The following is a 72,089-nucleotide window of genomic DNA, read 5'->3' as shown; positions in this document are numbered from 1 at the left end:
ACCCAAATTTCCGGAAAACTCAGAACACAAATACTGGTAGGTCTAGCCCAGACCATGATGTAAGGCCTCCTTTTCATGAAAATTATGCTGAAGCATCTACATCTAGTGAGGCCACAGAGGACACTCACATGAAATTAGTGGATTTGAAGGCTGAGCAACAAATTTTCCTAACCCAACAAGACCAAGATGAGCATGACTTTAATCCATTTCAAACTAAGTCTGGTGAGTCTTTTGACTTTAAACAGGGTTATGACTCAGCTGTTTATGAGGTCCACAAATAGTATAAGCTGAGGACAAGAACCATAGATGTGCCTGAAAAGGTTAAACCAAAGGAGGGAAAACATCCCAACAAGATTAAAGGCAAGGCTGTTATAACAGAACCAACTGATATAACTATCCCAAACCCACATGAAGTGACTGTAGAGGACATAACAGACGTGCAACCTTCTATTGATCAGCCTCTGCCACCTTCTTCCTCAAAAGAAGATTGGAACAACTCTTCTAAAAACCTTTCCAAATCAGAAATAGTTCAAGAAATCAATGAAGAACAAGAGAAAATCGCTGAAAGTGCACTTGAAAAGGGGAAATCTGCTACTGCCAACACAAAGACTCCATTGGAGAAACCATTTAACTTAGAAGCAGAGATTGGTAAACTGAAGATATCCATCCCTTTATCTGAACTTGCCAAACATGACATCTATAGACAGCAGATCAAAAGATCGCTGCAAATCCCAGAGAACAAGGATGATGTGAATGTTCTTGATGATCAGCCTGAACTGCTGTTTGGTCCAGAAGTTAATGGAAAATCAACATATGGATCTGTTCTACCCTTTTATGTCAGTTTGCACATACATGACAAAGTCTTGCACAATGCTATGTTTGACTCAGGTGCCTCACACAATCTTATGCCCAAAGCTGTAATGGAGATGCTAAACCTTGATGTCACTAGGCCATACAAAGATCTATTCTCCTTTGACTCAAGTCAAGTCAAGTGTTTAGGCCTCATCAAAGACCTATGTGTCTCCTTAGTCCAATATCCCAACAAGACAATCCTCATGGATGTTGTGGTTGCTGACATTCCACCAAAGTATGGCATGCTATTGTCAAAATCTTGGGTAGCAAAACTCCAAGGATCTCTCCAACTAGACCTCTCTTATGCCACTATATCTGTCTTTGGGCAACCAAAGAGACTGTATAGAGAAACAATGATGAAATATGTGGTAACTAGTGAGGACAAGCCCCAAAATTTTCCTATTTATTCAATCCATTCTGATATGGATTCTTTTATTTTATTTAATGATGAAACATGTCCTCCCATTGATGATAAGCCGTTGGCTTTAGAACTGGACACACACATCAATGAAGAATCGATTGCCCATACTGATGAAACTGTCAAAACAATCAAGGCAACCAGCATACAAGAAGAACCTCCCCAAATAGAAAATTCAAATCTGCCCACTGCAAGAATGACTGAAACTCTTGATACTAACCACAAGCAAGAAATCACATGGTATTTAGAGTTTGATGGCTTCGTTAACAAGTTAGGAGCAGGGGCAGGTGTATGGATTCACAATACTCATAACAATCATGCAGAAGGCCATGCCTACAGACTAAATTTAAAATGCACCAATAACATGGCAGAGTATGAGGCTCTCCTTTTAGGCCTTAAACTGCTCAAAGCTCTAGGAGCTGCAAAAGTGTCCATTCTAGGTGACTCTGATTTAATCATACAACAAATAAAAGGCAACTTTGTTACCAATGACAATAGAATGAGGGCCTATAGGACTGCTGCCACTAATATACTCAATGCATTCACTGAATCCAAGCTTGCCAAGATTTCAAGAAATCATAACATTCATGCACATAGTCTAGCCACTTTTGCTAGTACATGCAAGCTTCCCTTTGAGCCAAATCACCATTTCACGGCTGAGATAAAACATAGGCCTGCTGTCCCAAATAATGTTAAATATTGGCAAGTGTTCGAAAATGATGCCCAAATTAACAACTTCCTCACTCTTGAGCATGAATTTTCAAATATAAACATTGACATGGATGCCATGAATGATTCCCAACATCAAACAAATGAAAATCAGTAGGCTGTAACAGTCAAACAAATGCTAAACCCAACTGTTTTTGACAATGCAAACATAGAAGAGCTCAAAAAGATGCATCTGGAGGAAATAGCCAAAACAGAGGCCGAGATCATTGATCTAAAGGATAACTTTTTTCTTGCTGGCCTCACTCCATTAGAAGATATGTTTGATGCAAATGATGTTCCCAAAAAGCCAAAAATGCAGCCCTTAAATGCTGCTATAGAAGAACACAACATTGGGACAGTAGAGAAGCCCAAAATGATCAAACTATCTCAATCTTTGCCACCCGATCAAAAGCCCAAATATGTTGATTTGTTCAAAGAATTCCAAGATGTATTTTCTTGGAGTTATGAGGACTTGAAGTCCTATGACACCTCAGTGATCCAACACACCATTCCCTTAAAACCAAACCAAAAGCCCTTCAAATAGAAACTGAGGAGAATCAATCCTGTGCTTCTCCCTTTGATTGAAAAGGAAGTGAAAAGAATGTTTGAAGTAGGTATCATAGCACCCATCAGATTCTCTGAATGGGTATCCAATCTTGTTCCCACAAGTGTTAGGATATTCCGACACATAGGAAATAGTTGAGTTCAACTTGGTCTAGTATAGAGTTAGGTAAAGTGTGTTTCTTTACCGTTGTACATTTTGTAACTTACAATCTGACGGTCACGATATGTAGTGATCCGACGGTTCACTCTCTCCTCGGTATTACCGACACTTGATCCGTGGCTTGACACCCGATTGGTCCATGAGTTCTATTTAAAGCGCATGGAGGGTCATTGTTCGGGTAATCCGTGCATGAGAGAAGCTTATGTAAATTTTCATTCTTTGATTAATAAATTGCCTGTAGTAGCCACGTTGGCGCAGGCCGTGGACTGTTTCCCTCTTTGAGGGTTTTAACCACGTCAAAAATACTGGTGTATTGATATGTGATCTGGTTGTGAGCGGTGTCCTTTTGGTGTTCTTTTTGAGGAACTTACCCTGTAAATTCCTACATGGTATCAGAGCTATTTGAGGGCCGCGTCCGTTGGTGATCCAAATCTGAAGCCGGTAGAACTGCATCTGACTGTCGTTTCCTAGATCTGCTGTTTCTGACTGCTTTCGGGCCAAGAGGACTGCTCTGTTGTGTTCGGAGCATCTGTTCCAGTGAGAAACCCCTTTCGTTTCACGCGAAAAGGTTTCCGGTAGCCCTAGCTGCGTCATTTTTCAAATCGGGAGGTATACAGTGTTTATTTGCAGTTTACTGTTATTTTCTCTCTGCTTATTTCGGTTTCGGTTTATTTAGTTTTTTTTTAACCGGATCTATACCTTTCATTTCTGCGTATGCTCTTTGCCCTGCGACTCTGTGCGATCTGGGCAAATCAGAAACAGAAAGGAAGGATTTTTCTCATGCGTATGCTCTTTTCCCTGCACCTTAGTGTGATCTCGGAAAATCAGAAACATTGAGAAAAATATTTAGTTTTTCGGCTAAAGCTAACTTTGAGCCGCAAGGTTCATTTTTGAAAATATTTAGTTTTTTGGGTAAAGCTAACTTCGAGCCGTAAGGTTCGTTTTTCTTTGCATATTCGTGTTGGGTTTTGTGTTTTGTGTTTTGTAGGGAAAAAGAGCTTTCTCAAGGCAAGCACGCAAACCAAGGCCCCCACCCCTCTCTCTCTCTCTCTCTCAAATTTTTTGTATAGATCAATTGGTTCAAAGCTATTTTAAGAGAGTAGAGGTCTTGGGTTCAAGTCTCCATTTTGTGGGGGCAGATTTTTTCATTCCCGCACATTCGCGCACTTTCCCGGCAACTTCAACAAATTTTTTTCAAAAAGCCATAATTTCTTCATCTGGAAGCCTTTTTCAGAGCCGTTTTTTTTAAAACAGCCTAATTTTTCGAGATCTATCCATTGGAACACTTACTTTCAGCATCTTCAGCTTCAGTTTTTTTTTTAAATGGAAAGTCCATGCCAAGTCATTCTTGACAGCACTAACTACTTCCAATGGATATCCTACATGGAAGATTTACTTAGAAGTAAAGGTCTCTACAGAATAGCCACAGGCCAAGAGAAGAAACAAAAAGATGAAGACAGGGCTGCAAAATGGGAAAATAGACAAGATCAAGCACGTGGTTTGATAGGGATGTCTATTTCTCCAGATCTTAGATTCCATATTGCAGAACTTGAAACTCCTCATGAAGCATTGGAACAAATCACTAAAATTTTTGGGATTAAAAATGAAATTAGAGCCCATCAACTTGAAAATGAGTTGCTTACATTGGATCCTAATAATTTTTCTTGCATTGAATATTTCTTGTCCAAATTCAAGACCCTTAAATATCTCTTCGAAGGTGTTAAGGTTAAGAAAGAAGATAGTAACCTTATTTATTCCATCCTTACTAAGTTGGGACCAGCCTACTCTGTATTTGTTTCCACCTTCCATTCTACAAGGGAAGCTTTCATTTGTCAAGGAAAAGACTACAAGGCCCCTTCCTTTGACTCTTTTTGTGATTCTTTAATAAGAGAACAAGAAAAACTCTTACACCTTGGTCTTCTCAATCTTGGAAACTCTTCCAAGAAAGCGTTAGCCGCCCAGCAGCAACAAAATTCAAAGAATCCTAAGAAGTCATATCCTAAAAAGAATGGTCCTAAACCAAACAAGGGTCCTAAGCAAACTCAACCTCAAAATGAAAGATCATTTCAGCAAAATGATAAGACCAATAAAAACAAATGGAAGAAGACTGATAGACATTGTAACTTTCGTAATCGAGATGGCCACTTAGAATCTAAATGCTTTAAGAAGATGGAAGCCTTGGAAGCCGCAATGAAGAAGCATAACATCCATGTGGAGCATTCTTCAACTTCAACTTCAACTTCATCTTCAGGAATGGCACTTTCTGCATGTCGTTGTCAATCATCTCAGTCTGGTTATGCATTAAATGTATCTTCTTCTTCTCATTCTCATGAGTGGCTCATTGATTCCGGAGCCTCTTATCACATGGCCAAAAACCAAGCCATGTTTTCTTCTTTAAATGATTGTAACACCAAAAATATATATGTTGGTGATGATAGATCTCTTAATGTTGTAGGGACTGGAACTGTTCATCTAGACAATGGTCAGTTTAATGATGTATTATGTGTTCCAACCTTATCCTGCAACCTTCTATCTGTATATCAGATAACTCATTCAGGTGAAGGTAAAATTGTTGAATTTTCACCTGATGATGTTGTAATCAAGGATCTAAGAGATCCTAAACAGATTCTAGCTACTGGTATTGCTGATGATTCCACAAGGTTGTATAAGTTTCACAACTTTGGGTCATCAAATCTTCCCTCAGTATTTGTTGCTCATAATGATGAAGTGAGCAAACTTTGGCATGAGCGATTTGGTCACTTAAACTATTTCTCCCTTCAGCATCTATGTAAAGAAAATATGGTGACAGGTCTTCCTATGGTATGCAGAGATGGTGTTTGTTCCGGATGTGTACTCGGAAAACATCATCGGGACAGTTTTGAAAAACGTGCCTCTTGGCACGCCTCAGCCCCTTTACAGTGATTTATGTGGTCCACTTCCTGTTGCTTCATTCTATGGCTGCAAGTATTTCTTAACTTTCATTGATGATTTCTCCAGACGCACTTGGGTATACTTCTTAAAACTCAAGAGCGAAGTATTTAACACCTTTTTGGCCTTCAAAGCCTTTGTTGAAAAACAATCTGGACATCAAATTCTTAAGCTAAGAACTGATAATGGTGGAGAATATGTTAAAAACACATTCATCAACTTTTGCACCGAAAATGGAATTCAAATGCAACATACTGTTCCATACACTCCACAACAAAATGGTGTAGCTGAAAGGAAAAATCGCACCTTCAAGGAAATGGCTAATTGTATGCTGCAATCTAAAGGACTCAGTCTTAGTTTTTGGGCCGAAGCAATTAATTGTGCAAATTATATAATCAATCGCACTCCTACTAAGGTTCTAAAGAATATCACTGCAGAAGAAGCTTGGAGTTCCATTAAACCAGATGTAAGTCACTTTCGTGTTTTTGGAAGTGAAGCATGGGCCCATATTCCAGATGAAAAACATAAAGCTTTATAACCTAAGAGTGAGAAATGTACTTTTGTTGGATATTCTGAAGATGTAAAAGGTTATAGACTTATTCCATTTAAGTCCAAAAATGTTATCATTAGAAGAGATGTAAAATTTGATGAAAATAAATCGGCCTGCGAGCCTAGTCCGGCGGATGTGCCACCTCTTCCTATCTCTTCTACTTTTGAAAACATTTCTTCTTCAGATGATGAAAGTGAGGATGACAATCCTCCCCCACCTTCTCAGGATCCTCAACTTCCAAGATGGGTCTGTGCTACTCGGGATGCAGCAGGTGATCTTGCCGGTGATCCTACAGATCAGCGACGTACACGTTCTCAGTTTGAAAGAGCCTCTTCTTTACTGGCTCAAGCTCCAGTAAATCATGATCCTGACACTTTTGCAGAAGCTTCAGGCCATCCACATTGGGAAGCAGCTATGAATGAAGAATATCATTCATTGTTGGCAAATGATACATGGGATCTTGTTCCTCTGCCAAAGGGACGCAAACTTGTTAGATGTAAATGGGTTTACAGAACCAAGTATGGACCAGATGTGAAAGTTGATAAACATAAAGCTCGTCTTGTTGCTAAGGGCTTTTCACAGGTTGAAGGCATTGACTACACTGAAACCTTCTCCCCTGTTGCCAAAATGAACTCTATCCGCCTTGTTCTTTCCCTTGCTGCCTCTTTAAAATGGGAAGTCCCTCAGATGGATGTTAAATCTGCCTTCTTGCATGGGGACTTGCATGAAGAAATCTATATGGAACAACCCATTGGCTTCATCCAAACAGACTCCAGCCTTGTATGTCGACTTAAGAAATCTCTCTATGGTCTCAAGCAAGCTCCTCGGGCTTGGTATGCCAAAATGGATAGCTTTCTTTTAGAATCTGGCTTTTCTAGGTGTTATTCTGACAATACTGTCTACACCAAGAAAGTGGGCAACTCTCTTATCATCCTTGTTCTTTATGTTGATGATCTTATTCTTACTGGTAGTGATCCCAACCTTATCAACCATGTGAAGTCCAGCCTTAAAAAGAAATTTGAAATGACAGACTTAGGACACTTACACTATTTTCTCGGTCTTCAAGTCTTGCAATCCAAGGAGGGTATTTCCCTTTCCCAATCCAAGTATGCTTGTGATATTCTTCGTCATTTTCACATGGAAGACTGTAAGCCAACCCCTTCTCCCTTTCAGTCTGGAGTCAAACTTTCAGTCTCTTGTATTTCTCCTGAAGTTGATGCTACCTTATACCGTCAACTTGTAGGAAAACTCTTGTATTTAACCCATACTCGTCTTGATCTTTCCTTTGCTGTTGCCCTTGTTGCTCGTTTTATGCAAAACCCCCGTGAAAGTCATTGGAAAGCAGCCAAAAGAATACTTCATTATGTTCGAGGTACAGTACAGTTTGGGATTCATTACAGTGCCAAAGCAGCTCCTCTATTAGTTGGTTTCACTGATTCTGATTGGGCTGGTGACCCTGATGATCGGAAGTCTACTGCCGGTTATGTCTTCACTCTTGGTTCAGGACCTATTACATGGGCTTGTAAGAAACAGGCTGCCATTTCTCTTTCGTCAGTAGAAGCAGAGTATCGTGGTGCCGTGGAAGCTAGTAAGGAAGCCTTGTGGCTTCGTCAGATCCTATCAGAGTTTGGCTTTGAGCAGCAGCATCCAACCACACTTTGGTGTGATAATCAAAGTGCCATTCAGCTATGCAAAGATCCAGTCCAGCATCAGCGCAGCAAACACATTGAACTACACATGCACTTCATCAAAAAGCTCATTCATGACCATGTTCTTGAAGTGCAATATTGTTCAACAGATGATCAGGTTGCAGACATCTTCACAAAGGCTCTCACAAAGGCGAAGTTCACTAAACTTCGATATATGCTTGGAGTTCAGGAAGTTGTCACTAAGGGGGGATAGGCTCTAGTGCCTCCTTCCTTCTCCTACTGTGTCATATTTGTAAATCCTTCAATCCTATCCCAAGTGTTTCTTAAGGGGGGATGTTAGGATATTCCGACACATAGGAAATAGTTAAGTTCAACTTGGTCTAGTATAGAGTTAGGTAAAGTGTGTTTCTTTACCGTTGTACATTTTGTAACTTACAATCCGACGGTCACGATATGTAGTGATCCGACGGTTCACTCTCTCCTCGGTATTACCGACACTTGATCCGTGGCTTGACACCCGATTGGTACATGAGTTCTATTTAAAGCGCATGGAGGGTCATTGTTCGGGTAATCCGTGCATGAGAGAAGCTTATGTAAATTTTAATTCTTTGATTAATAAATTGCCTGTAGTAGCCACGTTGGCGCAGGCCGTGGACTGTTTCCCTATTTGAGGGTTTTAACCACGTCAAAAATACTGGTGTATTGATCTGTGATCTGGTTGTGAGCGGTGTCCTTTTGGTGTTCTTTCTAAAGAACTTACCCTGTAAATTCCTACAACAAGAAAGAAGACAGGAGAGATTAGGCTATGTGTAGACCTAAGAAATTTAAACCAAGTCTCCCTAAAAGACCACTACCCATTGCCCAAAATGGATCACATTCTACAAAGAGTAGTGGGGTCATCTAGAATCTCTTTGCTAGATGGCTTTTCAGGTTTCAATCAAATACTGGTTCACCCGGATGACCAAGACAAGACAGCCTTTACCACACCGTGGGGAACATTTAAGTATGTGAAGATGCCTTTCGAACTTAAAAACGCTGGTGCTACCTTTCAAAGGGCAATGGATATTGCATTTTCCAAGGAAATACATGATTTCCTAGTTGTCTACCTCGATGACTTAACCCCTTTCTCCAAATCTGATCAAGAGCACCTAAAACATTTGAGGCAAATATTCATGACATGCAGGAAATATGGCATTTCCTTGAATCCCAAGAAGTCTCTCTTTGGACTTGAAGAAGGCAAACTACTTGGCCATATCATATCAAAGGACGGGATTAGAATAGATCCGGAAAGGATCCAAGCCATTTTGCAAATCCCATATCCAAGACACATAAAAGAATTGCAAGCATTCCTTGGGAAGATCAATTTCCTAAGGAGATTTATCCCAAATCTAGCCGAACTGATAAGACTGTTAAGCAACATGTTAAAAAAGGATGCCAAGGTAAAATGGTGTCTTGAAACCAAACAAGCCTTTGAGAGTATCAAATCTGCCTTAACCCAAGCTCCATTCCTCACAAGTCCTCAATTTGATAGGGACTTCATCATATTCTCATTTGCACCTGATCACACCATAGTTGCTGTCCTTACTCAGGTTGTCCCTAAAGCTCCTTAAAGGGATATGGCCGAGGTAACCACAAACCAATCTTTGGACCGCAGGTTCTAGCCCACCTGCAATCAGAGAGGGCTCTCTCTTAATGATTTAGCTTTGTTGATGATGATTTTAGGCTAGTTATTGAGTTCAAGGGGTTTTCTTTAAATTTTGGTGGGAAGGATGATGTTTCCAAGTAGAGAGTTAGGTATAGTATGAGAGTTCCAAACCATTGGGCATGGAGTCAAGGAGTAGGATTGCTGGTGTGTTTTCTTGGTCACAAGAGAGAAATATGGAGCAAGCTAGCTGCACATGAAACAATGATTCAAGCTAAAAGGATGGAATGAGGGCTAAGGAATGAGAGGCAATTAAGAATTTCTCATTCAGCTTAACAGAGGGAAGGTGAATGAGCTCTATCTAGGAGCAGTAAAGAATCCCTAGATAACTGTCAAACATGGGTGAATTAGAGGAAATATGAGCCAAAGGGAATTCATATTCATTACCAATTCAGATGAAAACATAAAGAAACAACAGAAATTGAGCATAGAGTGCAGCCAAGCAAGTTCTAAGCTAATCTTTCTTTCTGCTATTTAGATGGTGATACATGTATAATATGAGCATATATCAATGAAAACAGAGGTAAGAGGCACTTATTGAGTCATGTTGCAGCACAAGAATTCCATAATTCACTCTTCAAACATTAATACACAGCACACAGTCCATTCTCCAAGCTTTCAGCAGTCTTTGATTAAGGAAAACATATCAGATATATAGAGCGAGTCTCTCTTGGAGTGCATTAACCAACCAACCCTCTAAACAGTGAATTAGGGTGGTTTATATAGAGAAAAATATCCAAAAATATCTATTACAGCCGACCTTAAACATGTCTGAGGGAAACGAGTTTTTTAACCTAATCTTATCCTGAAATTAATGCAAGAAGATATGTTTGATCTGCATTAGAGGCAGCTGTATCAAAATGAGTTAATATGGTGTCCTTATGGCTATGTGCTGTTCATTCAGCCATAACTGTGCTTTGGGTTTGATCCCCTGCTCTTGAGTGGGCTTTGATGTGCATTAACTGTGATTTGCGAGCCTTGAATGGCTTCATCGCTTTCTTTGACTTTGCTTTGGGGCCTTTAATGTTCACCTGCTTTGGTATTGCCGATCTGATACTCTTTGCCGCTTCACTGATACTCTTTGATTTGATCAGGGCTTCATCTTTCCTTTGATACACTTTCACAGTCGAAACAGGCCGCTTTCTCTCCCTTGTTGTGTTTAAAACTGTCAAGTCGCCCCTTTTCTGCCCTTTCAAGGAAAAAATGGCTGCTGCAAATGCTTTTTGTGGCCTCTGGAATGATATTGGCACTGGCCGATTTGAATATGAATATCACTGAAGAAATCCTGTTAAACTGCGCTTTTTCGGGCTTGCTGGTAGCTGAGCCATGAGAGGGCTTCCATTTTGGTCGATTTTTCTTAGCGATGCACGATTCATCGAAAACTGCCTCGGTTTTTCATTCCGGGCATCCTTTGCTGCAATTTTCGCCTTCGCACCATTTTTTGGTGATGACGTCAGCATTGGGTCGTACGGCGGTGACGTCAGAAGGGTGACGTGGCAGTACGGTGGGGGCGATGACATGGCAGTACAGTGGCAACGACATGGCACAGGACATGGTGGCGGGAGGCCGACGCAGGCTGATGAAGTCAGGAAGACGTGGCGCTGAGCTGGTGTTGTTGTCAGGGGAGGAGAGACAGAAGGCGGTTTGTGGTTTCATTGGACCGCCTTCTGTACGAGAGCGGTAATTGTCAGAGGAGCACCGACGCAATCAAGGGCGGACACACGTCCTTTTGTACGACGGCAAAACCGCCAGGCTATCGGACGCTAACTGTCGGATGTCAGGGTGGCTCCGAGATCGCCGAGAGCCGTCGGATCTGGGCGGGCGGATCGGAGGGCTGACGGAGTGCGGAGCTGGCGGCAGGTTTATGCGTGGGGCCTGCTGGAATATTCGAATAAATATTTATATGGCAGGGTTCCAAAAACTTTGGGTTTGTGGGTTTTTTGCGGGTTTTACATAGTTTTGCGCCGGGGGTATAGTTTAACCAAAACATTTAAACCAAACCCGAAAGTGTGAGCGCGAGAGGGTAAAAATGATGAAATTTCATGGGTAAAAGGGGTGAGGAAAGAGGTTATTAACTTTAACCAAATGTTAAGTTAATCCCAGGGTTTGGACGCGGAGGGCTAATGCTAAGCCCCAAATGAACTCAACATTTCCCAAACTGTTATTATAGAGCTATAGTGCCAGGGGATGGGAATATGTACATAGGGGAGTTATTTAGTGTTTTTAGTAAGGGGAAGGGAAAATAGATAGGGATTTACATAATAATGTTAGAAGTTAATATGAATTGGTGAGGTGAAGTGTAGGGGGACTAAATTTGTGAACTGAAACTTAGACATAGGAAGTGAATGGACTATGGAGACATGATTTTTACACAAGAAATGTGGCTTCTTTTCACAAAAGAAAGTCAAAGCTTGACTTGGTGCTTTACAAAAATGAAGTGATAATAGGACTGTTTGGGTAGATCCCAAGGTCCTCAAGGGGATGTTAGTGAGTGATTTGGGGGATGAGAAGAAGGGGGAGTTAGACATGCCTCGTTTGAGCTCCTCCAAAGGGGAATTGCCTTGCACTTGTGATCTGAATAGATATAACACTTGAAAACATGAAATGGATCACACAGCTTGATTCTACAACCACAAAACAACTTACCCAGTGATCCAGGTGGATGTTGGTGGCAACCCACCTATCCCATTTGGACCCCCACAACTATCTCTTTCAGCTTTTTTAGTTTCCTAAATTGTAGCATAGTTTACTATTTTTAGTAGTTTTTCGGGTCCTGAACTTCCGGAGCCGTTTTGAGGCCCTAAACGATGTTTTTTTTTGGGAATCTGGAGCAACATGGGTCCATGGACCCATGTTGCCTCCCAAAAGTGGTAGTACTCGGATAGATCTTTCTAACGAGCTATCGTACGCGTCAAACGGAGATCGTATGCCAAAGTTACGACCCCGGGAAATTGATGTACCAATTTACCCAAACGGGGCCCACAATTTGGCGTTTCATCTTTTAGGGTTAGGTTTCGGGATGTGAAGGGTTTTCCATTGTTTCTCAACAATAAATAGGCCTTCGAGCCTCATTGTAAGACAGTTCAGAACAGTTCAGAGGCATGTAGCCGCCACATCTCTTCTCAGAGATAAGCTACCATCGCCCTAGCTGGTTTATTTCCATTTCTGGTTGTAAGCATATTTCAGTATTTTCCATTAATGAAATGAAGCATTATTCCCACTGCATCTCTGTGTTTATGGTTATTGCATCTCTGTATTTATGGTTATCTTTGTAATCTATTGCGTTCCTATTTAAATCCGGATCAGTGGTATCAGAGCGGTCTGCTTTTTCTCTGTTTTTCTTTGCATGTCCCCAACGAGGTCGGGATATAAGGAGTTAGGGCTTGAACTGGTCGAACCTTTGTAAGACCAGCCTCGCAAATCCCGACGGCCTCCCATGGCGGATGAGAAGAAAGACGAGGGGGCAGGAGATCCTATCAAAATCTTACTCGAAGAAGCGCTCGAGCGGCAAAGGAACGCGATGATGGAGAGCTTTGCGCAGATCCTTCAGCGGCTACCCAGAGGTGACACATCGGCTTCCAACAGCTACTCTGGAAACGCCACACCGTTTAAGGTACAAGTTAATTTTGAAATCCCCATCTTCGAGGGTCAAATAGACGCAGATGCCGTAGATAAATGGTTAAATCTGCTAGATGGGTATTTTTCTGTTCATGAATTTTCAAGTCGGGAAAAGATTGTTTTCGCTCTTCTCAAAGCAGCCCCCCACGTCAAGGACTGGTGGGAAACATACTGCGAGCAGAAGGATGAAAGTACAGGCTCACTGTTTTCAGCTGCCCCCACTTGGAATGACTTCCGGGATGCCATCAAGGAGCAATACTACCCTGTCAATAGCTATGAGGACAAATACATCAAATGGACCACACTGCGGTAGGGACGAGACCAAGGTGTGCGAGAGTTCACAAATATTTTTCATACCCTTCGCACATAGTTGGGTATCAAAGATTCTGAGCTGCATCTGGTACTCAAATACCGCGGCTGCCTACACAGATACATCCAGGAAGAGATGGAGTTCTTTAACATCTCCTCACTCGGCACAACATACCGATACGCTGTCAAAATCGAACAAAAGTTCAAACAGAAGAAGCGAGACTTTGGATCTGCAAATCCAAAGCCCAAAGGACAAAGCCAAGGCGGGGTGACCCAAGACAACCCGTCGAAGCCGCAAGAAAAGAACAACACCACTAAGCCGAAGAAGGACACAGGAAAGTGGTGTGAGTTCCACAAGAGTCCCACTCATAACACAAGTGAGTGTCGGACCAAGCAGTTGCTCGTGGCTGAGTTCAAGGCTTCCGAATCAGATGCATGTTCCGACCCTGAGCCAGAACTCGACAAGGGGAATGGCAAAGGGAACCAGATCATTGATGCAGATCCCAGCGCCACTGTTGCCACCGCCAAGATCCAGAAAGATGAGCCCGAAAATCCAGAGGAAGGGGAGCGTCTTTTCCACTCACAGATGTGGGTGAAGGGTTCGCCGCTACAATTCATTGTCGACAGTGGCAGCCAAAAGAACCTCATTTCAGCAGAGGTCGTGAAGCGGTTGGGCCTACCGACTACACCGCACCCGCAGCCGTACAGTATCAGGTGGCTTCACGAAGGACGAGATCTAAAAGTTCGCCAGCAGTGCCGCCTTCCCTACAGCATCAAGCCCTTCACAGACGAGGTACTGTGTGATGTTACACCTCTGGATGTTTGCGATGTATTATTAGGCCAGCCATACTTGTGGAGGCGACATGCTGTGTATGAGTCAAGGCCTCGTGCTGTCATTATTTCTTTGAATAATTCATTATACAGGATACCAGAGGTAGCCCCACCTACCGCCACATCTTTGATCACTGCCAAGAAAGGCAACAAGCTCATATCACAGACCAGGAAATTCATCTGTCTGGTTCACTCCCAAAGTAAGGGGAAGATCGTTGCTACATCCATGACCCCTGCAAAGGGTTCCTCTTCGCAGCAGCAGCAGCAAAGGAATACGGTCATGACAGAACACAAGAACAACTTCTCATCATCCACAGGGATGCTACACAAGTTTCAAGTGGGCGACAAAGTCTGGTTGCATATGCAGAGAGAACGCCTTACCAGAACCCATCAGAAACTCAGACCACTCCGACATGGTCCTTACAGCAGTACCAAGGTTGTGGGGAACAATGCTTTGGAGCACATCATTCCTCCATTCCTTTGCCTGCACCAAGTGTTCAATATGGACCATCGTCGACCATGCTTCCCACCATTACTGGACACATCAAAGATTGCAGGACAAGTTCAGCAGATGGAGGAACTCAACGCAATGGGGACCATTGCTTCCTAAGGGGGGAGAAATGATCCAGGTGGATATTGGTGGCCACCCACCTATCCCATTTGGACCCCCACAACTATCTCTTTCAGCTTTTTCAGTTTCCTAAATTGTAGCACAGTTTACTGTTTTTAGCGGTTTTTCGGGTCCTGAACTTCCGGAGCCGTTTTGAGGCCCTAAACGACGTTTTTTTGGGAATCTGGGGCAACAAGGGTCAATAGATCGATGTTGCCTCCCAAAGTGGTAGTACTCGGATAGATCTTTCTAACGAGCTATCGTACACGTCAAACGGAGATCGTATGCCAAAGTTACGACCCCGGGAAATTGATGTACCAATTTACCCAAATGGGGCCCACAATTTGGCGTTTCATCTTCTAGGGTTAGGTTTCGGGATGTGAAGGGTTTTCTATTGTTTCTCAACAATAAATAGGCCTTCGAGCCTCATTGTAAGACAGTTTAGAACAGTTCAGAGGCATGTAGCCGCCACATCTCTTCTCAGAGATAAGCTACCATCGCCCTAGCTGGTTTATTTCCATTTCTGGTTGTAAGCATATTTCGGTATTTTCCATTAATGAAATGAAGCATTATTCCCACTGCATCTCTGTGTTTATGGTTATTGCATCTCTGTATTTATGGTTATCTCTGTAATCTATTGCGTTCCTGTTTAAATCTGGATCAGGATTTAAATCCGGATAATTGGTGAGGTGAAGTGTAGGGGGGCTAAATTTGTGAACTGAAACTTAGACATAGGAAGTGAATGGACTGTGGAGACATGATTTTTACACAAGAAATGTGGCTTCTTTTCACAAAAGAAAGTCAAAGCTTGACTTGGTGCTTTACAAAAATGAAGTGATAACAGGACTGTTTGGGCAGATCCCAAGGTCCTTAAGGGGATGTTAGTGAGTGATTTGGGGGATGAGAAGAAGGGGGAGTTAGACATGCCTCGTTTGAGCTCCTCCAAAGGGGAATTGCCTTGCACTTGTGATCTGAATAGATATAACACTTGAAAACATGAAATGGATCACACAGCTTGATTCTGCAACCACAAAACAACTTACCCAGCCTACTTACCTAGCATTTTTTCTTCTTTTTGCATGGGTGCACTTGGACTTGCAGACCCTGATTATCCTTTTTTCTTTTTGCTGTCCTCCTATCTAAATCTACACTTATTTCTTCCAAGGGCCCAGATTAAGCAGTTGGGCTCCTTTGTTTCTCTACCTATCCTCTGTAATCTATTGCGTTCCTGTTTAAATCCGAATAATTGGTGAGGTGAAGTGTAGGGGGGCTAAATTTGTGAACTGAAACTTAGACATAGGAAGTGAATGGACTGTGGAGACATAATTTTTACACAAGAAATGTGGCTTCTTTTCACAAAAGAAAGTCAAAGCTTGACTTGGTGCTTTACAAAAATGAAGTGATAACAGGACTGTTTGGGCAGATCCCAAGGTCCTCAAGGGGATGTTAGTGAGTGATTTGGGGGATGAGAAGAAGGGGGAGTTAGACATGTCTCGTTTGAGCTCCTCCAAAGGGGAATTGCCTTGCACTTGTGATCTGAATAGATATAACACTTGAAAACATGAAATGGATCACATAGCTTGATTCTGCAACCACAAAACAACTTACCCAGCCTACTTGCCTAGCATTTTTTCTTCTTTTTGCATGGGTGCACTTGGACTTGCAGACCCTGATTATCCTTTTTTCTTTTTGCTGTCCTCCTATCTAAATCTACACTTATTTCTTCCAAAGGCCCAGATTAAGCAGTTGGGCTCCTTTGTTTCTCTACCTATCCTCTGTAACCTATTGTGTTCCTGTTTAAATCCGGATAATTGGTGAGGTGAAGTGTAGGGGGGCTAAATTTGTGAACTGAAACTTAGACATAGGAAATGAATGGACTGTGGAGACATGATTTTTACACAAGAAATGTGGCTTCTTTTCACAAAAGAAAGTCAAAGCTTGACTTGGTGCTTTACAAAAATGAAGTGATAACAGGACTGTTTGGGCAGATCCCAAGGTCCTCAAGGGGATGTTAGTGAGTGATTTGGGGGATGAGAAGAAGGGGGAGTTAGACATGCCTCGTTTGAGCTCCCCCAAAGGGGAATTGCCTTGCACTTGTGATCTGAATAGATATAACACTTGAAAACATGAAATGGATCACACAGCTTGATTCTGCAACCACAAAACTACTTACCCAGCCTACTTACCTAGCATTTTTTCTTCTTTTTGCATGGGTGCACTTGGACTTGCAGACCCTGATTATCCTTTTTTCTTTTTGCTGTCCTCCTATCTAAATCTACACTTATTTCTTCCAAGGGCCCAGATTAAGCAGTTGGGCTCCTTTGTTTCTCTACCTATCTACAAATCTGCCAAGATTAAACTGTTTGGACAGATTTTCATTCTCTATATTCTAAAACAAGAAATTGAAACCTAGGGAAGCCAAGATTAAGCTATTTGGCCTTCCCTTAACAGAAAATTCTTCAAAAAGGAATAAATCATAAAAATTAGAATACAACAGTGGCATTTATACTGGCACACTTTCATGGCCTCTTCTTTAGCCTCTTTTGGAAATATGGAGCATTGCAGCATGCAAAGTATGACATATTTGGCACTTTCAACTGTCAATTATGAAAGATGAACACCTGTTGCAACAAGAGGCTAACAGTGGCTCCACTTGGGGATGGATTTTCCTTGTGAAAAGCCAAGAACAGCAGGTCAGACTGCCTTGATCTTCTATTGTTGCTGTAGACTGAAACTTCCCCTGTGCTGGTTACTAAATGATTTGAAACTTTTGAAACCTGAACACAGCATTCTCATAAACTGAATTTTTATACCATAGCAGCATCGCCTGCTTTCTTCTGCGTGCTCTATCATTATATGCATCTCTGCCTGAGAACCTACCTTTGAAATAAACACAACATAGGGGAACAAAACTGGAGCACTTCCCTTGATTCTGTTTTGAAAAAAAAAGGGCGCTGATGTAAATTGAAAATCCTCCTTTCTTTTGATACTGTTGAGCGAAAAACTGCCTGCTCTCTTGCTGAGATTAATGCAATGACAGAGATTTGAATGAAGGACTTGCTTTGGTTCTGCCTTTTAAAGAACTTTGTTGCGCTTTTCCATTATTCGGCCTGCTATAAAAGCAAAACAAAGTGCTGAAAATACAAGTATTTATGTACAAATATAATACAGTTGCGTTGTGTTCAACAACAGGGATCATGATAATGCTTTAGCATTCGACCATTAACAGGGCCTTCTTCAGTTGTGCTGCCCTCTACAGATTTGAGGAAATAGGTGTTATTGCCCTGCACAGCGCTGATAACAAATGGACCTTTCCATAGAAAATCAAATTTTGCATGTTTGCCCTTGTCTTCTCTTCGTGAGTCCCACCTTAGAACTTTGTTGCCAACACAGAAATCCTCAGCCTTAGCTCTCTTATCAAACATCTTTTTGAGCTTCTCTTGCAAAATTTGAGCTCTGTCATAGACCTGCTCTCTTGTTTGCTGAAGATGAATGGTCTGGTTAATTCTTCTTTGAATATCATTTGGTTCTGCCTGAACCTCTTGTAACAGCTTCATAATGGAAATGCCCAAAGAAGATGGAAACCTGGCCTCGATGCCATACACCAGCTCATAAGGGCTCATCCCAATGGATTTCTTTGTTGAAAGTCTGTCTGCCCATAGGGCATTTGTGAGCTTTCTATACCAGTTCTTCTTGTTTTCTTCTAGGATCTTCTTAATAATACTAATCAGACTCTTGTTAGATGGCTCGGCCAAGCCATTACCTTGAGGGTAATAGGCTGTGGAATGGTCCAAGGTAATGTGAAATTTATGGCAAAAATTGATCATATTTTTGGATTTGAAGGCAGCAGCGTTGTCAGTAATGATCTTCTCAGGGCAGCCAAATCTAGAAAGGATATTGCACTCAAGGAATTGGGTAATGGTGGAGTCATTGGCTTGCCTACATGGGATGGCCTCAATCCACTTGGTGAAATAGTCGGTGGCTGTTAAAATCCACTTGTGCTGGCCTGAGGAAGAGGGATGGATTTCTCCAATGAAGTCAAGACCCCATTGCTGAAAAGGTTTTTCAGTTGAGATGGGCTTAAGGGGCAAGGGTAACAACTTTCTTTTGCCCTCAAAGATTTGGCATTTGTGACACGAAATGGCAGCTTTCTTTCTGCCTGAATCTCTTGTAACAACTTCATAATGAAAATGCCCAAAGAAGATTGAAACCTGGCCTCCATGCCATACACCGGCTCATAAGGGCTCATCCCAATGGATTTCTTTGTTGAAAGTCTGTCTGCCCATAGGGCATTTGTGAGCTTTCTATTCCAGTTCTTCTTGTTTTCTTCTAGGATCTTCTTGATAATACTAATCAGGCTCTTGTTAGATGACTCGGCCAAGCCATTACCTTGAGGGTAATAGGCTATGGAATGGCCCAAGGTAATGTGAAATTTATGGCAAAAATTGATCATCTTTTTGGATTTGAAGGCAACAGCATTGTCAGTAATGATTTTCTCAGGGCAGCCAAATCTAGAAAGGATATTGCACTCAAGGAATTGGATAATGGTGGAGTCATTGGCTTGCCTACATGGGATGGCCTCAATCCACTTGGTGAAATAGTCGGTGGCTGTTAAAATCCACTTGTGCTGGCCTGAGGAAGAGGGATGGATTTCTCCAATGAAGTCAAGACCCCATTGTTGAAAAGGTTTCTCGGTTGAGATGGGCTTAAGGGGCAAGGGTAACAGCTTTCTTTTGCCCTCAAAGATTTGGCATTTGTGACACGAAATGGCAAACTTCTTTACATCTGCAAACAAAGAGGGCCAATAGAAACCAGCCCTTAAAATTTTATCAGCAGTGGACTTCCAATATAGATGTCCTCCACAGTCCCCTGCATGGAATTCTTTCATGACATTGTTAGTTTCATTCATGGTTAAACAATTAAGCAATATGCCTTCATGATTTTTCCAAAATAATGCACCATCTAAGACACAAAACTTTAAAGCCTTCATTTTCAAAAATCTTTTCTTGGTTCTGGACAATCCTGGGGGAGCACACAAGTTTAACAATACAAAGCATATATCAGCATACCATGGGGATTGCAAAAAGGTTTCACTGATTTGTGGAGTCGCCAGCTCCTGTTCATTGTCCAGTTGGTTAATGTCTAAGGCCTGAAAGTTTGTTTCAGACATCAGTTTGGCTAAACCTTGTCCCTTTATCAGCTTGCTTGGTTTTATTTCTATGTCATACTCAAGGATGTTAGCAATCCACTTGCCTCTTTTGCATTCTAACCCCTCTTGGGTTAATATCTCTTTTACGACAACATTTGGGACATAGGCAATCACATGTGAATATAAGATATAAATTCGGAAATCTTTGATTGCTTTAACAAGGGCATAGGCCTGCTTCTCCGTGATTTGGTACTTTAAAGGGGCATCTCTTAAGGCTCGGCTGAAAAAGACAATTGGCTTTTCAGCTCCTTGATCATCCTTTTGCAAAAGGACAGCAACTATGGTGTGATTAGATGCAAATGAGAATATGATGAAGTCCCTATCAAATTGAGGACTTGTGAGGACTGGAGCTTGGGTTAAGGCAGATTTGATACTCTCAAAGGCTTGTTTGGTTTCAAGAGACCATTTTACCTTGGTATCCTTTTTTAACATGTTGCTTAACAGTCTTATTAGTTTGGCTAGATTTGGGATCCTTAGGAAATTGATCTTCCCAAGGAATGCTTGCAATTCTTTTATGTTTCTTGGATATGGGATTTGCAAAATGGCTTGGATCCTTTCCGGATCTATTCTAATCCCGTCCTTTGATATGATATGGCCAAGTAGTTTGCCTTCTTCAAGGCCAAAGAGAGACTTCTTGGGATTCAAGGAAATGCCATATTTCCTACATGTCATGAATATTTGCCTCAAATGTTTTAGGTGCTCTTGATCAGATTTGGAGAAAGGGGTTAAGTCATCGAGGTAGACAACTAGGAAATCATGTATTTCCTTGGCAAATGCAATATCCATTTCCCTTTGAAAGGTAGCACCAGCATTTTTAAGTCCGAAAGGCATCTTCACATACTTAAATGTTCCCCATGGTGTGGTAAAGGCTGTCTTGTCTTGGTCATCCGGGTGAACCAGTATTTGATTGAAACCTGAAAAGCCATCTAGCAAAGAGATTCTAGATGACCCCACTACTCTTTGTAGAATGTGATCCATTTTGGGCAATGGGTAGTGGTCTTTTAGGGAGACTTGGTTTAAATTTCTTAGGTCTACACATAGCCTAATCTCTCCTGTCTTCTTTCTTGTGGGAACAAGATTGGATACCCATTCAGAGAATCTGATGGGTGCTATGATACCTGCTTCAAACATTCTTTTCACTTCCTTTTCAATCAAAGGGAGAAGCACATGATTGATTCTCCTCAGTTTCTGTTTGAAGGGCTTTTGGTTTGGTTTTAAGGGAATGGTGTGTTGGATCACTGAGGTGTCATAGGACTTCAAGTCCTCATAACTCCAAGCAAATACATCTTGGAATTCTTTGAACAAATCAACATATTTGGGCTTTTGATCAGGTGGCAAAGATTGAGATAGTTTGATCATTTTGGGTTTCTCTACTGTCCCAATGTTGTGTTCTTCTATAGCAGCGTTTAAGGGCTGCATTTTTGGCTTTTTGGGAACATCATTTGCATCAAACATATCTTCTAATGGAGTGAGGCCAGCGGGCAAAAAGTTATCCTTTAGATCAATGATCTCGGCCTCTGTTTTGGCTATTTCCTCCAGATGCATCTTTTTGAGCTCTTCTATGTTTTCATTGTCAAATACAGTTGGGTTTAGCATTTGTTTGATTGTTACAGCTGTTACAGCCTGCTGATTTTCATTCGTTTGTTGTTGGGAATCATTCATGGCATCCATGTCAATGTTTATATTTGAAAATTCATGCTCAAGAGTGAGGAAGTTGTTAATTTGGGCATCATTTTCGAACACTTGCTAATCTTTAACATTATTTGGGACAACAGGCCTATGTTTTATCTCAGTCGTGAAATGGTGATTTGGCTCAAAGGGAAGCTTGCATGTACTAGCAAAAGTGGCTAGACTATGTGCATGAATGTTATGATTTCTTGAAATCTTGGCAAGCTTGGATTCACTGAATGCATTGAGTATATTAGTGGTAGCAGTCCTATAGGACCTCATTCTATTGTCATTGGTAACAAAGTTTCCTTTCATTTGTTGTATGATTAAATCAGAGTCACCTAGAATGGACACTTTTGCAGCTCCTAGAGCTTTGAGCAGTTTAAGGCCTAAAAGGAGAGCCTCATACTCTGCCATGTTATTGGTGCATTTGAAATTAGTCTGTAGGCATGGCCTTCTGTATGATTGTTATGAGTATTGTGAATCCATACACCTGCCCCTACTCCTAACTTGTTAACAGAGCCATCAAACTCTAAATACCATGTGATCTCTTGCTTGTGGTTAGTATCAAGAGTTTTAGTCATTCTTGTAGTGGGTAGATTTGAATTTTCTATTTGGGGAGGTTCTTCTTGTATGCTGGTTGCCTTGATTGTTTTGACAGTTTCATCAGTATGGGCAACCGATTCTTCATTGATGTGTGTGTCCAGTTCTAAAGCCAACGACTTATCATCAGTGGGAGGACTTGTTTCATCATTAAATAAAATAAAAGAATCCATATCAGAATGGATTGAATAAATAGGAAAATTTTGGGGCTTGTCCTCACTAGTTACCACATATTTCATCAGTGTTTCTCTATACAGTCTCTTTGGTTGCCCAAAGACAGATATAGTGGCATAAGAGAGGTCTAGTTGGAGAGATCCTTGGAGTTTTGCTCCCCAAGATCTTGACAATAGCATGCCATACTTTGGTGGAATGTCAGCAACCACCACATCCATGAGGATTGTCTTGTTGGGATATTGGACTAAGGAGACACACAGGTCTTTGATGAGGCCTAAACACTTGACTTGACTTGAGTCAAAGGAGAATAGATCTTTGTATGGCCTAGTGACATCAAGGTTTAGCTTCTCCATTACAGCTTTGGGCATAAGATTGTGTGAGGCACCTGAGTCAAACATAGCATTGTGCAAGACTTTGTCATGTATGTGCAAACTGACATAAAAGGGTAGAACATATCCATGTGTTGATTTTCCATTAACTTTTGGACCAAATAGCAGTTCAAGCTGATCATCAAGAACATTCACATCATCCTTGTTCTCTCGGATTTGCAACGATCTTTTGATCTGCTGTCTGTAGATGTCATGTTTGGCAAGTTCAGATAAAGGGATGGATTCTTCAGTTTACCAATCTTTGCTTCTAAGTTAAATGGTTTCTCCAATGGAGTCTTTGTGTTGGCAATAGCAGATTTCCCCTTTTCAAGTGCACTTTCAGCGATTTTCTCTTGTTCTTCATTGATTTCTTGAACTATTTCTGATTTGGAAAGGTTTTTAGGAGAGCTGTTCCAATCTTCTTTTGAGGAAGAAGGCGGCAGAGGCTGATCAATAGAAGGTTGCACGTCTGTTATGTCCTCTACAGTCACTTGATGCGGGTTTGGGATAGTTATATCAGCTGGTTCTGTTATAACAACCTTGCCTTTAATCTTGTTGGGCTGTTTTCCCTCCTTTGGTTTAACCTTTTCAGACACATCTATGGTTCTTGTCCTCAGCTTATACTGTTTGTGGACCTCATAAACAGCTGAGTCATAACCCTATTTACAGTCAAAAGACTCACCAGACTTAGTTTGAAATGGATTAAAGCCATGCTCATCTTGGTCTTGTTGGGTTAGGAAAATTTGTTGCTCAGCCTTCAAATCCACTAAGTTCATGTGAGTGTCCTCTGTGGGCTCACTAGATGTAGATGCTTCAGCATAATTTTCATGAAAAGGAGGCCTTACATCATGGTCTGGGTTAGACCTACCAGTATTTGTGTTCTGAGTTTTCCGGAAATTTGGGCTCCTTATGGTATTAGGTTGTTGTCCTTTCCATGATGATTTCCTCTCAACACTCTCTACTCTGTCTCCCAGCCTGTGCATGCCACTGATAATAGCATCCAACTTTTGATCTAAGGCTGAGGGTTCCTCTTTAAAGGTGGTTTTTCCTCGGTTCTAGCTCTGTTTCTTTTGGCAATTAGATTTTCCTCTACGCTAACAACAACATTTTGCATGTCTGCAAGGGTTTGAGGGGCTCTTTCCCTTAACTGATAAGCCATGTTAGTATCAAAACCATCAGGGAATTTATACAAAGCAAGATCAGGTGGAGGTCTTAAGTTGTGTGGTATTGCATTATAAACATTATTAAATCTTGCACAATAGTCCAAGACAGACTCTTGAGGGCCCATCTACTTGATTCTGCAACCACAAAACAACTTACCCAACCTACTTACCTAGCATTTTTTTCTTCTTTTTGCATGGGTGCACTTGGACTTGCAAACCCTGATTATCCTTTTTTCTTTTTGCTGTCCTCCTATCTAAATCTACACTTATTTCTTCCAAGGGCTCAGATTAAGCAGTTGGGCTCCTTTGTTTCTCTACCTATCTACAAATCTGCCAAGATTAAATTGTTTGGACAGATTTTCATTCTCTATATTCTAAAACAAGAAATTGAAACCTAGGGAAGCCAAGATTAAGCTGTTTGGCCTTCCCTTAACAGAAAATTCTTCAAAAAGGAATAACTCATCAAAATTGGAATACAACAGTGGCATTTAGACTGGCACACTTTCATGGCCTCTTCTTTGGCCTCTTTTGGAAATATGGAGCATTGCAACATGCAAAGTATGACATATTTGGCACTTTCAACTGTCAATCATGAAAGATGAACACCTGTTGCAACAGGAGGCTAACACATTCGTCAACATTGTCACAAATTCAGATCTTTAGATTACAGGAACAGGGGAAAACCCCCCTGTGCTGCAAAAATTCTAAATTTTCCAATAAGTGTAACAACTGAAAATCAACCACTGTTGGCGGCTATTACACCTTCAATCTAAAAAAAATAAAAATAAATACATAAATAAATCTAGCTGTGAAAACCTTTTTCAGGCGCAGACAGATAATTTCGGTAGAGTTGAAAACCACTTTGTGGCGGCTATTACACACTCTGTAACAACATTTGTTATTTCAAGCATACTTTACAATAATGCTGTTACGTGGCCTTTTTCTTTGTTTTCTGTAAAAAATAATAATACATATTTAGTCGTCTTGACTGTTACACCTATAACAGCCGACGACTTCTAGAAATAATTCGAGTAAGATATTTTATTACAACAAATAGCAAGCATCATCGTGGTTCAAAAATCAGTTACCATGACCACCGGAGTTAAGTTCGCGTGTCTTGCCACCAATGACTCTCCCCACGTCACCCAGGTACGTCATATAAAGGTAATATCATTATCCGCTTTTATTCGGTAATTATGGAAATTTAACACGATATCCCTTTTGACGACCGAGGTCAACTGTCACATTTTAGCCAGGGGGGTGGGGAGGGCGAATCATATTGTGACATGACCTTTGCATGAGCTGTGATTATTTAAAAAACTGCAATTAAAGCATGGCGATATGGTAATCATTGTCATTTAATGATCGATCATACCAAAAAAGGGAATTGTACCTCTGACTAGACCTCCCAAAACTTAACATCAATAAGGCAACTTTACCGTGCAGTACGAACCATAATTGCAAATCGTAATTTGAAATTCTCACCTGCACCACCCTACTATTTACCAACAATGTAACCTTTGAAACGAGAACTGGTACTGTTACCCGTTTTGTAGAGATAGCAAAAAAGTGACCCAATTTTGAAAATGGGCGATACAGAACACACATATTTTTTTAGAGCATAGTTTTTGGCACTTTAAATAATTGATACGATTACTCGTTCCATAGGGGTAGTAAAAACGTGACTCAATTTTGAAAAGTGGTGATGTAGAATACACTTTTTTTTTTTTTTTTTTTTTTTTTTTTTTTTTTTTTTTTTTTTTTTTTTTTTTCAGAGCATATGTTTTACACTTTAAATTTTCTTATGTATCAAATATAAATATTTGCTTTTAAATGTTAGTGATTTTCATGCTGATTTTGAAATGTGTTGATGCAGCATACCTTTTTTTTAGAGGACTTAGGTTTCAAACTTTAAAATTTATTATGTCTATTTTTTTTGAAATTATGATTACTTAAAAAAAAAAAAAAATAATAAATAAATAAATTATCTCATAAACCATAAATAATTTGAAAAAAAAACAATATATATATATATATATATATAAAAAAAACATTAACAAAAACTAGAAAAAAAATTAAAAACAAATTAGATTAAAAAAATAGAAAATTAACAAAAAATAATTTTAAAAACTAGTAAAATTAATATTAAAAACATTTAAAAAAAACTAAAAAAAACAGAAATAAACACAAATTAAAAAATAAATTATATATATATATATATATATATATATATATATATATAATTTTTTTTAAAAATATACATATCTTTTCAAAAAAAAAAGTTTTAAAAATATGTATTTTTGATTTAAAAAAAAATAAAAGTTATTAAGCCCTATCTCTTTTATTTAAAAACAAAAAAAAATTTAAACTATTTTTTTTTAAAAAAAAAAAACCAATTGTTTTTAAACAACCTCTCTGCCCCCCGGCTGCCCATGGTGGTGTGGCCCTGGGCAGAGGGGCCTACATGCAGACCCTCCGCACAGGGCTGCGCCACCACGGGCGGCTGGGGGGCGGACAATTTTTTTTAAACTTTAAATAAAATAGTTTAAAATTTTTAAATTTAATTTTTTTTTTTTTTTTTTTTATTTTAACTAAAAGAGATGGGGCTTAATAAGTTTTTTTTTTAAATCAAAAATACATATTCTTTTTAAACTTTAAATGTTTTGTTATTGTTGTTGTTTGTTTGTTTGTTTTTTTTTTTTATTTAATTTGAAAAGATATGTATATTTTAAAAAATTTCATATTTTTCCTTGTTTTATAATTTGTGTTTATTTTTGTTTTTTTTTTTCAGTTTTTTTTAAAATGTTTTTAACATTAATTTTACTAGTTTTTAAAATTATTTTTTGTTAATTTTTTTTTTTTAATCTAGTTTGTTTTTATTTATTTATTTTTTCTAGTTTTTGTTAATGTTTTTTTAAATTTTTCTATTTTTACTTACTTAATTATATATATATATATATTTTTTAAATTTTGTTTTTCTTTTTCAAATTATTTTATGGTTTATAAGATAATTTTTTTTTTTTAATTCATTTATTTATTTATTTTTTATATATATCTTTATATTTGTTTTTTTAAGTAATTGACATTTAGAAAAAGAAAAATAAAACAACTTGAAATTTTTTTATTGTTTACAAGATAAATATAAGGACACTTACGCTAATTTCATGTATGACAATAATAACTTGGAGGAAGTGTATTCTTACAAGTACCTGGGAATTGATATTCATCACAAACTCAACTAGAACCATAGCATTGAGAAAATGATTAATGGGGGGTGGAAAGCTTATTTTGGTCTAGAAAATAATTGTAAAATAACAAACCTCGTAATGTGGGATAAAAAGAAGTTCCTCTTTGAAACTTTAGTCACTCCTGTTATCTTATATGGCTGTGAGGTTTGGGGTTGCAGCATCTCCAGAGAATCATGGAGAAAGATTGAACAAATCCAGAAGCGTTTTATAACTTATAACCTGAAAATTAAAAGTAATACACCCTATCCTATTCTCCTTATAGAAGCAGGTCTTTCCCCTATTGAGAGCCTAGCTATGCTTAGGTTTCTGTTGTACAAGCACAAACTCAATAACATAGATGATCATAGACTTCCTAAGCTAGCTTTAAATTCCAGCCAAAACCACCTAAGGCTCAATCGAGGGTGGCATAAAGACACAAGGGCCTGGTTAAACTATTGGGAGATCAATGAAAATGATGCATTGCAAAACATAAATAACATTAAAGATATTGTTACTTCTAAGTTCAAAGAAAAAATGTGGTGTGAGAAAGATTTAACGGCTAAAAGAAAATTAAGTTATTATAAGAAGGTCATCAACCCCACCCTAGAAGATCAAAAGTATCTCTCTATTTTAACTAGCTCAAAGAAGAAAATTAATATAGCAAAGATTAGAACGAATTCTCATGATCTCCATAGTGAAACAGGTCATTGGGCAGTTCCTAAAACGCCATGGATGGAAAGGATCTGCCATATATGTGAGAATAGGAACATCGAGGATGAAAACCACTTCCTCTTACAGTGCTTCGCGTACAATCACATTAGATCTCAGTTTCACAATCTTTGTTACAATACTGACCTTCCTAGCCTTTTACAATGTCAAAATTATAGTGAGCTCGGGAGGCTTCTCTCCAAGCTTTTTGAGCATAGGAATAAAATCTTAAATCAAAATAAATAATTTGTTTCTTTAGGTCTGATAGACCATCGTTTGGTCTCAGCGGACGTTAAACATCATCATCATTTTTATTTTTTTTTACTATTTATTTGTTTATGATTTTTAATTTTTTTAATTCTTATCTTCTATAGGTTAATTTTGTTTTTTTTTTTTTTGTTTTTTTAGCATTTTTATGATTGCTTTTATTTATTTATTTATTTATTTATTGTTATATATGTTTGATTTTTTTTTGTCTTTATATATATATATATATATATATATATATATATATATATATATATTTGATTTTTATTTATTTATTTAAGTTTTGTTTTTGGTATATATTTTAATTTATGTTTTGTTATTTTTTAAAACTTTTTTTGTTTTGTTTTGTGTTTTTTCATTTTTATAATTTTATATATATTTTTTAATTTTATGTTTTCATTATTCTTTTGAAATTTTTGTGTTTTTTCGGGGTCATGATAAAATATTTTACGTCATTATTTCGAAATGTTGAAATTTTACCCTTGAAAAAAAAAGTGTTATCCCAACGTCAATACTTTTCATTTTCAGGGTTTTTTTGCACAAAATTTACCATTGAAAAAAAAAGTGTTATTCGAACATCAACACTTTTCATTTTGAGGGTGTGTTTTGGACAATTTTTGCACAAAAAATTGGTTTTCACTGCCATGTTGAAAATTTATCCTTGAAAAAAAAGGTGTTATTCCAGCATCAACACTTTTCAACACAGTTTTTTATGTTTTTATGGGTTTTTTTGGCCAGAGTTCCCGTTTTGAGTTTATAGTTCCCGTTTCAAAGTTTACATTGTTTACCCCTATTGGAGCATTGCATCCCCATTCAGAGTGCTCGGAGAAGTGGAAAAGAACAGTTGCAGGCTGAAACAACTAAGTAGTGTGTTGACTGCTCTAGAACTTCTAAAGAAATAAAAAAGGAAGGAGAACAACATTGAATTTGTGTAGCGATGGGTGGAGCAGCAATTCGGCATGAGTTAGGGTCGACAGACGCTTTGGAGAATTGCCCCGAAGCATGCCAGATTTTTAAGGACACAGGCTGGTTTGAGTTCTTTCAAAGGCTGGAGGGATCAGACGGGAGAGTTGCCTTGGAATTCGCGAAGAATTTAGAGAGAAATCAGACGAAGGTTAGGGGATTGAAGCTGGAGGTTATAGAAGAGGTGATTGCCTGAGTGATGACATTACCAATGGAAGGAAAGAGATGATTTAGCAGGAAAGTTAATGACCCCTCCTTGAAGGGGGATTTCCTCCAAGAGGAGGAATAACTGGTGAAGAAAGGGAGGGGGATTGACAGGTTGTCACTTCCCCAACCACGGGTTGATGTTTCCCTTTACCTCATTAAATACATCACCTGTGAGGGAAGGGAAAAAATTGTGTTCAATTACCACTTTCCATTGCTAAACCACCTTCGACATCGACAAATAATAAATATTCCCTACTTCTTGCTGGGAAACATCAAGCATATGGCCACGATCGTAAAAACAATTGTGCATCCAGAAACATGCGTCACCAACCATGGCCTCATAAATCTCATTGTGTTGGACACCCTAAGTCGCCAAGGCAGGAGTTGGGAGGAATTCATGAAGAAGAAGACCAGAACTACCCACAGGACACAAACTGGGACGTTTGAGGAAGCTCAAGCGGTGACAAAGGAGCAACCCTAGCCTTCAAAAGTAAGAGTTGGTAAGAGGCCAATCGACAAACCAAATGGCGATAGGCGGCCAAAGCAAAGAATAAGGGTTAGCGGGCACCTAGAGTCCCCATCCATGTCAAAAAATAACGAAGAGGCAGTAGAGGAGAAGGACGAGGAGCAGGCTCAGTCGAAGGAACCTTCCTCAGCTGGTAAGAGTGAAACTCAATCCTTGTTGTTAAAAATTGAAAATTTAGAAAAAAAAAAAATAGAGAGCTAAGGGAACAATTAGCAGAGGGGAAGGTCGAGGCAAGTGTCCTGGGGTTAGACACTTTGGCCGAGGCCGTAGACAGGGCCAGGAAGGGAGATGTCCTAGGAGTTGTGTGCACGGCCTATGTTGAGAAGCTAGTGACAACGTGGTTTAGTGTCTGTGCAGTGGACACCATCTCGAGGGAAACAAAACTGAAATCTGGGAGGCTGACACACCAAAACCCATTGAGGACGTTGTTGTTACACAAGAACCAACAACTGAGACTGCGCAGTCCACAAAAAGTAATTTGGTAGTGGATACAAAAGAGCCCTTGGTTGACACTGCTGTTACACAAGCAGCAACAGTGGAGACAGAAATCAACCAAGGAAAGGAAGAGGAAACTGATATCAATGAGCTTGCAGTTGACACGCTGTTACACAAGAACCAACAGTGGAGACAAAAACCCACCTAGGGAAAAATGATACAAAAAAAACCTATGGATGACACTGCTATTACACAAGAACCAACAGTGGGAATGGAAGCTGATCAAGGAGAGAAGGAAACTGTAACACAAAAATCCATTGATGATGTTGTTGTTACACAAGAACCAGCAACCAAAATGGAGCAATTTCACCCTGGGGAGGTTGTTACACCCTCGATTATTAGTGCATGTGGGAGAACATCGGGTCTTGACGAGGGATGGTGTTCTGAAAATATGTTGTTGTTACCAGAGCTACAGAAATGGAAGCAGTAGGTGCTCTCTCTACAAGAGGGGGTGATCTCGCTCAAGGCATACAAAAGGATGATGGATTCCCTTAAGGAAAAGTAGTTAAAGGAAGAATGGGAGAGAGAATGGGAAGCACGGAGGCACAAGGAAGCCGTGAAGAAAAAGGACGAATAATTGCATCTGTTACAGCGGCAAGTATCAGACCTGATGAATGACAAGAAAAAGCTTCATGATCTTGCCTTGAACCTGCTAGGATGCAGGCGGCTGTCCCCATCATATCCAGTGTTCCTTTGGGAATGATATAATTTATTTAAGTTGAAAGCAGTTTTTGAGAATAGGTCTTATTTGCGTTCTTCTACCCGAACTTTTCTTGAGATTTTTCGCACTTGTGATTTTGACGAACATAGCTTGCTTTGCATGCTATTTTTGCATAACATCATGTGTGAGTATGTTAGCAAAAAAATGGTAGCAAGTGTCTTCTTCTATATGGGAGATTTGCAGTTGCAGGATTTTCTTTCATTTATGAGAAACCAGATTGAATGGCATCTGGCCATGAAATCAACAGAAATTAATGAAGAAAGGACAACATTATGGGTCAGAGAATAACCAGGGATGGTTTATGAACTCAGGCGTGATTTTAAGTTGTTCCTAAGCACTCCAAAGACCAGGGAACAGTCAGCCATCTATAGGAAGAGGATTGTGAGGATTTGCCTCAATTTACACACACAGATGGAAGGTCAAGCACTAGCAGGATGTCTGAAACACACCGAAGCCTGTAGCGCTAAGTTGTAAGAAGGGGATCCTTTTGAATACAAAAATTTTGTGGCTATTGTTACACAGGTGCTCGAGTATGCTCGAATCGTGCAGACATTGGAGGCATTTTGGATTGGGCTCAGATTTAAATTTCCTTTGATTTGGTTACCAGTAGAAGAGTATCAGCCAGACTACCACCTATGTGATTATGAGGAAGAATCCTGGCCATGTCATTTGATGGCCACTCAAGGGTACAAAGCTCTGGGTGAAGACACTCCTGGTGCTTACAGTTTTACAGACTTGCATCGGGGGTATAATAGGAGAAGCCGAGATTTTGCATGGGGACATGTAGTTGCTTCAGTTGCGGGGAGATTTTGGGTGTGACCTTCTACCTATTTTCTACACCTTCTTTCCCCAATTTTGATCCTCTTATCCTTCAAGCCCATGAAACTTTACATGATTAATCACCCTTTTTCTCATTTTATACAACCTATTCCATTATCATGTTATTTTTCCATATTTTGCTAAATAATACGATACTTTAGTCCTTTTTGTGGCTAGCTGGGGTGAGCTTTGGAGAAGTATTTTGGAAGCTCTTCTCCTTTTAGGTGTTGCTCACAGGAACAAGGTTATGGAGTAAATAGGCAGCGCTGATGGATTTCAGAGCAGGGTGGAGCAGTTCGCTGTTACACCCTGTATGTTGTTACAGGTTGCGGTTACACATTGAATGTTGTTATAGGCTATTGTTACACTACATGATGATACAAAGGATCGCTATTACACCAAGGGAGATGTCGCTAGTGATTGCCATTACATCCCGAACCGCTATTCACTCGCAGGATGTTGTTGCACCGAAGCTGGCAAGTTGTGGGTACTATTCCACATAACAACTGTTGGGCATTGGGAGTTGTTTATTTTAGAAGCAACAGACCCAAGTGGTTGCAATCCTAACTAATATATCTGAGAATTATTTGTATTTAGAACTAGCTTGTAACTACTTTTATTTTTTATCAGCATGAGAATCGTGAGATTCTCATGACTGATATATTCCTAATTTCGTGCATGTAATAATTATAAAATAACTCGATTTCCTATGTCCAAGGATGGCATATAGAAAAGCATTGTTACTCTGCTCTTGTAACTTTGAATTATTTTTAATACTAAATCAATATGGTGATGTTGTTACTGTTCTTCATCTAATTCGTTAATTAATCTCGTGTTATTCATGCACCCCTACTAGGGAGGAAGGGCCCTCCTCTTTAGTAGGGAATGCAGCGGTAGAAGTAGTGTACATTATTGTTTATTTTATCGTCATATGATTTTCTACTGTTGCTGTACAAATTGTGAATTACATCCGCTTCTGTTCCATATTATATTGTGTTGTTACACTAGTTTAATTAAACATAATGATAGTGACCAACTGGTGTAGGCATTAGTTACTGTGTGGAGCGCCCTTACTCTGGTAATTGCAAAGTGTGATTTCAATTCTGTGGAGTGTTTTAATTTCTACATGAATGATTTGATTTTTTGCAATTTGATTTAGCGACATATTTGACTGTTCTTTCTATTTTTCATTCTTGGTTGTAGTGTATCAGCACAAACAGTGCAAACTCCATTGAAACATCAAGACCTACCATGGGTTGACAACTAAATGTTGTAGTCTCGGTCAATTCGGATTGATTAAAACAACACTACAACCTACTCAACTCCCCCAACATGAGGGAGGGAAGCTATACCCTCGTTAGCTTCCTACTTGGCCTGCTGACATCCAACATATTGAAAAAATTCATTTTGCACCCAAATGATTTATAGAGTGTGCCATGCAGGAGCCTCGCGCAATGCAGAGGAGTGGATGCGAGCCAACAGAATCCCAAAGCGGCTCCATCATTGCTGTGTGATGTGAGTTGGCCTTATCTTCATGCATCATGGCCCTCGAATGGTTGGGCAGTCCAATTTGAACCAAAGGGAGTAAATGCAACTTGCTCGCTGAGAGAGTTCGCATGAGGAGCTCTTGAAAACACTAGAGTGGAGCCTTGATGAGAGGGGTAGACAAGAGATTTCCCACACATAATCGTAACATCTTCCCTGAGATTGTCACATGGTGTGAGATGAGAGCGCCTCGCATCTGGGAATTTGAAGGTGGATTAATCATGTTGTTGTGGGAGGAAGTACCATTATTAAGTGCCAAAGGGGATTAGGGAAGAGGGACGGTGAGGAGAGCAACAATTGGGGAGGGGGGAATAATATCAATAAATTTCCTTTTGAGGGTAGGTCTTGGGGGGGTACCAAATAGGAACATATACATTTAACAAATTAGGGGATGGGAAAGAGACCATAGGCACCATTGACTTTAGTTTGGCCTTCCTTAAGTTGACAAGCCTTGTTTACTTGTATATTTGCCTCAGTGTTAAGGTTTCTTAAGATATGGAAAATCTGAGGGTTAACAAAAGAGAGGAGAATACCCTGGGCTTGTTGTAATATCTGGTTTAGTTTTTTATCATGGGAAATACAACTTGTGTGAAGGTGCCTTATGAAAAGAAAGGAATCTCCCAAAATTGTGATGGTTTTGATTCCCCTTTGATGGGCTAAGAGGAGCCCCAGGTAGAGACCATAAACTTCAGCTTGATTATTGGACCTTCTTCCTAAGCCCTAGACATACTTGTCGACTATTATTCCTTTAGGATTAGAGAGAATCCCTCCCCCTCATACTACCCTTGGGTTTTGTTTCGAAGCTCCATCGAAATAAAGAATCTAGGATTGAGATCTTTGCTTTCATTCAATAAACATTTCCGGGGGAAAACGAATGATCCAACCAGGATGAGCTTTAGGATGGCCTACAAGGGAGGGTTTTGGGTTGGGAAAGGCCCATGGCTTGAGCAATTTCAATTCTTTCGGATCAAGAGAGGAATCTAAAGAGGGGTGGATAAACTCAAAGTAGAAGGAGAGAGCTTTGAGAGCAATGATATTAGCTGAAGGTCAAATAGAATGAAATATTACTTTATTTATAAACAACCAAATTCGCCAACAAACATATTTAGGGAGGGCAATCCAGGATTCTTGAAGAGAGATTTTGGTTTGAAGGGAGCCCAAATAATTTTTAGGCCAGGAGGCGAAGAGAGGATTGCTATCAGAGGGCCACTTAGTTCTTGGGAACAGGGGACCCATAGCCAGGGATCATACTGCATGAGAGTATGGGCACAAGAGAAAAAGATGGGAAATTTTTTCATCAGATTTCTCATAGAGACGGCACCTAGAGGGGCCAACAATTCCTCTCTTTTGAAGATTTTCTGCAGTTAGTATTTTTTGTGGAGGAACAACCAACAAAAGAAATTTACCTTGGGGATTGTGTTCGACCTCCAAATTTTACTCCATATCATAGATTTTGGAGGAATCTGGGAATTGAAGAGAAGAATGGAGTATACTTCCTTTTACGAGTAGGAGGAGCTCTTCCACCCCCATCGATCAGTAGTAGAAAGCATGAGAGGGGCATACCTAGTTAATTTACTTTTCAGGTTGTCGAAAGTCAGTGCCTGGTGAACTGGGATATTTTCAAATTTCCATCCATTACAAAGGCCATGCCTATCCCAACAAGAGATATGGTCCAGAAAAATTATTCCATCCTGATTTAGGTGATCTTTCATAAGGGTGATGGAGGGGTCTATTCCCAAGTGCAGGTGACCCAAGATTGAGTCCATCCATATGTTGATTGAGCTTCCATTCCCAAGGATGCTACATAGATTGACTGTGATGAGAGAGGAGGAGGATTGAAAGAGCCTCTAGATAGGAGATCCTTAGATTGGGACAATGTGCATATCTTTGACATTGTGCATGTATTTTGCCCTCGGGACTTGTGCCTACTATTAGTCTGGCTGAAACTTGAGCTTTCAGTATAGCTTAGCATCCATTGTATTATTGACCATAGAGAGGTCTTGAATGCCAATCACGGGGGCTTCACTTGGGGAGCAATATCATGCCACGTGGGTTCATATTGGGGGATATATATTGAAGAAAAAATGACATAATATATTGGGGTATATATAGGGGGTAAAGGGATTTTATCTTGGAAAATATAAAAAATGGAGCTCAAAGTTAATGAAAAAATATGAAGGGGTAGAAAAAATGTTAATGAAAAAATCAATACCTACAATATCTAGTGAAAGTAGGGGTTTTTTTAATTGGGAAGTTGTATTGGATTCATATTGGTAGGGGGTTAAATAATGTGAGTTTTTGAGGGATTTTCCAATATGTAATCAAATTAAGGGTATTGTTTAATATGCCATGAACACACGTAATATGTCAGAGGTTCACTAAGTGAATCCCCCATGATGCCAAGTCCCCCATATTTCTTTGGTGCTCTGACGATCTTCCAATTTACTAAGTGAATTTTTTTGGATTCCTGCTTCCCTCCATCCCATAAAAATTTTCTAATGTATTTTCCAAGCCAATGAGAGTCAAAAAAAGATAAAATGGAATGGATGATAAGATCACTTTCACTAGAATGGTCCTGTCCACATTATTGAGCCGAATCCCTCCCCAATTCACTATTTTAGTTTTGATCTTGTCCATGATGATTTGCCATGTTTTGGGGGAAGTTATCCTTAAGTAAATTGGGATACCAAGGTATTTGAACTCCTTCCAATCCCGGACAATCGTAAATCCCATAATGTCTTCAATCTTCTTGGCTTTCTGAGTAGATGTATTCCAAGTGAAGATGTGACTTTTGTTGTTGTTCGTAGCTCCCCCCGAGGCCTGCAGGAACCTGTCCAGATTAGACTTGAATCTCTTTTCTATTAACACTAAATACCCTCCTAGCAAGATGGTGTCATAAAAAAATTGTCCATGGTTAATGCTCTTGATCCCTGGCTTATTCTTGATACCTGGCAGATTTGAGATTTCTCTCTCAAATTCAAGCTTCCTGCTCAATGAATCCACCATGATAATGTAGAGGAAGGGAGAGAGGGGACAACCCTGTGTCAATTCTTGGAATGCCTTGAAGAATCCTGCTACCCTCCTATTGACCAATGGGCCAATCCATGGGGACGATACACACAATGCAATCCATTGGATAAAGGTTGCATCGAACCCCATTTTCTTCATTACCTTGTAGAGAACGTTGTGGCTTACCATGTCAAAATAATTTTCCATGTCAAACTTAATTATCATACCTTGGTCCCCTATTTTCCAGTTAGAATCAACAACTTCCTGTATCCGAATTATATTGTTGAGGATTTTCCTCCTTGGAACGAAGCGTCCTTGATTGCCCAAATTCAGAAGAGGAATAGTTTTTTGAGTCTAGAGGCCAACAACTTTGAGATAATTTTGTAAAATACATTGCAAAGAGAAATTGGACAGAATCTAGAGAAGGAGGGGTTTCATTCTTTGGGGATTAAGGTCAAGAAGGATGAGTTGATGCCCCCTCCTATGTAGAGGCACTTGAGAGAATAACCTATCATTAAACACAGATCTCTACTTATCAGCTCCCAGAAATTTTGTTAAACGCTGGCTAAAAATCCATCTGGTTCGGGAACTTTGTTTGGGAGAAATGAGAACACTACACTTTTGATCTCCTCATAGGTCAGAGGGGTAATAAGGAGAGCATTCATTTCCTCGATGATTAGGGTGGGTATATGCTCTAGCATATACTCCTCACTCTCTTGATCGCTCATAGAGTCTTCTTGGTATAGAGTTTGGAAGTGTTGGAATACAACTTCTTTAATGTCTTCGAACTCTGAGATGGTTTGACCCTAAAACCGAATCTAGGAGACATTGTTTTTCTTTCTCTAAACTTTGCTTGCTTATGGAATAATTTAATGTTATGATATTTGGTTTGGAGCCATGTGTTCTTAGATTTTATCCTCCAATATTCTTCTTCCCTTCTGAGGAGGGAATGGTATGTCTTAAAGGTAACAACTTATTTTTGGAGATATGCAGGGGTGACCAAGGTTGCCTTGATGTGCTGTTGTATAGATTCCAGTTGTTGCTCCTTGTCCCTTATTGTGTGATGCCTTTCCGACTTGTTCTCTTTGAGCCAATTTCTAATGTCTTTCTTAAGGCATTTGATTTTGGTTTCCCAGATGAAGATTGGGTTGCCCTCTACCCATTGAGACCATAAGATCTTTACCATTTGTGAGAATCCTTGAGAGGCAAGCCAAAGTGAGGATAACCGGAAGGGAATATGGCCTAAATTTGGGAGGGCGATAGGAGGAGATGAATAGGGTGATGTTCTGAGCCATTCCAAGGGAGAATGAAGGATCAAAGGCACAAATTCAACAAGAGGAGGCTATCAAAGGCAAGAAAACATTCTAGACGAGTGACTATGTGGCTAGGACCTGAGTGCTTGTTGTTCTAGGTGTAGAGAAAACTGGAATTTTTGACATCAAATATTATAAGGGAAAGCATTAGGCCTTCCATATCTTCTTGATAGGCATCACAAACCACATAGCTCCCTCTCTTTTTCATTTGGCTAATAGTGGTGTTAAAATCCCCTCTTAGGATACAGTTGTGCCCATACTCCGAGTTTCGCAACTCCATTACAAATTTCCAACATTCATGCTTTTCTCAAAACTGGATCGACATATATACATTGAAAATAGTGCATATCTAATGGAATTCTAAAATTTTAAAGGTAGTGACAATCCAATGGGTTGTTTTAGTAGAGCTTACCAATTGTAGCTACACTGGATTCTACAATGTGCAAAGGCCTCTCGAGGCACCTCGAGAGTTGACAACTACAATGTTGCTTCTTTTCCGAATTTTTCTTTGTTTAGAGGAGAATTATGTCTCTCCTAGTTTGGTCTCCTAGAAGAGGGCGACCAATATTCTTTCTTTCTGGATTAAGGATTTCACTTCCATGATTCTTTTGTTTGATCCAAGTCCCCTACAATTCTAGGAGATAATATTCATTATTTACTTTTATAGGATGTCATCCCTTTCCTAAGACCTACTACATTTCCTTTATTTCCTCCTTTGTTCTCATGATCCGCTAAATGTTGGGGGATGGTGTATTGAAACCCTAATTCTTTGTCCTTTTCTGTCTGCTCAAGCCTGGTTTCTTTATTTGATTTGTGGCTTGACTTCAAACGTTTCTTGCAATCTCTTTGACTCTCGTGTTCTCTAATTTTTTTTCCACTAAGCTTGCATTTATGACTGGTCCCTTTTTTTCTTTTGAAGACATAAAGTATTCATCTTCCTCCTCTTTCTCCGAGGAATCTTCTGAACTACTGCTTCTTTCTCTAGCTAATGGGCTTACTTCTTTATGTTAAAGAGGAGAGGCTTGTAGATTTGGCCCTTGGGCTTGAGAATCTTCTCTAGGGGTTGTTTGAGATGGTTCTCCTTCTATTGAAACCCCTAAGAGAGAATCAAAGTGATTACCATAAAATCCAGAGCCTCCACCCTGACTAGAGGCGCTAGAAGGTGGATCAAGCTTGCTATGACTAGGCCCTGCTTTCATAAGGGGGGCAGAGGCATTACTTGCCAACACATTTTGATGTTTATTTTTTCCATTTATTCATTTCACTTGTTGCCACTGCTCATTCGTTTCTCCCTACTACAACTCCTGGGAGAGTGTGATTTGGAGCAACCTTTAGAAAAATGCCCATATTCATGATTTAAAGGGGAGTTGATCATAGTCCATTTTTTGAATGTGGAACCAAATATCCATACAGAGATTGACCGCGATTGGGAGACCTTTTTTTAGATCTACTTCCAGACATATCCTTACACACACAAAGAGCCCATCCTTTGGCTCTACACGATCAATATACTTCCCCAATGAGTTCCTTATAAGTCGAAAGGTTGCATCATTCCAACAGTGTAAGGGAAGGTATGGAAGTTTCACCCAGATGAGAATAGATGAAGGAATGTCACAATATAGGTTGAAGCTAGGGGTCCATCGATCCAGGTTAGAGACACTGGGCTCCCATGAAATAAGGACCACTTATAAAAACTAGATCTCAATCCAATCTATTATCAAAGTAGAAAGTATAGAAACCCTTATCGCAGAAGGAAAAAATCACTTCTCCTTTGATTAAGGGCTTCCAAATTTTCTCAATCCAAGTCTGAACTGAGTGTGGGGAGGGCACAGGCCCATGAATTGGATAATGAGTCCACAATTTGCAAGCTGCAATGCATGAATCTAAGCTTGGGGGGCCTTGATCTCTATCTTCATAATTTCATCTGCCTTCTTCCCAATTCAAGATGGATTTGGGCCCATAAGCCACTAGAGAGTTGAAAGGAGCAATTTCCCTGGCTAGGGAAGATTCTTGGGCTGACTTAGCCATGATAGATTGTCTGAGCAGATCAAGAGGGGATGCGTCGGCCTAGAAGGGGAGGAAAAGCAGGGCATACTGGTTAGCTGAAAGAGAGGAGGATGGGTCACGCTAGTAGAAGGCAGTCATTAGGCTACATGAGCTCTCCATCCAATCCATCAATCAAATTCAATATGATTAATAAGTAGGGTCAAACTGAAGCACCAATATTCTCATTACAATAAAATCAACTTATCATAGTTATATATGCAATAAATAATGAAATCCCAACACATGTTTTGTAGTTCATATAAAATATCTACTAACTCGGTGGGAGGGAACACTTGTCATTAAGCACGCCCCTTCATATTATTCAGAAAGTTTTGCGTTCACTGTTCTTGCTCAGACATACTACTAACAAAGGAGATGAGAAAGAAAGAGAGACGAAAATGGTATGCCTGACCAACGGTTACATGGTACACCACCAACCAATGGATTGATATATGACACAACGCTTGACACTGCGCTTTTAAGTAGATAAAGATGCAACAAAAGAAAAATACTATAATGTGAATTCATATCTTTTGTCAAATGCCACAACCTCAAACTAAAACATTGATTAATTCCAAATACCCACTAAAAGATACTTTGAAATTGACCCTGGTAATTTCTCTATTTAAAAGTAAGTTCTTTTTTTTTTGTTCTTAGTGATCCGAAATCTTTGCAATTTCCTCAAACTCCAACACCAATGTGTATATATGAAAGAGACAGTTCTGGTAAACCATTTCTTAGACCACCTAACTCGTCAAACATTTTTTTTAACTCATCAAAGTGGATCATTCTCAATACTTGCTTATTAGCAAATTTTGGAGTAGAAAAAGATCATTAGAAGAGAATTTTTAGAGACAGGGGAAATTCACTTTACATTAATTCCATGTCTTCATACTGTAACACTTCTGCATATAATATAGGCATATAATACAATCTATATGTAAAAACCATAATCAAATAATTAAAAGTAATAAAATTGCCTTATATGGATTTAAAATTAAAAAAAAAAGAGAAAAAAAGAAAGCACTTCATGGTAGATTTTCCTTTTCCTCCTTGCGAACCTCAATGAGGCACTATGAATACTCAATACAACCATTCACACCATCCCATTTCATCCACTATATGTTGGAGATTAGCAATAGCCACGCCCGTCCATGATATTCTCGCAATAGAATGGAAATATCTTACAGGTATGGTCAACGCCTAGTTAAATCAAGAGTATTAATTTACTAGCAATTGCTCTTAAAGGTGCAAAGGTATACCTAAGGAATAGAAGGTTCGGGGAGATGATTTAGCCACAAATAGGCCCTATGTATAAGGTCTATGTAGCTCTCCAATGAAATGGTAATTAAAATACAAAATATAAAATATTAGTTATTAAATATCATATATTGTTGTGATTAATCTTTTTTTGGGTTCGATAGGATTAGTCACAATTAAAGATTATCGCACTAATTCTCAACCACTTAAAATATAATTAATTTATAAAATATCATTTTCCATATAGAAAATTAAATTCATTGATTAAATTATTAAAATGAAAATTTAATAGTTTGTTATCTTTACAATAATAACAAGTGTAATATGCAGTGTTGTTGCTTAGTACCTGTCTCCTATGCAAAAATTAATTGATAGCAAAAGTTAATGTATCTAAGATAAAAAATTCCCCTCATGCCCATGCATAGAAATTTTAATTTTTTTTAATTATTAAAACTTGTGATTTGCAAGTTTCCATTTGAGGTGACATTATAATAGTTGAGATCTTCTTCAACTTTTGAATTTAGGTTTCTACTTCAGAATATTAAAACAAAATTTTAAAATATTAAAACAAATAAAATTGTTAAAATTTTTAAGTAGGAATATTTTTATAGTTAAATTCACAAAGTTAAGATTCAATAAGTGTTTAGTTAAAACAATGAAATTTCTATTTTGCATCAAAATCATTTATAACAAAATTTTCCACAACAAATCTATATTCTTAAATAACTAATGCATCTACAAATGTTTATATGTCTTTACCTTGCATTATTTGACAACTTGATATTTCAAGGTCATATATGACTCCTACACAAGTTGCCTATAAAATCTAGTTATTAAAGGTAGGTAAAAATGTTTGAAAGAAAAACATTATATAATATTAAATGAACACATAGTTAAATTTGAAAAGGAATGTTGACTTAGGGGCATACCAAAGAGATATAAAGATGGACGTAACACTTAAAATAGATTTTGTTAAAAAATTCCCATTATAACTTAGGAATATTTTATTTAAGTAGTGACATAATAATATTATATGTTTTTTTAATATTAAGTAGATTGTATATTTTAATATTATATATAAAAGTGAAGCTATATAAAAAGTAATTTCACATTTTAAATACCATATATATATATATATATATATGAATGAGACCACAAAAAAAAATTATAAAATAAAAATGTGATTGTAAATTTTTTCAAAAATTTAAGCAAACTTTGTAAATTATGTTCAAAAGTTACACATTAATTAAAAGTCAAATATGAGTTTGGCACGCTTACAAATGAAAATTTCATAAATATTGAGATTTGATGTATGTGATATTCTGACACTTGGTGGCAAATATAATTTATTTGATTTTTAATTTTTAATTTTTTTATAAATAATGAAATTTGCATTAATATTGAGATTTGTTGTGTGTACTCTTTTTCATAAATATTGAGATCTAAAGTGTGTACTATTATGACACTTGGTGGCAATAGAAATTTTTTGATTTTTGATTTTTAAAATAATTTTTATTTACAAATTCTTTTTATAGCGCCATGAAAATAGCGATTTCATCTATATGAGCCAATAAGAAAATAAAATTCAAATTTCAAAAATTATTTATAATTTTCAAAATATTTAGTTTAATAGTTATTTTTTTTCAAAACTTTAGTTAACTTTATAAAATCTTTTTAAAATTTTTAGAACTAATTGAAAGTCAAAGCATCTTGACTATAAATGGTTACAATATATAAACAAGTATAAAAATAATAGTATTTTCTTTCAAAATTGATTAAAATTATATAATTAATCAACAAATTTTCTTAACTTAATTACACCAAAAAAACAGTTAAAGCAACTTTATATTCTTATTTTCCCATAGATTTCCACTAATTGTATTTTCAAATGTGCTAAAATTACATAATTAATCCACAATTTTACTCAACTTAATTATACCAAAAAAAAAAGTTAAACAACTTTATATTATTATTTTCCCATAGATTTCCACTTCCAGTCAAATTCCATAATAAAAAATTATAACCAACATAGATTCATCTTAATTTCGGATGTACCAAGCCCAATATTAAATCTCTTAAGATGCAACCCTCTTTTAAAGTGAAAAGAGATTTGGTACCCCTTGACCACATATGGTAGATCTAAAGTTAATATGGATCTATGCTGGTTTAAAACATGAAATAGATGGATGAAGATGAATTAATGACATTTGGTTCCAGTGAATAAATGAAGTCATTGTTTATAACATTACATAAATAGATGGTTGGGTGAAAATGAATTAATGAGTTGGTTATTTAATATTTAGATAGATGATGGATAAAAATGAATAATTTTTTTACAATATATATTAAAAATTATTGAATTTTTTAACAAATTATTTTGAACAATTAGATGGATGAAAATTTGTTAATAAATTAACTAAATACTTGAGATAGATGAGTAGAATTCATAAATAACTTTATAATATATTTTGAATTATTTAAAATTTCATAAATAAATGTAAATTAATAATTTTCCTTCGTAAAATAAAATGATTAAAATATAAAACATTATTTTATAATTAAAAAATGTATTCTTACTACAAAACTGCAATGGATATTTAAACTCGTCATATCAAACCTTTAAATTAGCACCAAATATAGTGTGAATTGCAAGGAAAACACAATGGCTAAAGCACTGGAATATAGTATTGACTCTCTTGATAGTGAACTGGATGATCTCACTCTCTTCTAACTATTATATGTTTTTGTATGTTGTGCAAGTTTTGGAGTGTTTGGAATTCACAAAACATTTTTTTTGTTAAATCATGTGCTAGGATAAATAATGTTTTTTAAAATTTATTTTTAAATAAATAAATAAATTCAATACTTTGTTTTATATTTTAAAATAAATAAATAAATTCAACACTTGGATTTATAAATCAAATTTGTAATTTCACTAATTTAAATAATCAAACTTGTAATATCAATAAATTTTGATGTCAATAAAATTTCTAAAACGAAAAACAATTACACTAGGACGATGACGGACAGATTTACATTGGAATAAAAGCTTGTGAAGGATCATATTATGTGGATCCCAAATTTGAATCCTTGCTGCCATAATCATCCTCTACAACTCATGACTGCAAAATCTAGCTAGCCAAGATAATGGATGAGTCCTTCACCAACACTGAACCTGGGAGAAGCATCAAGCTCTAAGCAGTGGAGGTGGCTACTCTGTGCAAGCTCTCATCTGTACAAGAAACCCTATAAGCAGACGAAGAAACCACTGCGTTCACCCTTGTCATGTGGTCTAGATATACACTGAGACATGGAATGAAATACAAATACTTTCACATAGATTATTTATGGAAACCAATTCAGAGAAGAAAATTCTTGAGGCTACACCCCTCACCATAAAGAAAGTTGATTTATGCAGGCTGGTTTATAAAGTTACATTTACCATGAAGAAACATCTTTGACATAATTACCTTTCTAAGCATTTTAAAAATATTGCTTCAAGATTTGAGTTGTCGTGCTTTTATTGATAATTTATATCTTAACAAGTTATATTTTAAATTGTTTTCTGTTTCATCGATTTCTTTTTGCAGGAATATTGGAAACTGGACAGAACAATTGAAAATTCTTAACATTTTATTCGTATTTTTTTACATCAAAAAATTGAAGAACTGTTGAAGTTTTATTCATCGTTGGAAGAGGAAGAAGCAGAATACAAGAAGATATCCCTACAAATATCCACATAAAAATGGCTCAGCAAATCCCTGTAAATGGGACACATGATATTTTGGTAGTAATACAACAATTCTCCAACATCCTAAGATCGTTCACATTATTTTCCTTTGTAACCATCTCTATGACATGAGGGTAAGTATGATTTTAGTTGGTTCTTTCTATGAATTTCTTATGGGTTTTTGCAATTTTCTCTTTGTTTAACCCCATCTTCTTTGTTTCTGTTGTAGGTAAGCTTTGGCAAGGTGTTGAGGTATGGCCAATTGTTGTAACAGTGTTTGGGTATGGCAAGATTTGATGAAGAGTTGGGGTTTGGTTGACCGTTGTAGCAACAATTAGGTATGATGATGGTTTTGTGGTTGACTCTGGTAGGATTTTTTTATCCTACCAACTACAACTGTCACTGTGTTTATCAAAATATTTAATCTGTTAGGAATCTTAGTCCATTGAGCAATTTTTTACATGGGTTTTGGTGCATTTTTTGTATTGTTCTCTGGGTTTTTATGTGTGCGTGTTATGTGAACTTTTGTGGGTTTTTGTCTATGGGTGTTATGCGAAGAAATTTACAGAAATTTCTAGCAATATTTACATAAGATTTTTTGGATTCTAATTTCTTTTTACATCACGTTATTTGATTTTATTGTTGCATGAGGGTTTTCCCCTACTGTAGTTTAGTCTCAGATTGTTGTAGCTTAGAAATTGATATAGGAGCATATTCTCTCCTAAACAATTGTGGTGTTGATCAAACATTAGGGTCTTAATATTTTCCCAAGGAGTGGGATTCTTTGTAAAATTATTGTAAATTTCCTTATAGTTCTAGAAGATTCAGTGTTGAGTTACGATAACTTAATGCAATAACAAAATGTTTATATATACCACTTGATATATTATATAATAAGGATTAATACTTAATCCATCGGAAATCACAATCTACCAATGTGTTTTAGACTTTCAAAACTCCTCACAATCACCATAGTTGAACCTACATAACATGTCATTTGTCTGTGTTCATTGTTTTTATTTCTTCATGAGGGCATTCATATGCCAATTGGTGAGTTACAAAATACACTCATGAGGAGAGGTCAAGGATATGGTGCCAACTTGGCACTGTGTTATGCTCTCTCAAAACTACATTTCTAATAGAATCTTTAAACTTGTCCTTAATATAGTGATGTTAATGGTGAACTCAAACCAAGGGTTCAACATGGTTTCTAAGTGCTTCATTCTTTGTTAATAGCCTTAAATGACCTAGTGTCATTCATGCTCCACAGCAGAATGGTAGAACCTCTTTATCATTATATACATGACATAAGCTCAAGCCTCAATCAACTACAAGACATGTAGCTAAAGATGGCTATGGCACATAATTTATTTTCTAGATTACATCCATCTATACCAAGTTAAAATGTGGATCAACTTCTCATGGCCTCACACAAGTTTTTTTTTTGTAAGGATAGATTTATGTCACAATTTTGGATGTTTCAATGCAAATGAAAATTAATTTGAGAGTCAACATTGTCTGTTCTTTGTGGTTGTCTATGGGTTTTTTCCATATTATTTCTTCACTTGTCGATCTGTTAAAAGATGATTCCACTAAAATTATAACTTTAGTATGTCAATTGTGAACCAAATTATGGCTCCTGATATTTGCATCATGACTTCTTATGGTATATAATCTCTTAATTCAAATTTATTTTCATACCCTATTTAATTTTAGCTCAAATTGCTTTAACAACTATTTGTTCTTCAAATTTGCAGTGGAATGTTTGGTATTTTTTTTCTTTTTATTTACTTATGAATTAAAATTGGCCATAAGCCAATATCGTTTTTGTGGCCATAAGCACATAATTTTTCTTCTTTATTATTTGGGAAAACTTTGGCAATAAGTGTTGAAGTCCAAAATTGTCCTCTTTTTGACAACCCTTTTTCCTTCCTTTCCATATTTTTCCATAATACTTTTGTTGCAGTTTCAAGCTAAAAGGTCACCTTAGACATGCTCAAACATAAAAAAAAAGGTATCAATCATCCATGGTTTATAATCTATTGTTTCTTTATGAAATTTAATTTAAACATTCCTATAGCTACCGAATCACATTCATTCTGCATCTAACCAAGAATTTTGCAGCTACCTTCATGGTTAGATAAGTTTCAGTGCATTAGAGAAGGAATGAAAGACACAGGTAGATGGCAAACACTCAACACATGGTTATCCACCTGTCTTAGCGATATGGAAACTCACATGCTTTAAGAGATTTGAAATTCAAACCATAAGTCAACTCTGGCTATGACACTCCAATGATGGGAAGATCTTAAATGTGCTTCGTGGCAGTATCAAGCAAGCATGGAAGTGGCCGAGCAGAGTTCGAAGTTGATGTGTCGAATTAAACCTCTCATGATTTTCTCTTTCAGTAGCAAATCATGAGAAGAAAGACTTTAATTTCGATTTTATATCTTAGCTGTCAAATTAAAAACTTACCTCTCGGCTTATGACTCTTAAGATAATTGTTTAATAACTGTAAATTCATTTATATCTATGTTAAAGGATTAAAAAAAATAGATTGAGTTGTCACTGATCATCATTATCTAAGTTGACAGGGGTAGGATTCATCACATTGGAGCCAGGAAGATCTGAGTCAGGGATGCACATGATGTTGTGTTCAATTCAGCTCAAACACCCCTCTACTGTTGTAGCTGAAAATGTATTCTTTTCAGAATCCTCATGAGCTCAGAATTCTCCGAGTTTCCTTGGATGCCTTCATGCTGTTCTGAATGGGCCTGTGTGTTTTGGTCAGAAGGAGATCAATCAATGGCCTTTGCCAGTATGCATTTCATGATCTAAAACAGATGAATCATCTATTGGTATTGAGTGACTTGCCCTCTCATGCGACCAGGGTCTGGTGCTACCTCCTGCCACTCGACCTTAACCTTCTCAAATTCTTCCTCCGCCTTGCGAATTTCCTCCCCCCACTCTGCAATTAGATTTTTTACCGAGTTCAGGCTTCTAGCATGGCATTCCTGTTCAGCCTCCTCAATGATGCTCGCAACCATCCTGCACCCACAACTCCTCCTTGTTGTCCTAGAGGACAAGATGGGCTTACCACCCTGGGCTTGAGTGCTCCTCCTTTGCCTCCCATGACCTTTGTTCTTGGCTGCAGTGTTTCAAGTCCCCTTTTCTCATGCCATGCCTTTGCAGTACTTTGAAAAATCCTCTCTTCCCTGGCCTTTCCTCCCTATAGTATCCTTGAGTAGTGGGACAAGAGTTAGATGTGAACTAAGGTCTCGTCCTGCCAACACACCTACTCCACAGTCATAGAATTTCAACCAAGTCAGAGCCTCCTTCCACTCGCTATCATTGATTGAGAGTCACTCCAGTATGCTTACGAATACTTGGTGACCCATCCTTCCTTGCTTCAGGCAAAGCTGGGCCAGGTGATAGGGGTCTGTTTTTGCTTTCCTCATATCTTCTGTAAGAAATTTCCAAGTCTCCACAAAGTTCAAGTCAATTTTCCATGTGTCATTGATATGTGTGGATAGAGTAATAGGTGTCTCTAGGGGTCGAGCCCCATTCCCTCTGAGCACGTTGTGTAATGTCTCTTTACCCTCAGCTATGACACAAGGCATTAGCACCGAAATGGGCTTGGTCAGATGGGATTCTCCTCCAAGGACACACCACCATCCCCAGTCTATGAGGTTGTTTTCCCTCCCACCCAGAAGCCCAGCCCAGGGAAGCTGATGTAGAAGGTTCAGTTTCACTCTTCGGTCATCTCCCTCAATCCACCCATCCAAACCCATAGGGGTCCCCCTTTCAAACACCCTCCCCTCCTCCTCTTCTTCCCGACAGACTCCCATCTTCGACAGACAAATGCCGAACTTCATGGACACAAAAACAAACATAACAATAGAAACGAGGCCACCCAGGTGCCATACCAGGCCAAGCCTCTGGCTTTCCTCCACCTCCTTACGGCACCGACCCGTAACCAGAAACTGGACAAGGGTCATACAATTATTCTCCATAATAATATAAATTGCAGGAAGCATAAGGTTAACATACCAAAGAGCACTCCCTGTTGTTGCAAACAACGTACCTCGACAGTACAGAACCCCCAAAGTAGCCAACACCCAGACCTCACTCCACCTCCACAGAGCCTTCCTCTCTTGCGGTCGAAATGACCTTCTACCCATTCCCCCTTGCCTTAACTCTTCCCCCATCACACACATTAACTCATGCATGCTCGCCGCCACCTTTCCAAGTGCTTGCTACATCCGGAAGGTGGCAGGGGCCTGACTTGCCTTCATGGCCTTGTACATCTAATAAAGTGCTAGCTCGCACCCCAATAGGGGGGAGAAGAATATAATTTTGATTTGAAAAAGGAGTTAGAATATTTTTGTCCTTGTAATTAGAAGTAGAATTTCCATTCTGTAAATAGAATAGATTTTTTGGTTCAATACCAATTAGAGTGAGTTTTGATACCAAGTAGAGGTAGAGGACAAAGTTCAATACCAACATCACCACTCACCTCCACTAGACCATGTAGTGCCACACCATCCATTGACATTCACATTCCATCCATATCAGGTAGACATATACTTCCTGGGGTGCATAGATCTAAAATCCAACCTAGGGATTCACCAACTTCTTCCACTGAAGCTATAGTTGAAGAACCTACATCCTCAACTGAAGGAGTTATATTTCTCTCTTCAATAGGAGAGAAAATCTTGAGACAAGAGTTAGAATTTCCTATGAAGAAGAGGAGGAAGCTTATTCTGAAATACCATCAGTAGAGTGTTGTAGTGAAAATGCAACACCCCCATTTTATTCTATCATAATAGACATGGGGATCCTTTTGCATCCATTTAGGCTTTGAGTGTTTATTACTTCAGTTTAGCCTAGTCATCTTTTTCATTAACGCTTGTTTCATATTCCCTTATGGTTTGCAAATTTAGCCTTAGTTTTACTATTTAGACTTTTAAGCTAATTAAAATATTCATTTTTCTAAAGTTAATAAACTTGTAATTATTCTTTTGTTTTAATTAGATTAATTAATAAAACGTAGCCCCCAAGACCAAGATTCACACATTAACCATATTATAATGTGGTAAGTGGCTTAGCCATTTTTAATGAACATACAAATATAAGCTCTGAACCATATGACAAATGGATTTAATACAAATGAACATATATAGGTTTCGGTGATATATATTATAAAGTGGCTAAAGTATTATGGAGGACCCACATACCACGTAACCCTCATCTGCTCCCTTATATAAGAGAATCCCTCATATCGAAGTTTTTTTTGTGTCTCATTTTAAAAGTTCCAATATGACAATATCATCTAAGCTTCGATCTTCCGATATATGTGCTTGCCACAAGTTCTGATATCATATATGCCGTATGTTCCGATATACCAATCCCTCTGATCTCCTATCTCCGATATTCATATCTCTCTGATCTCCGATATCCCAATGCGCCTCCAATCTTCGACTTCCAATATCTTCCAAGCTTTAATAAGTCGGACCCGATATGTGTATCAACTATGGTCTAATTAGAATATCACGTCCCCCTGTATATCAGAATTTTTAAATGGTAACAATTGTAAAATATCTGATATCAAAACTTCGATATAAACCTCTGATATCGTGGAACTACTAAATTTATTACAGGGAGTTGAATACGATATTGCATCTGCTCCATATCGGAGCTGTTAGAGCCTAGATTTGTCTCAGGCTGAAAAGACAAGGTTCTAGGTCCACATCAAACCACGCTCAGCCTCGTAGCTAGCCCTACGAGGATAGGAGAGGGCTCTCTCCGGGTCAATCTCAGCGAAAGATACTAAATGGGGCTGGAGATGACTGATTTAGCAACTGATTTTAGGCTAGGTATTAAGTACAAAGGATTTGATTTGGTTTTTTGAGGGTTTTGTTGAAAAAATGGGAAAGGCAAATTTGGGCTTGGGGATGAGGCACAGTCTTTGCAGAGGTCTGATTGGGGCAAGGAAGACGATCGTTTTGATGCTTTAAAGCAAGTGAGGTGGGTAGATCAGACAGGTGAGGAACTAAAGAGAGCAAGAGAGTCTCAAGGATTCTCCTTAAACTGAAGAAAACATGAAAATTTAAACAAATTCAAAGGCAAAGCATAACCGTTATGGATTCCACCTTAATCACTCATTTGTTTCAAATTCAGAAGAAGAAGCATGAAAATGATACACATAACACTATATAAACTTACAATTACTCAGAGAGGCACACCATCAAAACATAAAGCCACATGGATCCCAAACAGTGCTGCAAAACCCTGGTCTTTCCTTTGCCAAAAATGCAGAAGTGAATGTACAATAGAGTGTCAAGCTTTTCCCAAGAGTCAAACCCTGAAAATGACTTAGAGAATACATGATATAGATTAGCCCACCTCTTCCCTTGCCTCTAGGGGTCGAGCTCATCATTCTAGGAGCTGTTTCAACCAATTCTAAACAAAGCACTACAATCTAGGCAGTCAAAACAACTTGCCTCTATAAGGTAGGAAATTGATTCATTTATTAAATTTTCACTCTTTGGTGAATGAATCCTCTAGAACATGTAACTAAGTGTCAAAATTACATCATGTTTACTCAATTACATCAAGATAAGTCAAAAATTACATCAAGAAGCAAAACTAGTCAAACTGGCCGAATTTCTGAGCTGGAAGGTGAATAATTGGGCAAAAATCCTCTGTGCGCTGCGCCAAAATCTCTGTGCATCGTGCCACTTTGATGCTGATTTTGAGGCACTTGCTGAAGTCCAAATTGAGCCCAAGTGTGCTTGTTGGAAAGCCCTGCCTGTCTACTTTCCAACCCAAGTGGAATTTTCTACTTTGGTGTCCATTTTCCCCTCAAAAAGTGCATTCTCATAAGACTGCTTCCTGTGTGTCAAAATAGGGGTAGAGAGGTCATTTTTAGGGTGTTTTTGACCTCCTGAGGACTCAAAACTTGCCCAAATTTCTTGTCCAAGTACCAACAGTCATGATTTTCCATGCTGAATCCAAAAATGCGAACCATTTGTGATTTGGAGCTCCCAATCCTAAGTGTCGCGCCAGTTGTGCCCAAAAATTTGTCATGTGTACTATGCTTGGACTGCCCTTTGATGATGGTATGAAACTAGGTGTTGTTGTGAGATCTTCCACCAAGGGGAGCAATGCAAAAAAGGGAGTGTTAGGAAGGGGAATAATATGGTGGGAATAGGGGTTATGGGGGGAAATTTTGTGTAGGGATATGTAGGACGGTTTGGGGATTTTATAGGGTAGGGTTTAGGAGATGTTTATAGGGGCAAGGGTTTAGGAGTTTTGGGATTTGAATGCAATGTTGGATTGATGAGCTTGATGGGGGGGGGGGGGGGTAGGAAATGAGGAAACAAAAGGGAAATGGGGAAAGGGGAGAGTCCTTGGCGACCAATCAATAAGTCAAGACCCCACAACAAATTTCCTTTGAATGTATTTTAAAGGGAGGATTTAGATTTTGTTTCAAATGCTACCACCCATAAACCACTCACACTTATCACCAAATTCAAAGCAACAACAAGAATGAGGGCCTACCTGGCGAATTCATGCAAGGTATGGGCGAATTGGTGAAATTCCAAGCAAGTTTCGGGCTTGAGGCTATATGCGCCACGCTCAAAACCCAGTGCACTGCGCTCTTTATATGCGTCGCGCCCGTTATAAATTACACTGGGTGAAAACTCCCAGTGCGCCGTGCGCTCTATGTGCGTCGCGCCACCTGCTATATGCGCCGCGCTGCCTCCAAGTCACGCAATCGGCCTCTTCCACTCACTATTTTGCTCTTGCACTTTCAAAACACAATTTCTCCCTTGGATTATGAAAGACACTTGTTGCAAAGGGATAAATAGCTTGAGAAATATCTTGACAAGAGATGGTTTTGATTTTTACTTCTTCAAAACCCAATTTGCAATGTTTTTGACTATGGCACTTTGTCTTTTAATGAAACTCTGTCCTTTGGCTTTCTCGTTGATTTTCTGGACTCAAAATGATGAAATTGGTTGATTTTTTGCAGGGATATAGGCATGATTTGACAAAGGAAAACCAGAGCCTGCTTTGAAAACTCCATGGCGGAAAAAATACATGATTATTACAAAAAATGAATTCAACAATTTCTTATTCAAAACTCTGGAATGTCCTCAAATGTGTTTGATGATGAGCTGTTGAACTAGGAACCTCTTCGAAAACCATCCTCATGGCCTGCGGGCATTATTCAACATGTTTGAATACCAACCACTAGAGATAGACTCTTAAAATAACTCTTTTTGACCAAAATAGCATAATGACTATGAATGACTGAAATGAACTTTGATGAACATAGAGAAATTTTGACTAGCCCGGGCAGGTACAAGCATGAGGGAAACAAGAACACCAAACCCTTCTGTCAGACAATGGCATGCCCCTAGCAAAATGCAACGAAGTGAGTCGAGCGAGACACCTAAAAATGAATTGCAAAAAGAGGAATGATCTCTGACGGAGGGATGACCAGACCGACTCTAACATTGGCTCCAATGGGGATGGTAGCTCCTTGGAGGTGCCAAGAATGACATATCTCTGGAAGAGCTAGACAGTGCCTTCGTCCATTGGGCTATGGATTCATTATTCCGACAAACAATACAAGACTTTGACTCATTTATTTGACTGAAAATCTGACTAAATTTTGAAACTGAAATGACTGAAAGACTTGACTCAACAGACCAAACATAAATGACTTATGACTGACTTAAAACAAAAGCTTTTGAAAAAGGCAGCAGTCCATCAAGATTTGAAATCATGATGACAACCACCTGCGTTTCTTACAAAACAATATACCATCAAACTATATTAAAATGCCAATGCAACCAATCAAGCAGATGCCTTCTTGATTGATTCACTTGATCAGATCTTCTGGTCAACAATGAATACTGGTAACTGGGCATCCAAAAACACAGTTGACCATGATCTCCTTCATCACTGAATACTGCAATAATCACCTTCACTGCTGACTGCAACAAATCTGCCATTGGATCCTGAAAAACATGAAGATTTTCCATTGCCACCTCCTGCTAAGAAAACAAGATGTCTTTTTCTTTTGATTCTGATCTTCCTTCATAATGTACTTCAGAAAAAGTATGGTCCTGGTCCTCAAAAAATTCTGAACAAGTAGATGAGCAGATCTCCTCTTGAAAGAACATTTCAAAACATGAGACATATGAAGAAAAAGTTGAAAGGGAATCCTGAATGGTCTGATCTTCGGCAGTCTGAATATATTGTAGATCATCTTCATATGATATGACAGCCGGATTCTCATTACATTCATCAATCATAAGAAAAGAAACTTTAGATGTTTCATGAAACCCAACACTAACATTTCTATCAGCTACCATAGATTCATCCAGAGAAACCTTTTCACTTACTTGAACGAAGATCTTGTCTTGTTTTTCACAGAGGAAATGAACTACCTCCTCATGAAGATCTAGTGCTGGTGAGATGAGAGCATTTAGGTCTGCAACTCTGTTTTCTTCATTTGAGGCAGCCGCGACAATACAACTCTCTTTTATGAGATCCGGAACAACATGTTTTGCCTCATCACAATTTATCTCTCGATCTGATTTATCATCATCACTTTCTGAGATTGGAACATTAGTTTCCTGCATTACCTACATGCTGTCTTCTTCTATGGACAGATCTGAAACGACATTTTCTCTTTCATCACTTTCAACCATATGGAAATCTTCAGCCTGCTGATCTTGACAAGTATCCTCTAAGATTTTTGTGTGCTGCTGAAACAGATTTTCATACAGGGCTTCCATGATCTCTTCATCCATGAAATTATCATCTTCATAATACTTCTCAAGGCTTTCAATAAAACTATAAGCATGCTTGCAACAATCTTGAACTAAATTTAATGATGGATAAGATTCTTTATACCTTTCAAAGAACATGGTATGAAAATCTTTCAAACAGTAAATACAAGCAGGCGGCAAACTTTCATACCAAGATTGGGCTTCACCTTCCAGAGTGGCCAGGAATATTTTCATCAAGCAATCTTCGGGAAAATCAACTTTCAATTTGCGAATATGCATGTGAAATCTAACTAGATGTAAAGAAGCATCCTTCCTACCATCATCTTTAACTGTAGGCAAATTCCTTGACCAATCTACCTTCGGAATCTTATTTGGAAAACTTGGGATATGATCTCAGCTCATGGGAGCGTATCTTCTTGCAACCCGATCCATCTTGAAAACCTTAAAACTACTAATCTTCCTGTAGTGGAGTCACCATGAAGCATTGATCTCTGGATTTTTCAGTGAATGAAGTCGCCAGGTGAATGATTTCATCCTTCTTATGCCTGATCGTTGTCCACCATCAACAATCAGATCTGAACTTGATACATGTACTGGGGCAATTAACAAGTTAGATGTCATGTTTACAAGCTAGACCAGAGATTGACTGAAGCAGCGTTTATCTACTTCCGCTAATGCAAAGCAAAAGCGTTTTGAAGGCTACCTGGCATAACTTCAAGCTCCGTCTGTAGCTTAGAAAACCAATGACATCAACAAGCAAACCATTTTCTCCCCAGTATGGTCGCCACTATGTTAGAGCCTAGATTTGTCTCAGGCTGAAAAGACAAGGTTCTAGGTCCACATCAAACCACGCTCAGCCTCGTAGCTAGCCCTACGAGGACAGGAGAGGGCTCTCTCTGGGTCAATCTCAGTGAAAGATACTCAATGGGGATGGAGATGACTGATTTAGCAACTGATTTTAGGCTAGGTATTAAGTACAAAGGATTTGATTTGGTTTTTTGAGGGTTTTGTTGAAAAAATGGGAAAGGCAAATTTGGGCTTGGGGATGAGGCACAGTTTCTGCAGAGGTCTGATTGGGGCAAGGAAGGCGATCGTTTTGATGCTTTAAAGCAAGTGAGGTGGGTATATCAGACATGTGAGGAGCTAAAGAGAGCAAGAGAGTCTCAAGGATTCTCCTTAAACTGAAGAAAACATGAAAATTTAAACAAATTCAAAGGCAAAGCATAACCGTTATGGATTCCACCTTAATCACTCATTTGTTTCAAATTCAGAAGAAGAAGCATGAAAATGATACACATAACACTATATAAACTTACAATTACTCAGAGAGGCACACCATCAAAACATAAAGCCACATGGATCCTGAACAGTGCTGCAAAACCTTAGTCTTTCCTTTGCCAAAAATGCAGAAGTGAATGTACAATAGAGTGTCAAGCTTTTCCCAAGAGTCCAACCCTGAAAATGACTTAGAGAATACATGATATAGAATAGCCCACCTTTTCCCTTGCCTCTAGGGGTCGAGCTCATCATTCTAGGAGCTGTTTCAACCAATTCTAAACAAAGCACTACAATCTAGGCAGTCAAAACAACTTGCCTCTATACGGTAGGAAACTGATTCATTCATTAAATTTTCACTCTTTGGTGAATGAATCCTCTAGAACAAGTAACTAAGTGTCAAAATTACATCATGTTTACTCAATTACATCAAGATAAGTCAAAAATTACATCAAGAAGCAAAACTAGTCAAACTGGCCGAATTTCTGAGCTGGAAGGTGAAAAATTGGGCAAAAATCCTCTGTGCGCTGCGTCAAAATCTCTGTACGTCGCGCCAATCTGATGCTGATTTTGAGGCACTTTCTGAAGTCCAAATTGAGCCCAAGTGTGCTTGTTGGAAATCCCTGCCTGTCTACTTTCCAACCCAAGTGGAATTTTCCAATTTGGTGTCCATTTGCCCCTCCAACAATTGCCCCTCCATAAGTGCATTCTCCTAAGACTGCTTCCTGTGTGTCAAAATAGGGGCAGAGAGGTCATTTTTAGGGTGTTTTTGACCTCCTGAGGACTCAAAACTTACCCAAATTTCTTGTCCAAGTACCAACAGTCATGATTTTCCATGTTGAATCCAAAAATGCAAACCATTTGTGATTTGGAGCTCCCAATCCTAAGCGTCGCGCACTGGGAGAAAAAACCTGTGTTGTGCCCAAAAATTTGTCATGTGTACTGTGCTTGGACTGCCCTTTGATGATGGTATGAAACTAGGTGTTGTTGTGAGATCTGCCACCAAGGGGAACAATGCAAAAAAGGGAGTGTTAGGAAGGGGAATAATATGATGGGAATAGGGGTTATGGGGGGAAATTTTGTTTAGGGATATGTAGGAGGGTTTGGGGATTTTATAGGGTAGGGTTTAGGAGATGTTTATAGGGGCAAGGGTTTAGGAGTTTTGGGATTTGAATGCAATGTTGGATTGATGAGCTTGATGGGGGGGGGGGAGGAAATGAGGAAACAAAAGGGAAATGGGGAAAGGGGAGAGTCCTTGGCGACCAATCAATAAGTCAAGACCCCACAGCAAATTTCCTTTGAATGTATTTTAAAGGGAGGATTTAGATTTTGTTTCAAATGCTACCACCCATAAACCACTCACACTTATCACCAAATTCAAAGCAACAGCAAGAATGAGGGCCTACCTGGCGAATTCATGCAAGGTATGGGCGAATTGGTGAAATTCCAAGCAAGTTTCGGGCTTGAGGCTATATGCGCTGCGCTCTTTATATGCATCGCGCCCGTTATAAATTACAATGGGTGAAAACTCTCAGTGTACCGCGCCACCTGCTATATGCGCCGCGCTGCCTCCAAGTCACGCAATTGGCCTCTTCCACTCACTATTTTGCTCTTGCACTTTCAAAACACAATTTCTCCCTTGGATTATGAAAGACACTTGTTGCAAAGGGATAAATAGCTTGAGAAATATCTTGACAAGAGATGGTTTTGATTTTTACTTCTTCAAAACCCAATTTGCAATGTTTTTTACTATGGCACTTTGTCTTTTAATGAAACTCTGTCCTTTGGCTTTCTCGTTGATTTTCTGGACTCAAAATGATGAAATTGGTTGATTTTTTGCAGGGATATAGGCATGATTTGGCAAAGGAAAACTAGAGCCTGCTTTGAAAACTCCATGGCGGAAAAAATACATGATTATTACAAAAAATGAATTCGACAATTTCTTATTCAAAACTCTGGAATGTCCTCAAATGTGTTTGATGATGAGCTGTTGAACTAGGAACCTCTTCGAAAACCATCCTCATGGCCTATGGGAATTATTCGACATGTTTGAAGACCAACCACTAGAGCTAGACTCTTAAAATTGTTGAGATTGCAACAAGATGATGGAGCTTAGTGAAAAGAGTCGCCTTCACTAAGTGGGCCCGCAGGCTATTTTTGGCGCAAGTCTATTTTCAGACATATGGATCATGTCTATGTTTATGGATGATTGATCAAGTTGGGAAAAATAGATGGACTTCTATTTTTGATGAAAGTGTGAGTGATCAAGTCTATTTTAGACTGGCTGTCAAAAATAGAAAAGTCAAATATTATTATCTCACAATAATATTTGGACTATAAACTTAATCTTATTCTCTCGGAGCACTTCAGTTTGAGCTACGGAAGTGGCACATGCAGCTGTCAGAAGGAAATTCGTTTTTCTTATGAGTCAGTTGAGTTGTTGCATGCATGACTTCAGTTAGAACTCAAGTGAGTTGAGTTTAGTGGACTGGAGGTACAGTTGATGGAGTTGTGTTCAGTTTAACTTAGTTAAACTGGTTGTAGTTAGTCTAACTGCAGATAGACTAATGATGAGTTGTTAAACTAATTATTAACTCATAATACAACTAAAGAATACATCAGTTAACTCAGTTGCATGTCAGTGCATGTTCAGTTCAACAGGGACAGGTGGTAGAGAATCAGATTGCTATCAGTTGTGACTATAGTTGTGCACCAGATCTTGCACAATCAAAGGATTGAGTATGCCAATGAGTTTGTTCACGTATTTGGCCCGCATTTCAGCCTTTGCTCACGTCCAAAAAGAGTGAGTGACTATTTTTCAGGTGAAAATCGAGTTTGGGAAGCAATTCTCATAAGTTCTTGAGCAGGTATTGAGCAGTGGAGGCAGGCAAGCAGTGGAAGAGATTTGGAGATCAGATCTGAGCTGTATTGTGTGTAACAGAGGTGGAGATACTTGTGAGAAGTATTATGCTGTGTAATGTTACATGACTCAATCATTAATATACAGATAGTGTGGGGTTTTTAGCGAGATGCTTTCCCCGGGATACATACTGTGTTAATGTGTGAATGCTCTTGATGTTTTTATTGTTATTGATGCTGCTATATTCTTGATCAACGTAGAGGAGCTTATGTATTGTGTATGTTTTCCGCAATAGTACATGATCAGGATAATCTCCATTGAATATGTGTTAAATTATTCAAAATTTCTACAAAAATAACTCTTTTTGACCAAAATAGCATAATGACTATGAATGATTGAAATGAACTTTGATGAACATAGAGAAATTTTGACTAGCCCGGGCAGGTACAAGCATGAGGAAAACAAGAACACTAAACCCTTCCATCAGACAATGGCATGCCCCTAGAGAAATGCAACGAAGTGAGTCGAGCGAGACACCTAAAAATGAATTGCAAAAAGAGGAATGATCTCTGACGGAGGGATGACCAAATCGACTCTAACAGGAGCCACCCAAGATCACAACTATTTATTTTATTTCATTTTAAAAGTTTCGATATCCATTTCTCCAATACATGTTATCATCTTCCACTTGTCATTTCCATAAAGGGTCACTGCTATATTTATGAAAGTCGTTATTTAAATGGTTTTCGAGTTTTATGTTACGTATTTTTCTTTCAATGTTGTTTCAGTCAAATATAATAATAAAGCTCTGATCTACTCTGTGATTTGTGTAACAAGACATAATGTCGTGCTTGTTCCATGCTTCTAAAGGCCCCCTGCCATGTGACAAACACTGTTCGAAATTAAGTCGACTATTGTAAAGAAATCATGGCTTGTGATCCAACAGAAGCAAAACCTCTAGATTCGGTTGTTGAGAGATATAAGGGGGGTTGTTAGCTTTGTAAATTTGGTATAAATACCCTTGTATTCAATCTTGTAAAGGGAGGAGGTCACGATCCACTCAAGGGGGGTTCTCTGTAGTTGTTCGATTTGTGCAATAGCACTACTGTTATGTACATAAAGGCTGATTATAGAGAAAACATAGGGTTTTTGGCTCTGTTCTTATTGCTTAGCACTATTGTAGGAAATGTGATTATGGGTCTGAGCTACTCCAGGACTGCACATTTGTAATGTAAATTTTGACATGGTTTTAATTAATTCTTATTCTTGTGTACTATTACCAGAATGCATGATTATTGTCTCACTGTTAAAGTTTCATTTTTGGTTTTGATCTTTATTCTAAATAGTATTATGTTTCTTTGATATTATGCACTATTGTTGTGTCATTGACATTTTGTTGTTGAAACTTTGCTAAAGATGTCTTTGCAGGGTAGAATGAGATCAAAATCAATCTTAATTCGTTGAAGTGTTCCTGTGGTGACTCATAACTATTTATTATTCATTTGCAGGCTTATTTTGTTTTCACGTGTATTAGTTAATGTGAACTACTTCCTTTAATTAATACAAAATCACATGATGAATTATACCAATCCTTTCCCCCTATTTCAGTCAACTTGCTCTCAGATTAAGAGAGGGCTACCCATTCTAGTTTATAATATGATTTTATGTTTTAGATTAATATTGTGTTTGAATATTTAGCTCTGCATCAAGTCCTCTCTTAAAGAGGCATATAACTCATTTAATTGTGGTCCAATCATCCCTTTTTAAATCAATCAAATATTTGTGTCGATTTACAAAGGAAATGTAACATGATGTAATAGGTGTAAATAGATTAATTATTAGTTTAGGTTATATTAGTTTTAGATTAGAATAGATTTATGTTTAACGGTAACTGGACCCATAACCAGTCAGAACCACCATCTTCAATAGAAAAGGAGTTGCTTTAAGTTCCCGATTGGGTGGTCTCCCCTGATGTTGACGAAGGACATTTTTGTCGATCAACATAGAGGAACCTGAGGAAGAGCTAGATAATCCTATTATTGAATCTTATATTAGCTCTAAAGAATCTACAATGGAAGGGGAAGGGGAAGGAGAAGTACACAATGTAAATGGTGAAATTAGGATTGAAGGTGGAATACACAGAGGAGGAAATAGAGGAGGAGGTGGAGGACGAGGTGGTAGAGGAGGTAGGGGAGAAACAAATCCTTATGGATTTCCTATCTTTGATGAAGACAACACAACCACAATGAAAAATATCTCACCTTCTATTCTTCCTAATTTTCATGGCTTAAGAACTGAGGATCTAGAAACATTCCTTTTTTAGTTTGAAGTATTATGTAGGTCTTATGACTACTTAATTGATACTAAAAAATTAAAATTATTTCCAGCTAGTCTAAAAGATGGAGCCCTTAAATGGTTTATGGGTCTAGGAACACATAGTATTAGAACATGTGAAGAAATTAAAAGAGTGTTCCTAGAAAAATATGAAGGTTATTATATACCCCATAACCTTAAGGATGACGTATTTAAGATGATGCAAAAGGAGAATGAAATCCTTGAAGACTTAGCGGAAAGGTTTGCCTACAATGTTAAAAGGGCTAGGATGCAAAATTAGATGAGGAAACATTGAAAGCTCTTTTCTTAAAAGATATAAGATATGAGTGGATCAAACTCCTCAATTTAATGGGCAAAGGAGATGTTTCCCAACTTTCATTTGATGAAATCTGTTAGTTGTGTAAACATATTTCAAGAGGTAAGGCTAGATATGGTAAGAATCCAAGATATCCAGCCATGTCAAGAGTTAGTAAATCTGCAACTGGAACAATAAGTAGAGCAGAATTAGGAAAATTTCTTGATAAATTTAAAACAAATATCCTTGGGAATATTAGTGAACAACTAGATACTCTCAAAATTCAAAAGCAGGAAAAAGCCGAAAATGTTTCATTATCTATCTTCTGTCCTAGGTGTAGGAAAAAACATGCTATGAGAGAATGAATATCCTCTTGATAGTATAGAAATTTGTGTCATATGTGCTGAAAATAATGATATAAGGGAATTTCCCTCAATACTTGGGCTTAAAGCTATCTTTTAAGATGATGTTGGAACAAGTCAAACTGATTCACTTCGCTTTGTTGCTAAAATACCATGGAAATCCCAATAGCCAGGTATGATATAAGGTTTTAACACTCAATATCAACCATATGCATAACCACATATTAATTGGACTGCACCTATGCCTTGGAAAAATTGGCCTCCTCAACCCCAAAATCCATCTTGGGCACAAGGTTGGCAGAATTCTTATGGAAAAAATCCTCAATATCCTCAATTCTAACAGCCTTATTTTGATTTCCCACCTCAATACTACCCTCCTCAACCAAACCAACCCCTTAAATTTCAATCCCAACCACCAATTCAACCACTTTCATTACCATACACTCCATTTCCTAAAAAATCCAATCAACTATATTCTCAACCACTCCCAAACCCAAATAATAAAAATCAACAACCTATCTAAAATGTATAAGGTAAAATTTTCAAGCTTGCATGATAGCCCCATTAGGTTTAAATGATATTCAACTTAGATCTAGTATGGTTTTGCAAAAGAAGTCACACCAGTTGTCATCCAAAAATCCAAAGAAGATGAGGTTCTTGAAAAAAATATTTCTTAATCAACACAAGACTCCTCCAAAAAAAGATATTCATATACATTTGGATGATGACCAAATGAATCCAGCTCCTGTAGTTCCTCTAGTATAACAACCTTCTATCTCCTTACAAGATATACCTTTCCCTGAAAGGCTAAGAAATGATAAAGGAATAAGGCAATTTTTTTTACCAGAATATGATATGCTAGATGAAATGAAAAATGTTTGCATTAAAATTCTTTTGCTCCAAGATATAAAGGAAATACCAATATTTTAAAAAATAATTCAGACGCTGTGCATTAAGAAACCAGGAAGAAAAAAAAAGATGTTAAGAAAATTCAATTAGCAGGAAAAATTGTTGATATGATGATGGGGAAACCAATAATTCAAAAATATCTAGATCGAGGTAGCCCTATTGTAAAAATTCACATCAGTGGTATCGAAATTCCAAACACCTTAATAGATTTAGGAGCAACCATCAATATCACGAGTAAACAAACTATGGATCAATTGAAGCTTCCCAATCTTCAATATACCCCTATATTATTACAATCAATAGATAGATCTATTATAAAACCATATGGTATATTAGAATATGTGTCTATCTCTTTGGATTCATGGGACGTATCCTTTTGATTTTATGATTTTAACTACCAAGAATAATTTAGGAGGCCATCCATTGATCCTTGGTAGACCTTGGTTAGCCACAACTGATTCATCCATAAGTTGTAGATCTGGTGATATGTATATTTATGATGGAAACTCTACTAATAAATTCACATTGTATCTACCAACAAAAACAATAACTGAAGTAGAAAGTGAAGTATGGATAAATGATGATAATCAGGACTTTGATGATATTCAACCAATATTTACTCTTTCACAAATAGATACGAAAGACCAATTAATAAATATGATGAAAAATAATGAGTCTTCTTTATACTATGCACAAGATCAAAATTTTCAAGAAAAATATAATATTGACACTAATACAAATGTGGCCAAAATCCGACAGCTATTAGTCGGATATGCGACTTATTGGCGTAAGCTATCTGACACATTGGTGCTCATCAAATCGTCACTGGAATTTTGTCGAATATTTGACAGTTTAGTTATCGTTGTATATGCAATGATATAAATGTTAATTATATGACACATAAAAAGGTCGAAATGGTCATCAAAAGACTAACATTTATAAGTCGGTTTTGCGACATTACATATCGTCGGATATTCGATAGTTGAATGTCAAATATCTGGCAGGTCGCACACCAGTCCGCAGTCGAATATTTGACACAGGTCATTTTTTCCAATGGAACAAACTGATGTTTAAGCGTCGGGTAATTAATGACATAAAAAATTTGTGCAACAAAAGTGTTGTCGCTCGAACACTTTCGAGTCGACGGTGAAGCATCGGATATGCGACGGGCAAGAGTTCTGTCCGATAGGAGTGTTAAGGTACCAAGACTTTCATCCGTCAATTTTTTCGTCAAATATATGATGATTAATTTGACTGACAGTCATTGAATATTTGATGGAATGCCTCTGCCATTGAATATTCAACAGAGTCCTGCTTTTTAAAAAAGTCTAGTTTATCGAATATTCGTCGGATATGCGACGGGCGAGAGTTCTGTCCGATAGGAGTGTTAAGGTACCAAGACTTTCATCCGTCAATTTTTTCGTCAAATATATGACGATTAATTTGACTGGCAGTCATCGAATATTCGATGGAATGCCTCTGCCATTGAATATTCAACAGAGTCCTGCTTTTTTAAAAAGTCTAGTTTATCGAATATTCGACGAATATATATATATATATATATGTATTACACAATACTATTTTTAGGAATCTAAGTGACATCGGTCTATGGTTGTCTTCCATTTCGTCTCAACTTCGTTGTTTCTATATTCCTCTGCGTGGAGAGTGAGGAAGAAGTGAAGCGTAAACTCAAAGATATTATGCAGAAAACAAGCAGAGGTGTAAGGATCAATCCCTAACATGTAAGCGTCAGATCATCTTAAGTTTGGCCCACTCGATTAGTTGTTTTGGGGGATATTGTAGGGTTTTATCACCAGTGAAAATTCGATGGATTATGGGTGTTTATTCACGGTATATAATTTGGTGCCCTAAAATTGGTTGAAACAATTCCAATTGGGAGGGATTTTGTGACCCCTACGCCGAGGGGGATCTAAGCTACATACATCTAATTGGGCCTGGGAAGGATATGCAGAGGGGCCTCTCTCACTATCAACTAGCTTCACTATTTCTTCTTTTGTTATTTTGACTTGGCCATTTCCATTTATTTTTTATGCGCACACATACACAAAAAAATGAAAGAGAAAGGGGACTAAGCCAACCATTAAAACAAATTTAAACATCTAACCTAAAGATGATCTCGATTTTCTCAATGCAGCTCCTGAAGCACATCCATATGATGTACATAACGCAGATGACATTAATGATATCTATGAAGTAGATGATGAGGATGAGTTAAATGTAATACTAACATGTTATATTGGAAAACCTTTTTTGTTCGTGGCTAATGAAAATGCTAGATATAGTGGCATGGCATCCACTCTACCTTGTAGGCATAGGGTCTTGTGCACACATGGTTCCATGATAATTAAACTATTGATCTGATATGATGCAATCAGTTATTTCCACCATTGTACATAATACAAAAATACATATCCAGGCTCTGTTAGAATCAAAATTCCTCTCCCTCCTATAGAATTTTGATATTACAAGATAATGGACACTACAAAATTGGTTACTACAAGGTCATTTCCAGCACTAACACCAATACACCTCATATCGTGAAACCACATTATAAGTTAGTTTGGTCATCTATAAATAAGTTGTTGAACTGCTCACAACTCATGTTCCTTGACTAGATTTCATTTTTGTGGTTGCACTACATTTATGCATATTGCTCTATAGGAGGGTGTATAAATGTTTACATATAGAGAAAGGAGAATTCACCACAATTTTTTTAGGAAACATATAATGCAATGGGGAATTTATGTACTCATTTATTTTTTACCATTCCAATAAACACTCCTCTCAACTGAATATACTATTTTAATGAATCTCTTCGATCCAATTATTCTAAACGAGAAGGGAATTCACTTATATCTATATTTGGGATTTTCCTCTCGAAATAATTTTTTGACCTCAATAATCTATAAGATTGCTTAACATTGCAACCTTCTTGTGGAATTATATAACACGTGATTTTGAAATGGGGGAGACCTTTAATCATAGGGAACACACTGATCCCTCTAGGATCTTCCAACACCCTGAGGTGGTGGAATTTTTTTAGAGATGCCACTAGATAGATTACTTTAACAGATTAAGAGGATATAATTATGATGTAGCTAGGGAATTTTCCATGAATTTTAAAAAAATGGAAAAAATAGATATGTGACTATTGTTAAGGGGCTTGAAATTTTTGTGGCTAAAGGTGTCATTATTAAGGTATTTAGGATGAGGTAGCATATTATATTTCTAAAATACATCTCCTATGAAGGAAGGCTAAGTATAATTTATGTTTATCAATTCAGACTCCTATACCAACTAGACACCAACCACACTTATAACTTGTAGAGACCATAAATGTGCCATACTTCCTCCTACAATCCATAAATGGAATGATTTCCAAGGAAAAAAGGGGGTAAACATGAGTTGTTATCCCATCATGGGCTCATTCAACTACTAGTTTGCCATATTTTGGATAAGTTGGAGCACCTATTATTTTGGATTGGTTTTGGGCTTATACGCTTTTCCTCTCTCTTTTCTATTGACATCAAGGGAATAACTAATGACGTGTTCTATGTAAAATATAATAGGATCTATGTATATAGCTATCCATATCTTTCCCCTGCATCACACCTAGGAGCATGTGCTTATTCTAGATACCTATTTTGAGATCGTTGCTTCACATTTCATTCATGATACCCCAAGGGTGGTTCTAGTCAATAAAATAAGAATTAATTCATGCAAGGGAATTCCACATGATAACATTCTAACACGTACGTGGTCGTCATCTAAATCACTATATTGGTTTGCAGCTTTCCAAGCTTTTGTTTCATATTTAAGTTCATTATGTATTTTTTTCTATAACATTGATTACAAGATTAATAAAGCAATATTTTGGAACCACTCCATAAGTAAGAAATGTGATAAAACATCTTGAAATGGATGTTGTGCTCGACTTATAGGTCGTTTCATATATTTCCAAGGAGTTGATAATTGGGTAACAAACATAATTTTCATCTCTTTCAACTTTTATCATCGACTTTCGAAGATGGATCATTTTAAAGGGAAATATTTTGTTAACAACAAATGTTCCTTTAAATTCATAGCCATTATAGAAAATACAACACTGAATGAGCAAGGGGTAGGCCTATGAAATCTAATTGCTTAAATGTTTGCCTTCAAATACATTTTTTGGGCATTGTGAAGCCAAATTTTTGTTGAGTCAAAGTCAAAGTCATTTTTGTAAGAGACCCTTCTTGGGATCCTTAAGGTCAAGAAAGGAAAAATGTTTTTGTGTCTAAATATCTCCTCCACCAAATCAGTTCCTTCTCCAAAAAGGATTACCATTCATCCTTCAAAGCTAGCCTCCAAACATAATATAATCAAGTCGACCTTCATTATAAGCCTACAAGTCAGGTTCAAGTCAAATTGTTGATGTCGACTCAAATGCACAATGACCAATAAGCATAAATATCTTACTATTTCACCATTTTAAGGAGATAAGTGAAGCATTCATTCAAGAAGTAAGAGAAACTATTATAGGACCGATAAATGGAGAGGAAGCAAAGAATCTTAGAAGACTATTATAGAGAGGAAGCTAAAAATGTGAATTGTAGAAAAAATATAAGGAGGCCGAAAGTTCCTTGTTGCAGAGATGATTACAGAAAGAGATGTGACTATTGCAAAGGGAAGGTCGATATTTTTGAAGTGGGAAGGCCGAGATTTATAAAGTAGGAGGCATGAGACTATTGCAGAAGGAGGGTCAAAATTTTGAAGTTGAAACAGAAGGAGCCAAGAACCATGATTGCAGAGACAATTGCAGGAGGAACTGGTCTGGTGGTTGGAGTAAGTCTATTTCTTTAGTCAAAGGGTCAAGTGTGTCTCAACTTGATTTAATCTACTAGAGAAAGAGTTGACTGGGTTTTCTCCTTCATAGGGGTTTTTCCCTGGCTGTGTGCTTACATATTGTGTTCTTGTCTTTGTGATCTTCATGTTGGCATTTATTTGATGAAAGGAACACTAACATAATCAACATATAATTTCACAAGTAAATGTCAAGATAAGAGAAATCAAATTGAAGAATCTAACTCACATAATGCCCTAGATTTCTCAACAAAGGAGAGGTATTAGACCTCATCTGAGTCACACGAGTAATCCGGTCCCTTTAAGAAGTCTAAGGAAAATTCAGAGCGAGAAAGAGGTGAAGGATAATGAGGAAAGAAAGAAGGTCTATTTGTTTGGATTGTGCATCAATTCTTTGTTTGGAAAGCTCACACGTATGGGAAGAAAGCTATCTCTGTTCAGATTTCGAGCTAGAGAAGAGAAACAAACCAAGTTATAGAGAGAAGAATTATTGTTTGGGTGGTTGGCCTATCACTTGGTGAGTTTTATTGATCAAAGTTATTCGAAGTCTTCCTTGAATTTCTATAAGAAGTTAAGTTTTTGGGTTTTTCCCCTGTGGAGGGGTTTTGCCCTGGCCTAGATCCTATTTCTAGTGTTCTTGTTTGCATTGTGATCTTATTTATTAGCATTTTCTTGATGATGAACACAAAATAATAATGATGATGATGAACTAGCATTATATCACAAAAAATTTCGATATAACAAGAGAAAACATTATAAAATAACCTTAATTTTGTTTTCCCTAGTTTTTCTCAACATCTATGGTCTTGGAACATTTGCAATGTAGAAATAAAAAATTGCTTGAAATCAAATGCAATGGAAAACTAAATCACGCACTTGGTAGCCAAGCACTTAGTGAGCTAAAGTTGAGCATTACTTCAATGGTTTTTCTTCACATATATGACTCAACCATAATTAATCTTACAAATCCATATATGCGAATGAAATTACCTACAAAATAAAGGAAGGAGGAGAAGTTAGATGCGATAAACAATTAATAAAATAGAAGAAAAATAATACCAGTGCCTTATGCCCAATTAATAGAGTAAGAGTTTGTCCTACCACCATACATGAAAAATGTCAGTTTATGGTATTTCACTCAAATAAAAACACAATTGTCAAAGAAAGACAAATACTACATGAATATTTTTCATGGAAAAGTTTGTTATTTCTTATAAAACTTTATGTAAGTCCAACTCGGCCAAGACATACAAGACAAGTATGAAACAAATTTTGTTGTTTCACCTAAACCCTTACCATTTTGAGCTATTTGTTTCAAATAGTTATTCCACTTCAACATCTGAATTGAAACTAGTTGTCCTACACATATTCATGAGACCAATGAGGTAAACTTAGATTAAATTTGAACAAATATTAAATTTAATTGAATGAATAAATAATATTTAAAAATTCATATGCATGAATACCTAAATGAGCTCCTCTTGGTTTCGAGAATAAATTGTTGGAGTAGTTTAATCTTGGAGCAAACCTCCCTCCACTCAACGAAGCAACAATGAAGTCAACATTGACTTTGTTGTTGCTCTATTGGACAAAGGGTGTTTTGATCCAATATTATCTGAATCCTAATTTATTATCTACTGAACATGGCCAACCATGTGAAGGTGGAAGTTCTCATGGCCCCTCCCCCCTCGCATCAATCCCAATTCCCCAGTACCCAATCTATCTACTATATAGAAAATAGTTGAAAGCAAGACATTAAGATACATAAAAAAACAAATAGAAAACATTCATTCATTCGTAAATCCACAAAATATTTCATCTCAATAAATTTTATCATAAAAAATATGTTTACATAATACGAAACAACGTCATGTACATAAAGAGACATATGAAAATTATTCATTAGCATATAACATTCATTCATTCATTCATTAATCATAAACACAAAATACTTCATCTAATATTTTTTTTATCATCAAAAATATGTTTTCATAATATGGTACGTGATGTTTCTAATGATATAACTATTACAATCATTTATTTTTATTTTTATTTATTTTTTATGGCCTGGTCATGTACTCATGACATTGTCGAGGTTGTTGCAAGAAGGGTGGAGCATCAACTATAACAAAAAAGAAATGTAACACCCTCCTCCCACATCTACCCATGTAACCAGCTAACCAGGGTAAACATGTGACGAAGAGTTACTATGATATGATTCAACTTCCGATGTATCATTTAAGGAAGTGGAGTTGATGGAACACAACCAACCTAACCTTCTACACATCCAACAAAACTCCTAGGAGCCATCCAACCCATCCAGGTGACCAACCCCTGAGACAAACTGACATTTTACTGCATTAAAGCCTCAGTCACTCCCTTGACATGGGCATTCATGCGACTGGGAACCTCCACTCACTCCCACAACAAGGAATACCTGAAACTGGGGACTTTTCCAGGTAGTTTTGTGCAAGAAAATCTAGATTTTGTACCACTTTTTCAAGGACATGACTCATGCCATCACCTTACAGTTCAAAGTTCTTTCGGATGATAGAAACTATCCTCAAACAAGCGTCCCAGTAGGCTTCGATATTAATGAAAATAAGCAAAATACATAAGGCTTATTACAACATGAGATCTCAGAGTTCTCAGTCAAGTGATGTCTTGAACATCTACAGATCTCTTCTTATATAGAAATCCTCACTCCTATTCTTCTAAAACTATCATGAAAAAGTAGAAATAATTGAGGGTCCTTTCGGCATATTTTCACCGATGGTGTCTACTCTACTTTTTTGGTACATATGTACAAAAGATTCTACCAAGGTCCCAATGGACTTATATCTGAATCATAGTCATTATCAAAATCAATTTCTTTTGAAGAATCATGTACCTGTCTGGACTCGTCGAGAATCTTTTGGTAGTGATGTTCAATCATCTTAGAGAACTCTTCGTCCCAATCGATATCTGTTGGGTCCTGGGCATCTAGCTGTCCGTTCTGTAAAGTAGAGTCTTTTGCTTTTCCTTTTCCTTTGGCATCTTCATCTAAAATTATTGTCCTTCTTGATGATATTCTTGATGAATCTCCTTGTTCCTTATTCGTCTTTATTTGGTGGAGACCCTGTTGCTGAGGTGTGTACCTAGCCAATTTTTTTCCCCACTTGGTAAGGAAAGATAAATGACTTATCTCGATATCTAGGAAAGAATATTTAAGGACATTTTTTATTGTGGGTGACCTCTGTACTGCCAATTCGATGCCGTTTAAAAGTTCCCATTTGAAAATTTGAAACATATTAGTGGAACTTTCAATTGCATGCTGAACCCATTCTCTGTAATTATCACTCATAAAATCTTTGTTTTGCCAACCTAATTCAAAAATCATAGATGTACAGATTCTATTTGAAATCATCAAATTAATAATATGGATTATGTTGTTATTCCAATTACTTGAAATAACGCTGATAGTTACCAAAGCCTTTTGATTAATAATGAATCTTAATGCCTTTGGCTCTCCTTGTAAATCATCCATTTTGTAGAATCTGTATTTTTTCTGTTAACCTCAGATTTCAGAATTCATTGAACCATCCAGCGTGTTGCTTAATCATTTCTTCATTATTGCTGGTTTGGATTTATTCGATTTGCTCACAACTAAAAACCTGTGCAAAAGGATTAGGAGTGATACTTTCCCTTAGTCTAAGACTATGATAATCCCATGGAGATGAGAAAGTTCTGAGATATTGCAACATCCTTTGAATGCACTGAGATATCCTAGTGGTTGGCTTTTTTCTGCAGAAACCATCTTTTATCTCCCAGTCAGCAAATCCTTAAAAATTTTCATATTGAGGAAAAGTGTCATTTGGTGCATAATTCTCGTCAAACCTTTGCAAAAAGGATGCTTCTAATTCCTCAAAAATGTCTGGGATTTTTAGAGATAGAATGTATTTCTCTACTTCAGGCTTAAAAGGAATGGCTTCAAGATCTAAAATTTTTGCTCCTGTGAAAATGCTGAGACCAAAATCAATTCCTCCAATAAGTTGATAAAAGTTTAAAACCTTTAGGATCCATATCATTTTTTCAGTATATTCACTAGACCATAGATCTGAGAGACTTCTAAAAAATAACTTTACTTTCATGTTAGGCAAAGGATATACCTTTACCAGTTCAGCATCTAGGCCTAAAGACATACCTACATTCTTGGATTGCCAGGCTTGGCATTTTCTAATCCAAGTGTTTCTTCTCAGTCTCATTCCCACAAGTTTCATGATTTCTTCTACAAGATGGCTTGCTTGTCCTTCAAGAAATCTGAATCTGTCAACAAATGTATAAAAACTATCGTCCTATGGTCCTTTTCCTGGAATGGTAAAACACAAACCTGTATAAGTAATGAATGCTTTATTCATATCCCTGATTAATGAATCTGTCAAATAATTTGAATTACCTAGGATCCATTCGACTTCAAAATCAA

Source organism: Pinus tabuliformis, chromosome 7, assembly GCF_031772625.1.
Source record: "Pinus tabuliformis cultivar Carrire ecotype Pingquan chromosome 7, CPIR1, whole genome shotgun sequence".
Classification (NCBI taxonomy): domain Eukaryota; kingdom Viridiplantae; phylum Streptophyta; class Pinopsida; order Pinales; family Pinaceae; genus Pinus; species Pinus tabuliformis.
This window is presented reverse-complemented; position numbering follows the sequence as displayed.